The following is a 72089-nucleotide window of genomic DNA, read 5'->3' as shown; positions in this document are numbered from 1 at the left end:
TTCTTACAACAGAATGATAGTAATAAAGGAGGTGAGAGAAAACTTTGGGAGATGATGGATATGTTTGTGGCCTTGATGGTGGTGACAGTCTCAAGGGTGTATGCTTAAGTCCAAATTCATCAAGCTGTCTATGGAAATGTATGACATCATCGTTGATTCTTCTGCACCTTGAAATATGCCATGTCCTCATCACAAGAGAAAAAATTTGTAACTCTATATGGTGACGGATGTTAACTGGACTTATTGTGGTGATCATTTCAACATATATACAAACATTGAATCATTATGTCGTACCGCTGAAACTAATTTAATGTTGTATGTCAACTTTATCTCAATTAAAAAACCACAACAGACAAAACCATTTGAATACTGTATATGAGTTCAGTGAATCCCTGAAACTGCCCCATTCCCATATGGGAATTACAGGAAGCAGAGAGGATGATGTAAGATGGAAGAAAGTTGTACAAAACAGTATTCAAATTAAAATCATTTAAGTTGCTATCAGCTCCTTGTGGCAAAGTTCTGCGAGCACCGATCTACTTTCACATTTTTCCTGAAAAAACATACTTTCACATCCAACCCATAATAGTTTCATCATTTTCTCTAATAAGAAAATTTCAACTTAATAAATAAAACAAAAAGCATCTCTTATGTATGAATAAAGTTAGTGAACTTTACAGAGAAAAGAACATATTTGCACAATCTCAAAACAGGACACAGAAGAACTGAATGATGATCAAGTCTCACTCAAGCTTATCTTTGAAAGCCAGTAAAACCAGGCTGTCTTTTCAAGGATGTGTGTAGAGCTGTCAGCCTTGGAAGATAGAAATAGTGGCCTCCTCTGGAGCAAAGGGCAGCCTGGCTTACTGCCCAGTATAATAAAAATAACACCCCCCGCCCCCAGGGCAAAGGTTAGCAGACATCCTGCCCGTTATCAAAGATTTGAGTTCCTTAGGCTCTGAGATCTTGCATCTCTCTGCATGTCACCTGGCCCACTGTGTATCACCCTGTAGGAAGTGAGATTTATTGAACTGGTGCAAATGCTGATACTCTAGCCACCGCTATTGTTGTGTCATTAAGTCCTTTGTCTCTGACGCATGGGTCTCTTGACTTTTGCCAGCATCTGTAAGACCATTGTAGGCTAACTTATTGGTTTGCAGGTAAGGTAAAACATCAGATCTTTCACGGTTTCTGACAAGCCCTTAAAATAACTAGTAGTCTTAGGAACAGAGAGCTATCCAGAACAATATGTATGGATGGTCTTCATAGAAGACTTCATGCAACCAAAACTTTAATAAGTCTCTCTGACCTCTTTTATTTCTACCCCAAGTAGAAGGAGAGGCACCAAGCTATTACAGACCTAGGGCTTGTGCAAGCCACTGGAGACCTAGTGACAAGAAACTTCCCATGGGGAGAAAAGACAGATGGGCATATTTCCAAAATGGACCCATGTGCTTCCCGGTCATCAAAAAGAGAGTGCATTATCTTAATTTATGATGATTTGAGTCATTAAAATCTTGTGATGGGCCAATGATACACTTCTAAGAGGAGTGAGGCACATGGCAGTTGTAAGCAGATTAACGCACTTGGTGAATATCAAACTCTGAACCAACTTTAGTGTTCTAATCAATTAAAAGGTACAACAAATTTATTTAGGTAGATTAAATGATATTTAATGTTATGCCTGATTATTACTCTTCAATAATGAACAAGAAGCTCATGTAAATAACTATAATTGGCCTTACTTTAAAACATGGTAGTCAGGACTGTTTGAGATAAGCTGGAGAGAAGGAAGGGGAGAAATAGACAAAAGTTAGCTGCTCTGAAGCCACTGTCAAGACCTCTGGATCTACATGTAACCCAGGAGATCGAGGCAAAGGGCTGTGCCCCTAGATCCTCCTGCACTGTGGTTCTCAGCGATGTCACGGGGCTGAAGCAGCTTCCTGATTCGTGTTTACATGTCCATGTGTACAATACCCCTGACCATGGAGATGAACCACTATTCAATCATCCCTTACACTCCTCTAATTAACAATTAGATTTCAGAATCATTGTATCATTACATGATAATTTATTCCTCAAACCTGTAGGATGCCGAGCTAAAAGCAAATCAAATATCAATGGCTTCTTTTCTTTGAAATACCAAGATGTTCTTTCACACTTGGAATCCTGATTAGAGGATAAATCCATCAAATCAATGGAAACAAGTTAAGAAATAGACAGAGGGATATTTCATTCATATATATACATTTTGCATTGTTGCAAAAATAGAGTTACATTTAAAAAATTTAGAACTTCTTGAAATTTCATAGATATTAAAGATTTTCTTCTGCTTATACTCCCTTTGGTTTACCAAATCAAACTCACTCTTTAATGGGCATTTCTAGCATTCAGTGCTAGTAACAACAGTTTTTTTAAATTCTTATTTTTCCCACGTCAAAGAACAAGGGCAGAGGTCATGGAGAGGTCAAGTCTAATCTACCTAGGGATGTGGCAGCCTTAACTATAGATGTTCAAGCCAGACATTGCCAGCAGAACCACATCTCTTCATCCACAGGTGAGTTTTTACTAGTAATCACAGAGACTTGAGGATATCAAAGGAAATTCTTCATTAAGAACCAAAGTTATAGGGCCGGCCCGGTGGCTTAGCAGTTAAGTGCGCGCACTCCACTGCTGGCAGCCCGGATTCGGATCCCGGGTGCGCACCGACGCACCGCTTCTCCGGCCGTGCTGAGGTCGCGTCCCACATACAGCAACTAGAAGGATGTGAAGCTATAACATACAACTATCTACTGGGGATTTGGGGGAAAAAATAAATAAATAAAAAACTTTAAAAATGAACCAAAGTTATAGATTCCTATCTTGGGTTCATTGCTTTGAATTTTCGACCCAAATCATATATATAGATTGGACCATGTTCAATTCTATGATCTTTAGAAGATGCAGCCTACAGCTGAAGAGAAACAGATACAACACCAACATCTTATCCTCTCTGAAGCCCAACTGAGAGCCCCTGGAGTCAGAAGTTTTCAAGACAAGAAAATGTCATCCTTCTTCTGAACAAAGACTGTAAGGCTATACTAACATTCAATTTTATTTATTTTGTTTTTTATTTTTGCTTTGTGAGGAAGATCGGCCCTGAGCTAACATCTGCCAATCCTCCTCTTTTTGCCGAGGAAGACTGGCCGTGGGCTAACATCCATGCCCATCTTCCTCCAATTTATATGGGACGTCGCCACAGCATGGCTTGACAAGCAGTGCGTCGGTGAGTGCCCGGGATCCGAACCCGCGAACCTGGGGCCGCCGCGAACCCTGGGCCGCCGCAGCGGAGCACGCGCACTTAACCGCTTGCGCCACCGGGCCAGCCCAAACATTCAACTTTAAATTGTTAACGTGACTTGTTAGAATGTGATGCAGCTAGCATAATATCTTCTAAGTTTCATGATTTTTCTCCAGAATACTGAGATGGATGACCTTGAACTCCAGTTTCCCCATAAATGTCTTGATTCAGAGATAAAATTAATTTCCCTATAAAACAATTCCCATAAAATTGTTAAAAATATATCATAGTCTCTGACTAAAAGGGAACAAAGCAAATTGAGCAGTTGAATAGCAGTGTAGTAAATTCCATACAAGGATCTTACTGCAGCATTATGTATAATAGTGAAACTGGAAATAACCCCATCTCTATCAAAGAAGAAATAAACAGATCATGGTATTCCTGTTCTTTGGAGTAGCTCTAAAACTTCTAAAAAGCTAAGTTAGAGGGACGTGCACTGATAAGGAGAGACGTCTATGATATATGTTTTGGGAAACAGCAAGCTGCAAAACGATGTAGTTATGTAATTTATTTATGTTAAAAAAATCTTTATGTGTATTTATAAATTCATAGGAAATGTCCAGAAGAATAAGCTGCCACCTCTTAACAATAGTTCCTTCTGAGTAGGGGAGTGAGTGTGCAGGGAAGGGGATGGAAGGGGAAGGTTTCACTTTACTCTACATAGATCTGTGTAATTTGCCTTTTTTTACGAAGTATGTAATTCTTTCATAATTAGAAAAATGAATGATGTGACCGTTTGGTGCAGGGCAACAATATGATGTTCACCAGTCTCTGTACTGTATGTTACTGCACAACACGGACTGTAGGAGAAAGCCCAGAGGAGCAATGAAGACAAAAAGACATGACACCTGTAAAAAGTCAGTGGAGTATTTCTACATAAGAAACCTTGCAGGTGAGTGACGGTCAGTATCTTCCACTACTCCAGCTCTTGCAATAAACCTAGAATCTGCCCAGGGTAGGCCGGACGACCACGCCCTGCTAGTCCACTCCCCACCCAGGGCCTGTTTGTGCAGGGTGACTGCCAACTAGCAGACAATGGACTCAGGATGGGCCGTGTGCCTTTGGTGAGGCTGGCAGAGAGGGACAAAGTGGAACACCAGCTAAGTGCACACACCTGAGAGGCGGAGTTCCAGGTGGAGACTCAAAATGCACCAAGAAACTGTGTGAAGGAAGCTACTCGACCTCTCTGAGCCTCAGTGTCCCCCCTGTAAAATGGGGATCACAGGCATACTTCACAGAGCTGTTTGAGGAAGATACATAGAAGTGCCTGTGACAGCCAGTGTCACATTATTAACAAAGTCGTATCCGACTTCAGAATAATCGATGAAAAGAATAATGTGATGAGACCAAAGACGAGATGCCCAGCTTCATAAGCAGCCCCAGCAGCATGAGAATGAGAGGAGCTCCGAGTAAGCAGGGTTCTTCACAGCTCCACTTTAGAGGACGAACATGGGCTACACCAGGATAAGTGGCTGTTGTACAGTGACTCGTGTAGTGAAGGTGGGTCCCTAAAGACACTGTGAAATCCAGTTACACACAGTGGCTCCTAGGAAACAACTACAAAGCAATCAATGCAGCAGTTAGGAATGAGAAGGGGCTGATCAGAGGAGGGTCAGAGCCACAAAATTGATGGAAGACACTTAACCATGGTGAGCGCCCAGCTCTGTCAACAGCTGCTGTGGTTGCACCAGAAGATCAAATGTATGAGGCAGCCATTGTGGGGACTGCTGGGAGCACAGTGGTCACTGCAGCCACACCCCAACAGCAGTGCATCGGAGCACACAGACCCAGAGACTTTCCTCTCAATTAATTCTTGTTTCAAGATGAGGAATATCCTCACGTTACAATGTCTCCTTCCAACACTTGTGGACGAGTGTCATCAGAACCCCCTGAAGAGGTCACAGGCCAGAGTAGGATGGAACACTGGGGGCTGGGGAGCGGTGCTGCACCTGACCACACGGACTACCACCCGGGCCTGTTGAACACGAGAGAAGAACCCGAGGTTGCGGTCTAACGAGAATTCCCTGTCTTGCCACATTCAGAGACACTGCAGAGATTCTCATCCTTTCTTTACAAAAATGTTGAAGAATTCATGTGTCATTAATTCATAAAGAGGCAAATTCTTGACAAAGTGACAGGGTCTAGTTTCGATGACCAGGTTTTCCAGTTGTTTTGATAATATTACACATTCAGGAATCGGAAATGTAACCTATTGGGGTGTTTGAAATAAACAAGGACTTGTTCTCATTTAAATCAACGCCCAGACTTTTAAGGATGACATAAATCAGAAAAACTGCTAATCATTCCTCCACAGGTTTCAATAAGACTTTTAAGTTAATTTACTAATCTCAGGAAAAGAGAATACGGCAATTCAAGTTTTTTGTTTCTGCATTCAAGCGTACAGTACAGCCAAGAGAATGAGCAGAAAAAAATTAACAAGAAAGTCTTGCTTGCATTTTATCTTTTGCAAATGAGCAGGATATTTTATGTTCTGTTCTTTTCACTGATGTAATCAATTTTTAAAGAATACGGTACATCTGACTATCCCAAGGTGTGTTTATCTGGGAAACTTGCCTGAATCCAAAACAGAGATGTTAAAGCTGACGGGTTTCAAATGCTGCCCAGGTGCTGTCTACCACGAATATCCCTCTCGCAAAGCTGGACCACTGGTCTCTTCCTGAGGGATCAGAATCACCACCCATGTCCCTGAGAGACTGGCCACTCAGGCCTGAGCTGAGATTAGGTGATCAATCTAAAGGGCAAAATGCTTAAGCTATTCTCATCTTAAGGATGCTGTTTTGGAGGCCTCTGCACTGGAATGGGTTGGTGAAAACGGCCTACTAGATACTTGCCTGGGAATTGATTTGTTCTCCTCTGCTCTTAGTGGATTGTGGGGAAACCAGTGAGTAACCTCACACATGCCTCAACTTCCACATCTGCGAAAAAGGCAAGCAACAGCCAATGTTACCACCCTGCAAACTCTTCAGTTGGGCTTGCAAGAGGGGCCACAAGGGCGAATGTCTCCCAAAAGCTGATGAAATGATGGCACTTTGGCTGGAGAAGGCAGAGGGCAGCAGGCAAAGTGGAAAGTTTCTGGGATGTCAAACCAGTTCCCATAAGCACTTTAGAGAAGCACCTGGCCTTGGACTAGGTAGGAGGCTGTGGAACGACCCACAGGCACACAGGTGGGAGGAGGAATCAAGCAACGGAGGGAGGCGGTGGGGAAGAGGCATGAGTTCAGCTTCAATTTTGGACAAAAGCAGTTGCACGCTGCAGGCCCGCAGCTGCCCATGCAGCTGCCACACCCTCCTAACTCCCTGGTCCCTCTCGTCCCGTCACATCCCTCCGGGACTCAGTCCAGTTGGAGCGGGTGCAGGACCAGAGTCCTGAGTCAACGGCGGTTTTGCCCTCAGGCAAGCCTTCACAGCCCTGCTCCTCCCCCCAGGGCTAGACACCGCCCCGTGCCCAGAGCATCTTGGGAGTTGTAGTCCTGCTGTCCTGCAAGCTCCCAGCAGGGAATGGTTAAGAGACAAAAGCACCAAGCATACACAGCTAGGGGACCCCACTCCCACCTGTCCCTCCACCCCTGGCCCACGCCCCTCTGCTTCTACACCCCACCTTCTACTCCGCCTCTTCTCTATACAATGTCATCTCTCCATGCCTTGCCAATCCCCCAGAGTTGTGCAGTGTGGTTGGGCTGCATCCTTTGGGGCCAGTACTCAGGTAGGGGTGGGGCTCACCAGCCTGGCTATTGCTGAGGTTGCTTGCAGCCCTGGTGGAAGCTCCCTGGCCAGTATTTGAAATGTAAATTCAATATCTAAAATAGAAATACCAGGTGCATGGGATCCTGGAATTTGCCTTTTCAAGGCCATCTGTCCTACCATCCCCTCCATCCATCCAGCCTGCCATGTTCCTCCCTCTGGACCTCGTGATCAGGGTCGCTGCAGAGATCCTCCCCTTGGAACCCACCCACCTTAAGGGCCCATACCCATCATAAAAACTCAAAGCCATGCCACTTGCCAAATTGAGGCAAAAATGGAACCACCCAGGGGGGCCACTCAAGGGTGAGGGCATTACTAGATACTTGGGAGTATTAAAATCCATCTGATGATATCATGAGTGAATGTGTTCCACTTTAAAACAAAACACTGCTGTTATTCTGAGATATTGAGTTAGGATCTTTTTGCAAATATACCGGATTTAAAATGTTTATTGATGTATAACATGCGTATAGAAATATACGCAGAAGTCATCCATGTAAACCTCAAAGAGTTATTACAAAGTGAACACACTTGTGTGACCAAGAACTAGCACCAGATTCACTCAGGCCCCGACAATCCCTTTCTCCCTCCTTCCTCCCCAAAGGTAGCTGACACCTTACCAGCGAACACTATATATCGAGTTTGTCTTCTTATACAAGTGTTTTATTACAGAACAATTTAAACAATATACAAAATAAACAAAACAGCATAGTAGGCTCGTCACCCAGCTTCAACAACTACTAATCATCTGCCATTTTTGTTTCTTCCACACTCCATCCCATTCCCACATCACTTTATTATTCTTTTAGTCCTTTGTGTGTGTGGGGGGGTAAGAAGTACGCACACTGAAAGGCACAAATCTCAACCTTACATTTTTGGCAAATAAACATGCCCATATAACCTTCACCCCTTTAAGAACAGGATATTTCCATCACCCCCAGAAAACCCCTTCCTGTTCCTTCCTAGGCAATTTCTTCCTTCCCCCGAGGCAACCACTGTTCTGGTTTTTTCAGCATAGGTTCATCTTGGCTGAAATCATCACACGTGTATTGTTTTCTGTCCAGCTTGCTTCCCTCGGCACGAGGTTGATGAGTCTCTCCCAGCATGTGTGTGTCAGCGTTTGCTCCTCGGCACAGCTGAGGGCGTTCTGCTCTGTGGATGCGTCGCAGTGGGCTCTTCTTCGTCCTGGGGACGTGCAGGTCATCTCCTGTGAACAGTCTTGTACAAACGTTTTTTGGTATGCTGTTTAATTCCTTTATTAGCATTTAAGTGACACACCTTTGCATTTTTTAGTGGTGGGTCCAGATTACAATATGCATCTTTAACATATCACAGCCTACCTAGACTTAATAGTGCACCAGTTTAATCAATGTAAAATATGGAAGACTTGCTACAGAACAGTTCCATTTACCTCTGTCTGTCCTTTGTGCTATTGTTATCATAAATTTTACATCTTCTCATGTTATAAATCCCACAATACAGTGTTATAATTTTTGCTTTCAATAGTCATAGGTCTTTTAAAGTAATTAACATAAAAAAGTTATATATTTTGAGGCAGATGATTTGAGGCTCTGCAAATGTATTCTTTTTTTTTAATTTCACCCACAGTTTTCGCATTCATCAGTCAGCCTTACCCACAATAATTATTACTGTGGTGTTCTAGTGGCGATTCTCTATTTCATGCTATCCAGCCACATTTATTATTTGGAATTCTGTGAGGAAGATTCCCTCCCTCCTTCTCCCGTCCTTCTTCCTTTCTTTCTCTTATTCTTTTTTATTCCTCTTTCTTTCTTCCTTTCTTATTTAATCTATTTTATGTCAGTATAGACTCATGGATATTTATTTTATTCTCTGTATAATAATCCAATGCTACCATTATTTATTATGTTGCTCACAGTTTTCCAGCTTGAGCCATTGAGAAGTCTTTCAGATTGATTCCTTTTGACACATCTCATCATTTGCTGTGTTTTATTTAAAGCACTTTCCTACTTCTGACACTACAAGATGGTCCAGGTTCATATTGTATTTTCCATCTCCACCCTAGAATTAGCCATTTCTCCAAGAAAACCTGGTTCTTTTTATTGGAGAATGATATTTGGAAACCAAGATCTGGGAGCTAAGTGTGCTCATTGATACTAGGGTGTCAGTGCTTCTGGACCCTCTCAGCAGAGCCTGGAAATGTATGTATGAATATAAACACAGGTATACACATCTATCTATTCATCTATCAATCTATCCATCTATCTGGATAGATATATTAGAAGTGACATGGATTCATACTGATACTTCCAACTCCTATCCAGCACCACAGAGTTTATTCTAGCATTCTCCTTTTGTTTATTTTTAACTTCTTTGACCAACAGTGAGAAATTTAACTCCAGTTAGCTACAATATATTTCCTAATGTGTCAACTAGTTTCAGAATTGCTAATCCATACCCTTATGAAAAACAAACTTACCACCTAGAGTAGAGTGTTTGTGTACATTACTTTAGTTTTACAGTATCCCATCAAAACACTGTCTTCCACTGTAACTTAGGTCAGGACCTTTCATCCCCACCCATTATGTGTGGCTATGTCACATGCTTGTAATACAGTGAGATTCATTTGTCACTGCATTTCATCTGAGTTCCCCAGCATCCTGATTGATTTTTAAAATTTGCAGAGTAAAATTCACTCTTTGTAGTGTACAGTTCTGTGGGTTTTGACAACTTTATGGTCATGTATCCACCTCCACAGTAGCATACAGAGCTGTTTTTTTCACTCCCCAAAATTCTCTCATACTGTCCCTCTGTAATCAACCCCTTCCCCCATTCCATCCCTTGGCAACCACTGATCATTTTTCATCTCTGTAATGCTGACTTTTCTAGAAAGTCATACAAATGAAACCACATACTGTACAGCCTTTTGAATCGGGCTTCCTTCACTTAGAGAAATGCAGCCAAGATTCATCCATGTTGTTGTGTGAATCAAGAGTTTATCCTTTTTATTGCCAAGTAGTATTCTAATGTCACAATTCACCACAATTTCTTTCTCCATTCACCTGACGAAGGACATTTAGTTTATTTTCAGCTTGTGGCAATTATGAATAACATGGTTATGAATATTCACCCAAAGATTTTGTTTAAACATTAGTTTTCAATTTGCTTGAGTAAATCCCTAGGAGTGGGATATCTGAGTCATATAATAAGTGTATGTTTAACTTTATAAGAACCTGCTAAACCATTATCCGAATGCAACTATCATGTTGCATTCCCAGTTCTAGTTGCTCCTTGTCCTCACCAGGACTCGATATTTGCAATTTTATTTTTTATTTCAGCCACCTAATGGGTGTGCGGAATATTATTGTGGCTTCTGCCTCCTTTTTGAAAGTGAGATCTGCTAAATATAGAATCTCGTGTTGACTTTTGGGTTTTGTTTCTGCACTTGAAAGATGTCATTTTGTTGTTGATTTGTCTCTTTTGTTTTTGATAATATATCATCCATCAATGACATTATTTCTCCCTGTATGTAATGTCTTCCCCTGTATATATGTATTTCCCTGACTGCTTTCAAGATTTTGTTTTTATCTTTGGATTTTAGCAGCTTGACTATCATGTGCCCAGGTATGGTTTTATTTTGTATTTTATTTTCTGGGTTTGCTGACTTCCTTGGATCTAAAATTTTAGATTTTCCACCAAATTTTGGAAGTTTTATGCTATTACTTATTGATTTGTCTTTCTGCCTCATTTAATTTTTCTGTCTCTCCCCTCTCTGCTGGGGACTCAATCATCTCACAGGTAAGGCTTTCTTCATTTTTCTTCAAAATTTTTACATTCTTTTGTTCAGACTGGATAATTTCTATTGCTCTATCATCATGTTTCTTCTACTGTTCCTTTTTATTTTTAATTTTATTTACTTATTTATTTTTTGCCCCAAAGCCCCAGTAGATAGTTCTATGTCATAGCTGCACATCCTTCTAGTTGCTGTATGTGGAATGCAGCCTCAGTATGGCCAGAGAAGCAGTGCATCCGTGCGAGCCCAAGATCCGAACCCGGGGCCGCCAGCAGTGGAGCCTGCACACTTAACTGCTAAACCCCAAGGCCGGCCCTCTTCTACTGTTTCTAATGTACATGTAAACTCAAAAGTATTTTTTTATTTAATCTTCCTATTTGGTTCTTTTTTGTAATTTCCACTTCTCTGCTGAGTTTCCAGATATGTTCATTCATTATGAGAATATTTTTCATACCACCTTGATCCTCTTTATAATAGCTGCTGTCTTATCCTTGTCAGTTAATTGCAACACCTTGGGGAGAGTTTCTCCTCCCTGCTTTTGGTCATATATGGATTACATTTTCCCATCTCTTCAAATCTCATGATTTTTTAAACTGTGTACAGGAGGGCCGGCCCCATGGCTTAGCAGTTAAGTGTGCATGCTCTGCTACTGGCGGCCTGGGTTCAGATCCCGGGCGCGCACCAAGTCACTGCTTCTCCGGCCATGCTGAGGCCACGTCCCACATACAGCAACTAGAAGGATGTGCAGCTATAACACACAACTATCTACTGGGGCTTTGGGGGAAAAATAAATAAAAAAAAAATTAAACTGTGTACTGGAAACCATGAATGATAGTTATAGAGACTCTGGATTCTATTGTATTCCTTTGAAGAGTGTTGTTATTTTTCTAGCAGGGAGTTAACTTGGCTGGACTGAAACTCCAATCTTCTCTCCTTTACCGTGAGCATAGCTGAAATCCTCATTCAGTTCTTTCATCTACCAATTGCTGTTTTTACACTAAGCCCTCTGGTGTCTACCCTGCATGTGTGTTGTTCAAAGATCTGCCAATTTGGTGTGTGTGTGGGGGGGAGACTTACGTACATATTTTGAGATTTTCCTCTGTGTGTCTCCCTCCCTTCCAGAATTTCTCCCTTAACTTTCCAGCTACTCTGTCAGCCCCAAAATACATCCTCTAACTTTACAAGTAAGACTGTAGTTTTTCCCCTGTCTCGGCCATGTACAGATTTTGGAATGCTTTGAGGCAAAAGACTCAAGCTTGCAAATATCTCCTGGTGCAATTCCCATCATTTAAGGGAAGGCTCCCTCTCAGTTCTGCTTGCTTTCGGAAGACATTTATACATACACACATATATGCATTTATTATATGTGTATTACATATAAATACATGATTCTATATAAATACATATAATATTTTATGCAGATTTTATCATTGTTATCTGTGAGAGTGTTAGTTCAACAAGCCACTCCACCATTACTGGAAGCCAGACCTCGGTTTTGTTTCTTTTTTAGATTTTATATATATGGAATTAAAAAATCTATAGCCTTTTGAATATAATTTCTTTTATGCAGCATTTTGGTTGTGATATTCATCTATTGCATGTAGCTAGTGTTTGTTCATTTGTTGAAAATAATTAATTTTTTTAAATGGTCATAAAATATACATAACCTAAAATTGACCATTTTAACCAATTTTAAGTGTACAGTTCAGTGACATGCAGTACATTCACATTATTGTGTAGCCATAACCTCGAACGATCCACAGAACTATTTTCACCTTGCACTGAAACCCTGTGCTCATTAAGCAACAACTCCCTGTTATCCCTTCCTCTTGCCTTTGGGAAACACCATTCTCCTTTCTATTCCTATGAATTTAAGTTCTCTAAGTACCTTATATGAGTGGAATCATACAGTATTTTTCCTTTTGTGGATGGCTTTATTTCACTTAGCATAAAGTCCTCAAGGTTCTTCCTTGTCATAACATGTGTCAGGATTTCTTCCTTTTTAAGGGTGAATGATATTTCACTGTGTGTATACACCACATGTTTTTTGTCATTTCATCTGTTGATGGACACCTGGTTTGCTTCCAGCTTCTGGCTATTTTGAATAATGCTGTTAAGAACATGGGTGTACATTTATGTCTTTATACCTCTGCATTCAATCATTTTGGGTGTATGCTCATAAATGGTGTTCTGAGATTCATTTTTTCACACGTGGGAGGGTTCCCCACACCTCCAACAAGCAATTCTTGGAATGCCAGCTAGTCGTCAGATAATTCAACTCAATTTGATACTGTCAACCCAGAGATACATCAGATTCCACAGGTTGAGGGCTTAGTCCTATAAGACTGCACACCCACCCTACCTCACCTCAACTTCAGATGCCGGTTACAAGCCCAGGCTGTTACCTGTACTTCTGACTGACTGGCTATAAACCAGAGGTTCCCACAACCTCCTCATTGGGTGTGATTAATTTACTAGAGTGGCTCACAAAACTCAGAGAAACATTTACTAGATCACCAGTTTATTATAAGAGGATATGACTCAAGAACAGCCGATGGAAGTGGTGCATAGGGAAAGGTATGTGAGAAGGGGCACAAAGTTTTCATGCCATATCCAAGTGCACCACTCTCCAAGCACTCCTTGTCATTGCCAACCTGGAAGCTCTCTGAACCTCCTTCTATTGGGATTTTAATGGAGTCTCTGTCACATAAGCATGATTAATTATTAACTCAGTTTCCAGCCCCCCTCCCCTCTCTGCAAGATAAGGGGTAGGGCCAAAATTTCGAACCTTCTAATCAGGGCTTGGTCTTCCTGGTGACCAGCCCCCATCAAGGAGCCATCCAGAAGCCCACCCAGAGTTGCCTCAATAGAACAAAAGCTTCTCCTAGTGTTCTTATCAATTAGGAAATTACAAGGAGGTAGGCCCCGTGGCTTAGCAGTTAAGTGCACACGTTCCACTACTGGCGGCCCAGGTTCAGATCCCGGGCACGCACCGATGCACCATTTCTCCGGCCATGCTTAGGCCATATCTCACATACAGCAACTAGAAGGATATGCAAGAATGACATACAACTATCTACTGTGGCTTTGGGGAGAATAAAGGAGGAAGATTGGCAATAGATGTTAGCTCAGAGCCGGTCTTCCTCAGCAAAAAGAGGAGGATTATCACAGATGTAAGCTCAGGGCTGATTTTCCTAAAAAAAAAAAATGGAAATTACAAGGGTTTTAGGGTCTCTGTGTCAGGAATGGTGTCAAAGACAAATATTAGAATAAGAGTTGCTCCTAGTGTTCTTATCATTTAGGAAATTACAAAGTTTTAGGAGCTCTGTGCCAGGAACTGGAGGCAGAGACTGATAAATATATTTTCTATTATTTCAGAACCCATAAGTGGAATTGCTAGGTCATATGGTGAATTCTATTTTTAATTTTTGAAGGAACTGCCATACTGTTTTCCAGTTTTACGTTCTCACCTTCATTGCACAAGTGGTCTAATTTCTCAACATCCTTGCCAACACTTGTTATTTTCTGATTTTGTGATAGTAACTATGCTAATGGGTGTGAACATGTATCTCATTGTGGTTTTATTTTTCATTTTCCTGATACTTAGTGATGTTGAACAACTTTTCATGTGTTTACTGGCCATTTTATATCTTGTTTGGAGAAATGTCTATTCAAGTCCTTTGTGCATTTTTAAATTGGGTTGTTTTTTTATTGTTGAGTTGTAGGAGTTCTTTATATATGCTAGATATTAATCCCTTATCAGATATGTGATTTGCAAATCTTTTCAACCATTCTGTGCATTACCTTTTTACTCTGTTACTAGTATCTTGTGATACAGAAAACGTTTCATTTTGATGAAGTGCAATTTGTTATTTTTTTTGTTGCTTATGTCTTTGGTGTCATAGTAAAGAAATCATTGTTGGCAATGGCATTTGGACCCAATGACATGCAGCTTTTACCCTGTGTTTTCTTCTAAGGATTTTATATCTTCAACTCCAACATTTATATCTTGGATCCATTTTGAGTTAATTTTTGTATATGGTGTAAGGTAAGTGTCCAACATCATTCTATTGCATGTGGGTATCCAGTTTTCCAGCACCATTTGTTGAAAAACTTATCCTTTCTCCAGTGAATGATCTTTGCACCCTTGTCAAAAATCATTTGACCATATATGCAAAGGTTTATTTCAGGGCTCTCTCTAATATTTCATTAGTATATTGTGTGTATTTATGCCAGTACTGCACTGTTTTGATTACTTTGTAGTAAGTTTTGAAATCAGGAAGTGTGTGTTCTCTAACTTTGTTCTTTTTCTAGATTGTTATGGCTATTCAGGGTCCCTTGAGAGTCCATATGAATTTTAGGATAGATTTTTCTATTTTTGCAAAAAAATCATTGGGATTTTTACCTCCATGAGTAAGTTGATTCTTAAGTATTTTACTCTTTTTGATGCTATTGTAAATAAAAATGTAAAGTTTTTAAATTTCTTTTTCAGATTACTTGTTATTAATGTATAGAAGAACAACTAATTTTTGCAAGTTAATTTTCTGTCCCACTACTCTGCATAATTTATTAGTTCTAAAATTTTTTGTGAAATTTTTAGGGGTTTCAACATATAAGATATTATGTGTAAACAAATATAATATCACTTCTTCCTTTCCAATTTGAATGCTATTTCTTTCTTTTTCTTATCTAATTGCTTTGGCTAGAACTTCTAATACCATGTTGAATAGAAGGGTGAAAGTGGGCCTTCTTGCCTTTCTCCTGATCTTAGATAAAAACATTTCAGTCTTTCACCCTTGAATTCGATGTTCTCTGTGGATTTCTGTATATGGCTTTTATTATGTTGAAGTAGCTTCCTTTTACTCTGAGGGTTTTTTAGTGTTTTTAACATGAAAGCATGTTTAGTTTTGTCAAACGCCTTTTCTGCATCCATTGAGGTGATCACTTTTTTCCTTCATTCTGTTAATGTGGTTAATTACATTGATTCATTTTCATATATTGAAACATCCTTGTATTCCAGGAATAAATCCCACTTTAAAATGATGTATAATCCTTTCAATATGCTGCTGAATTTGCTTTGTTACTATTTTATTGAGAATTTTTGTATCAATATTCATGAAAGATATTGACCTATAGTTTTCTTTTCTCTTAGTGTCTTTGGCTTTGATATCAGTGTAGTATTAACCCCATAGGATGACTTTAGAAGTATTCTCTCCTCTTCAACTTTTTGAAAGAGTTTGAAAAGAATTGGTGTTAGTTAATTAAAAAAAAGTCTTTGAGCCTAGGAATAAATTCAGCATAAAATAAATACAAATAAATATTTTTTAAAATGTGAAAAAGTCTTTTCCTAAAAAAATTAAAAATTAAGCAAGTACATCATTTATCACTTTATTTCTAAAAATTGTTTGTAACCTAATAGTAAGCATGAACAAATTATTAGAATTAAAATGACTCAAGTGTTAATTTTCTTCATTGTAAATTTTCTGACATAAGTATTTGATGCCATCATGTATGACATTTTTTATGAAAAAATGGCCATTTTTTGTAGTATTTGAAAACATTATGAATTTTCCCAGTGGCCTCTCACAATACTCTGATATGCAAAGTTATCTTTTCAGCATGTATATCTTATCATCATCTTTAACAAATTAACAAACTCTGTCAGGTGTTAATTAATCAACTACTTTTCATATGATTCAGGTTCTCCACCATCAACTTCTCTAACCATCAGGAAATTCTACAACTTCTGCAAGATTAACAATTTTACCATATTGTATTCATCTCGTGTGGTTTAAAACATCCAAAAATCATTGATAAACTGACCCTGCCCAAACTAAAGTATGGTGAATTATGAAAGATGGTCTCTGTTAAGTGGGGAGGGATTTCAGGGTGAACTTAATTTTATAATTGGTCAATTTATTACAGTGTATTGTTCTGTTATGTATTTCACTTCCTTTTTTAAAAAAGTGATAGTTGAGGGCCCTTAGATAATAAAAAGTTGAGAAAATAAGAAACACTATAAGCTTCAAATATTTTCAAGCATAAGATGCAGTAAGAACTAAAACTAAGAAATGGCAGAGGAAATAGAGATAAGATGATAAAATTTCAAAACTGAATCTATAATAACATCTCAATGGCTACTGTTGTGGTGCCAAGAAGATGGTGAAATCAAAGCATTCGTAAAAATGATAATAAACAGACAGCAAAGAAAAAAGACTGAATTTTTTTTTGTGTGTGTGTGTGTCAGGAAGATCAGCCCTGAGCTAACATCTGTGCTAATCCTCCTCTTTTTGCTGAGGAAGACTGGCTCTGAGCTAAGATCTATTGCCAATCTTCCTCCTTTTTTTCCTCAAAACCCCAATAGATAGTTGTATGTCATATTTGCACATCCTTCTAGTTGCTGTATGTGGGACGTGGCGACAGCATGGCCGGAGAAGCAGTGCATCCGTGTGCGCCCGGGATCCGAACCCGGGCCGTCAGTAGCGGACCGCACGCACTTAACCACTAAGCCATGGGGCCGGCCTGAAATGGTTTTTTAGACATAGCAGATTTCAGAGCATATTACTTGAAAATAAAACAATCAGTTAGTGAGGTTTAAGCAATGTGGTTTTCTTTTAAACTTGCTCATTCCATGGGAGCATCAATAAAACCCCTCCAGGAGTAGCTGACACTTGCCTTCCGCCTGAGCACCAGCTGTAATTTCTTTAAGCATGAGACTCTCGGGCAACACCATAGCCCTCAACTCTGTTTAGTTGAGAAAAGGCTTTATGAGTCCTGTGTTTTTTCTAGAGTTATGGAGCTCCCAGACTTATTAACTACAGGGAGAGAGTAAGAGTCAGAACACATTCAATAAACTCCAGTGTGCTCAGGTGAGAGGACAGGTGCCTGAACTCACATCTGAAGAATTTAGAGGATGCTTTCTGACTCTGCTTCGTGCCTCTGACTAAGCAGTCCTGGACATCCCCGTTACAGCCACGGAATGACACAGGCAGCCTTGATGGAGCAGAAGTCCTCCTATGTCCATCATTTGTGCAGAGCAAACTGGCTTAAGACCTCTCGTTTCCTGCTGCAGTGGTAATTTACAGAGATACAGAACTGTCATCTAGTGAATAAGAATAAAACAGCAAGGTGTTTGACACGAAAAGTGACATTCTGAGTTTTTTCAAAAAGAACAGTGAAGCACTAAAGTTGGTAAAGTTGACACGATGTGGCACACGAAAGTTATAGTAAACATTAATAATGTGTGGGTGAACTAATCAGTTGCTCTCTATGTCTCTAAAACATGTCTTGACATCTGACTCATAAATAGTACAGTTTAAATATAATAGAATATCTTTGGAAATAACTTCTCATCTCATCTCATCCAATGCTGTTGGCAGGAGCCAGTAATAAATAGCCAGATGGTGAGAACCCATGTTGAAGCACCATTTTTATCACAGTGGGGAGAATATGAGGCAGAACCCAACGGACTGATGTTCAGATCTTCCCTCTTACCCTTGATCAATTTTGTAAACATGGTTTTCTTTATCAAATATGAATTATAACAGTTACTTTAAAGGATTATTGTAAGAATTGCATAAGGGAATACAGTAAAGGAACTGGCGCACAGTAGATTGATAGTTAATTCTCCTTCCCTGTTTCTCTTCTAAGAAACATACAGAAATAATCTAAGAAGAGAACCCGTGTATAAAGTAAACTTATGACAAAAATTCAATGGCTCCTGAAGTAAGGGACATCATTGTTGAATGCTTAACCTCAACTGCCTCCAAATACTGTTAACTCTCAATTAATTTTATGTGTTTTCTGTCTTCCAGACACTTCACTGGCTACAAGGAAAGGAGAAGTGTGAAATTGAAATTGATTTCACCCATGAATGGTCTAGCTGTAACATCAGGTTTTTTAAATCACCTAGTTTTTCAGGTTTCCTGCTTATTCCTGTATATTTTACCATGGTTCACAGCCCGAGAAAATTAGAAAATCATTATAATTTTACACACATGAGTATATATCTTGACTATTACAGCTCGACTCTTAATATATAGAGCAATGTTGTACATGTTTTGTCCTTGTGGATAGTACAGAATACTTTTGTCCAGGTTTTCTTTAGCATTATCATTTATAATGAAAAACTCAGTAATATATGCCCTGGAGATAAGGGTTTAGAAAAATCTAACATACTATCCTCATCATGCCTCAAAAAAAATAAAATAAAATAAATAAAAAGCTATAAAAATAATGAGAGGATATTTTGAAGGCACTATTTTTCTTAATTATTTCCAACTTTATTTCCCTTTACCTCTTTTTAATCGTTCTCTGTCTTATTTGCTATTGGCTAATCATCTTACAGTAATTAAACCACCCTCAGCTGAGTCCCCCATGCCTCTTCAAGTGCCCCAGCCTGATGTAGGTCTCAGCTCTGACAAAAAGAAGCTGGAAAACCAGTTTTGTGGCACTATTCTTAAGAATATCTTTACTATGACAATAATAGCTATATTTTTGAAAGGCACCAGTGGGTTACCAAATGAAGTACTCGACCAATGTTGTATCCTCATTTTCCCTCCAGGGGGAGCACAACTTTCATGTGTAATGCAGGGCTGCTGCTTTATTGTTTTTTCCTTTCAAGACATTTTATTTCTTGTAAAACATAATAGGGTTAATAGTGATATATGAGTAACAATATAAACTTACAGACAGCAAAAAGATACTATTTTAGAGTCATAATTTTATATACTGTAACAAACAGTAATACTTTCATAATGTAATATCTTGATTGATCATAAAATTTTTCCTGGCTCATTTTTATGCTAATTCATTTATTAGATTACCAAATATATACTTTTATGATCTTTATTTTCAATCAATATAATTGAAGGGACATCAGTTGTTCTTGGTACGTGAAAGGTCACAAAAAATTTTTGATAATTTATAAGTTTGAGAAGGATCTTTCTACTTTTTATAAGAGAAGTCATTTAATATTTGGGAAAGTTCTCAAAAATCATCAATTCTTTAATTTTACAGAAAGGAATACTACGTTCCAGAGAGCCTAATTACGTTGTCACACACTAACCAGAAACAGACCTGGGCCTAGAACTCAGGTCTGAGTCACCTGACTTCTACTGGACCACACTCAAGGGCGCACACCCTCTTCTTACTGGTAATTTCTAATACTAAGTTATTTTCAAAAGCGCCGTTGATAGAAAGTGTAAATAAATAAAACAGATGATTTTATATAAAAAAGTAGCAATTGCTACTCACAATTTCTATTCCATATGAGTGTTTCCTTTCTTGAAGTTTTCTTTTTTTTAATAGTAAGCCCATTTTGGTAACAAGAAAAAAGACATGAAATTTGGCTTCTTTAGTAACAAAAAAAAAAGCTTCTGTTGAAATTAAAAAGACACTAACTAAGGTTTCATCTACTACAGCAACTTAAGAATATTATTGGATTTTGGAAAAGCTCTGAGAGATTTTTTTAAAACTCATATCCATGTGACTATTAGTCCAGCCAGGCACATCTGCACATGACATCTCCTAGAGTGTCCAGTTTTCTACTGGATCCAGCTGTTGTCAGGCCCAATGCTCTGGCTGGGTAGAGAATGATGCAGCTTCTGAAAAGCATGTGCTCAGTTCCACTTCAAGGCTGATTTTCTCTGCAAAGTCTAAGTGGAAGAAAACATCCCTTTCCACCTGACTGGATTCCCCTGCAGGCTTAGAGAAACAAGGTGGCCTAGTCAGATGGGCAGACAGGAAGATAAATGAGAGTCTGTCACAATTTTATGATAAATAAGAGAGAAAAGTATTTGACGTCCTAACAAGATTTTCTTACCTGTTGAACAGCATCTGAACATATTTTTCAGAGTTTCCAAAATAGCAGATTGAGATTCTAGGTTGGAAAGGAAGAAGATAGTCAATATATTAAAAAATAAATTTTCTCATTTCCTCAATCGGAAAACAAAACTAAATAAAATATATCTTTAACCATAAGTACCAAAAACATCCAGTTTATCTTCCAGTTATAATTCTGTGTTATGAGAACATGAATACTTTTCAATATATTTAATATGTACAGTGACTAACACTCATGCCTTTAATTACTTTTGAATTAGACTAGCCCTATGCCCTTATTGACAGACATCAATCATAATTACTTTTCTCAATTCCTAGTTTCTATTTTGTGTCAGAGAGTACCTGCTGAGACATTCACTTTTTATATTATTCACTTAGAATAAGTCTGTAAAATGATGGACGACAACTCAGCCATCTTGAAGGATGGGGTCTCAAATGCTATATCTCACTATTGACAAATCACCTTCTGGTTTAAATGAGCGACAATGAGCACTGTCACAAGAGACACTCGGAAAAAAGGGATCTTGCTCCTTTTGTCTGTCCTTTGGGAGTCTGTGAGACTGCAAACTCTTCGTACTGGAAAACCTAAGTGAGGACCAAGTCCAGGAATCTTTTTAAAGCTAAGGGACACTCTCTTCTATGTGAAGCTTGCATCGAAGTTTATAAACATAAGAAAAAAAACAAAGAGCCTTCAGGGCCAGCTGGGTGGGGAAGCGGTTAAGTGCGCGCGCTCTGCTGCAGCGGCCCAGGGTTCACCGGTTCGGATCCTGGGCGCGCACCGACGCACCGCTTGTCAGGCCATGGTGTGGTGACATCCCATATAAAGTGGAGGAAGATGTGCATGGATGTTAGCCCAGGGCCAGTCTTTCTCAGCAAAAAGAGGAGGAGTGATAGATGTTAGCTCAGGACCGATCTTCCTCACAAAAACAAACAAACAAACAAACAAAAACCAAGAGCCTTCAGGAATATCCAGCGCTCCATGGATCGGAGTCTGAAAACCACTCATCTTTTCCGTCCTTCGCATGTTACAGATGAAACATAACACAAACTGTTTGTGACAACCTGAAGACTAGAGCTCCTCTCCTGACTGTCACATCACTCCCACCCCCGACTGCTGTGCAGACCAGACGCCTGACAAGATACAGCAGTCACTCCTGGGGATAATTTAGACATTCCCAATTTAGCAGCATTTTAGTTGATGTGCTTAACAAGACTATAGAAAAACAAAAGGTATTTACTACTTAAATTGTATAACGTATAGTTAAATGACATTGAAAGTTTTCATTTCACTTACAGAACAATTTTGATGGGCCCAGGGGCCTTCTTTCATCTGCTCACCCTCCCTGGCATCTCAAACCTTCTCTGCCTTTCTCCTCTTGCTCACTGTGCTCCAGCCACACTGGCTTCTTGCTGCCCAACAACATCCGAGTCATAATTCCTCCACAGCATCTCTGCAGCCCTGGGATATCTGCATGTCCTCCTGCTCTGTCCCTTCCCTCTGGGCCTTGCTCCAGCCTCCCTGTGCTCTCTAATTAAAGTAGCAACCCACTCACTCTCTAGCTCTCCCCATTGCCTGTCGCTTACCTTCTTCTTGACACAGATCATCACACGATAGACTATGTAATTCACTTGTCTGCCTACTTATCCATTATCTCACTTAGCCAACAAAAACAAGTTCTGTGAAGACAGAGATTTTGTAGAAAAATTTTTCCTTAGTGTATCCCAAGCCTGGCATACAGTAGGTGTTTAAATATTTGTTGAGTAATTGTAAGAGGGAATGAAAGTAGTGATCAGAAGAATGATCACACCATGGAAGTCGGTGCCACCATGAAGAGTGGGTATCCTGGGAAGGGAAAGAGGGAGGAAAGATTTTATATCGGGCAACACGAGTACCACTGTGCCTTTACTGCTTCCTACACCTCAGCTTGTCGACGTAAATAATCCATAATCAATCTATAAATCAAAATTGGGGTGAGTTTATTATGAGCCAACTTTTGAGGACCATGACCTGTGGCCTTCCTTCCCTAAGGAAGGAAGGTCACCGAAGAAGTGGGGTGTACAGAGCGGTTATATACCATCAAAGAGCATGTATTGCAAGTGATTGCAATGTCCCTTTTACAATAGCCACGAGATCAGCCCTGCCAGATTGCCCTGCCAGAACAGCTATTGATGGACACAGCGGGGAGCAGATCTGTTGTCTCAATGGGCATGGCTGGTGTCACGTCTGTTGTCTGGAGCTGGGTGATCACAGGATGACTGCAACAATCAAATCCTAGCCTAGGGAGAAATGCTTATCCTTAAGGAAATGCCAATGAGGGGGAAGTTACATTCTTATCTTAAGGGCATTTACTCTTCTCTTTGGGACATGGCAAAGCAGATACACAGTGCAGGCGACAGACCCTTTTGGAAAAACAAATTCAGACTGAATTAGCTTTACCCCAAATGGCTTCCTCATGTGTTCCATTATATCCTATTGCTTGCCATTTATTTATCAAGCTCAGTATGTCTTTCAAACAGAAATCATCGAGAATAGCATGAAGTAGTCACTTACCAACAGATGTCACTGTGGCAACAGAATATGAACAAGTGACCTTCAAATATAACCATTCTCCCAAATACTGTATTTCAGTGATATAATCAAAAAGGGATTCTTCTCTCTTATACTGACACATCTCCACTCTGAACTTAGCATTAGAGGTAGTCAATTTTGAATAAAGACCTTTAACATCAAAGCCAGCAAATAGTTCTTGTTAAAGCAAATCCAAACTCGGGAAAACTTTTGTTTTCAGTCACCTCCAATCCTCTCAAACTCAAGATAAGGTCTTGGTTTTGTGCAGATGGAGAAAAGCTTCTCTTCCTCTTTTTCTATTCAGATAGTGCAGGGAAGATCCCAAGGTGTCTCCTGGTGGAACACTAACAGTTCTTCACATTAGAAATGCATGTAATGTTTCCTAGCTTCTTTTCTATAGGCCAAGGTCTGATGAGCTGCCCCAAGGAGCAAACATCTGGGCTCCAGCAGTAAATAAGACTCTGTGCAGTTTACCACAACAATGAACTACGAAGATGTATCAGGAAATATTTTGAACACCTACACTTAAGCTCTCAGTTTCCCTCTGTCTAATTCCATGGCTACCTGAACTGAATTCACTCTTCATCCCCATCCCATTTGTGATAGTTTTTATTTCCTTGAATCAGCATGTTATAACATCTAAGAGAAATTTATCAAAATACTCTCTTCAAAATAGCGAGCTGAGGGCCGGCCCCGTGGCTTAGCGGTTAAGTGCGCGTGCTCCGCTGCTGTTGGCCCGGGTTCGGATCCCGGGCGCGCACCAACGCACTGCTTCACTGGTCATGCTGGGGCCGCGTCCCACGTGCAGCAACTGGAAGGATGTGCAGCTGTGACATACAACTATCTACTGGGGCTTTGGGGGGGAAAAATAAAAAATAGATAAAATCTTTAAAAAACATAGCTAGCTGAAGTATAGGAGTTGTAGAGGATCAAGATTTTAAGGTGAATGTGATGTACAGAGTAACTGTACTACAAAATAAAAAGAAAATGAATGAGAACAATAAGAGACTGAGAAAAATGATAAGGAGAAGGAATATAATAGAGAGTAAAAGTAAGAAAAAGAGAAAAAAGAAGAAAGAAGGTGTAGGAAAGAGAGAGAGTCAGGAGAAGCATGAGAAATGGCAGAAAGGGGCACGAGCAGAGGGCAGACACCAGGCTCAGAGCGAATGAAAAGTCAACTGGTTTCTGAGCAGGGCTCAGTTCTAGAGTCACTGGGCTGCATCTGAGAACTCCACTCAGTTCTAACATCCTGAGAAAGACCATGCCTCATCCAAACTCAAACAACACTGGCTACCAGCGCTCTCCTCTCCCAGGACCTGCTGGAGCTTTGAGAACTGCCTCTCTCAGCTCTGGGACTGACAGAGTCCCCATTAAATATTCATCAACGGGGATGGTTGTTTTGAAAGAGTAACCCAGAGGGAGCTCTATCAAGGGTAAATTTAAACCTGCCAACTCCTTCACTCATCCTTTCAAAGAATTAAGAAACCAAAAAAAAAAAAAACCCTACTGTTAAGCAAAGTAGCAGAAAACTTTCCTGGCAAACGTTAAATGTTCCATCTTTTTTGAAGTTACCTCACAAAATTCTGAGCATAGTCTAAAATTCTGGGCTCCCTACAGTTCCAAATATGTTTCAGAAATGATCTCTTTTTCATTCACAAAGTAAGCCTATGCCTTATAAAGCAAAATAAACTTGGATGAGTTTTAACTTGTAGAGAGAGGACAGCAAGAAAAAGAGTAGGATGTGCCTCTCTGCTATGAAGGATAATAAATAAAATCACACCAAAATATACAAAATATGGGCCGGCCCTGTGGCTTAGCGGTTAAGTGCACGCGTTCCGCTGCTGGCGGCCCGGGTTCAGATCCCGGGCGTGCACCGACGCACCGCTTCTCCGGCCATGCTGAGGCTGCGTCCCACATACAGCAACTAGAAGGATGTGCAGCTATGACATACAACTATCTGCTGGGGCTTTGGGGGAAAAAATAAATAAATAAAATCTTTAAAAAAAATATATACAAAATATGCCTCTAAAACTGAAAGAAGCAGACTCTAAAGAGTTTTACATTTTAAGTAAAAATGCACTTATATAAAATTATACATCAGTTTGACTAAAATAAAATTAATTTTATAGAAGAAGAATTCATTAAGTTTCATTTAAATAGCATGACATGATTAGCTGCATAATAAATGGTAGATATTTTAATTCGGGTATACCATGTTCTTCCACCAATGAGGGTGGGCTTAAACTTGTAGTTTTCCTAAAAGGCACCAACCGTATGTTCTGCTTATTTGATTATTTAATAGTATGGATCTGCTCCTCATTGCCAATGAAGGATGTCTACACACACGCTTTAGCTTGCATATGTAAGGGGAAATGCAGGATGAGTTTATAAAAAGAAAAATTGAAAATGAGCACTGTCTTTAGGAGACGTAGTCAATCTGTTCAAGAACATTTTCTCCCTTGGTCAAGTGAGAAGCTGAAAGAGAGAATGCTATCAGCCTCTTCCTTGGCCCCTTATAGAATTCTGCATTACCTCAATTAAACTTATGCTAAAGTGTTTGTAATAAACTTGGAAATGAGTTGATGATACTGTATTTGCATTACATCACACAGACTATCTTTCATTAGGTATGATTCAAAACACTTTTTTGGACATTAGAGGGCATACAAGTTTTGCTTCTCTGACAGAATGTAGCTTTTAATCTCATGGACATGAAATGATAGAGAATTGTTCCCATTTCCCTTTCTACTTTAAACCTGAGTGATAAATTTCCAACTACCTTTAAAAACTGCAGGTCCTTCTGAAACACATTTTAGTGTGCTGGTTTACCTTAGCTTCATTTCTTTGTTCTATCCTAAACTCCTTTCAGTTTGATCTATGTTCCTTTGTATTCCTTTTGTATACCTAGATATTTAAAATTTGCTCTAACCTATATTGGAGAAATGTTGAGTTACAAATCTTTCAGCCAGCATGTAAACTCAATTTTTAGGATTTCTACACAAAAAGTTTCTGCCATGTTTCTACCAGCTCTCCTTCCATATATTTTCCTCCACGATTTCCTGCAACAAAATTGCCTTTCTAAAAACCAGTCCTCTGTTCACTCTCTTAGCCTGTCACATTTTCATAGAAAAATAAAGGACTGGATTTTCCAAACATGCAACATGAATGATCAAGTGCTGATTCACACCTAGATATCCTGCTCCTGTTCTCCATGAATTTTAAAACTAAAGTTAATTATCTATTTCATTTTGTCTCAATCTATTGAGTAACCTTGGCACTGAGCCCCTAAACTGGTCCACAGCTTGCTTCAGCAGACACAAAACTCTCTCTCAAATGCTTGCATTCATGTGCTGAGTAGGTATTGTATTTATTTAGATCTTATTCAACAAAAGATCTTCATTGATTCACTCAAATACTTATGTATATATTATGTGCCCAAAGGTCTTGAAATGTTGGGGGTCTGCAAGGAAGACAGATATGTATAAACAGATAAATTATGCTATGGAAATAATTTGATAGAAAGAGATATGAATAAAATGCCATGGGACTCCAAGAAAAAGAACCTCCATGGGTTGACCTACAACTAAGATATATAGCAATGTACTGGGGTTTTGAGGGAAAAAAAAAAAAAAGCACCATGGGTGGTGGATAGGGTTTATACCATATAACTAAAGGAAAATGAAAAGAGAGAAGATAAAGAGAAAACAAGATAAACGGAAAGGTTTTCTTCTTCTTAATGTTTCTGCCACCAACTTTTGGAGTACACTGCTTGCTGATGTCCTTTCTAGCCAGTCTTATCCTTCAGCCGGCTTCTAAAGACTTCAAAAATTCACTTGTAACAAGCTGGGGTTCTCCGCGCAGACAATGCCAAGTATGTAGGGAGCCAGGAGGTGAGCAAAAGATTCACAGGACTCTGCAGCCATTCTGCAGCTCAATGGTGGGGAAGGACACCGTGGCATCACCTTGGCCTTTCTTTCCAAGTTCACATAAAGGAGGGTCGGTTCCTTCCTCAATATATGAAGGTGGAGATAAACCTCTTTCACAGAATGGATTATGGAAAAATTAATGTTAGAGCCATGAAAAAGGCAGAGGAGATAGCACCATGAATCTGAAGTAACTGGACATGTGAATTAGTAATCAATATAAAGAAGAGCTGAAGACAAGAAAAAGGGCTAAAAACAAGTTCATAATTTTCTAAGATGGAAATGCAAGTCTTTCTTCTTCAAAAGAAAAATGTCATTGAACACTTTCCATTAAAATAAAATTGAAAGGGGCCCCATGTTGCAAATAATGGTTTTAACCATGATGTCCTTACACAATAATGTGTAGCAATCAGCTGTTAAGTGCACTGCAAATTGTTCATTCCTTAACAATCATGTTATCAAAGCTTGCAATTGATATATATATTTTAGTAAATTGTAGACTGTGTGCAAATTTGTCACCATATTATTGACAATGTGACTCTTACAACTGAAATCATGACTAGGAGAGAGAAGGTGGTGTGACCCTAGATTGCTAGAATCACAGCAAGAAAAGTTAAGAAAGTGCCATCAGGTCATTTGGACAAAAGAATGCTATATGCCTGTTGGGTTTATAACAGATTAATTGGAGAAAAACAAGTCACTACAGTAAATTATTGTCTACTTACCTCAGTCACCCTCTCCAAGAACACATATTTTAAAATGAGACAAGTTGTTAAATTTAAAATTACCGGTTCTGGCATTTTAGAAACTATATCAAATAATGAAGTAAAAATTAGCTTACAAACATCCTGGTATCAATTCCAGCTACCATCTTTTACCAAACTAAAACTCTAATTATCACTAATTCACTTGCAATCTAGTCCTCCTCCAATATACAAAATCAACAACTTCAAATGTTTCATAACTTTTTTTAACTTTCCCTAAAATTTGAGAAGATAATATAAATATATCTCTTGGAAAAGTTGAGAAAGATAGAGACACAAGGAAAAGTAAAGATGAAAATATTACCTTAATAAATGATGTAAAACACAAGATATGAACAACTGTTAAAAGAATTCTCTGTGAAATTGATAATTCTACTATCTGTACACCTGCTTATTACCTATCAGTAATTTGATACATAAACAAATAGAATAGTGTATTTAATGGGATCAATTCTTTCAGTTGTGTGCTTTTCCTTTTAAAACTACAACTGCTTTTATGTGCTGGCTTTATTTTCAGGTGGTGTCACATTAGAACACCCTCATCTCTGAAGATTTTTGCAATAAGGAACTCTACCTTGGCCCTTGATCATCTGTACTCTGTGTTATGATAAAATCAGAGCCCTACATGGAACAATGTTCCCTAAATCCTATCTCCCGTGTGTTGTTCATGTCAGGGAGTATATTCCACCAAGTAAACACTAAACAGTATTTCAAAAGCATGGGATATTAAAAGGAGTACATGCAGGGTTGGGTGTGGGACCCCATTCAGTGCCTCAGTGCCAAGAAGAAAGAGTTCCAGAGACTGGGATAAAAATAAGAGGTTATGAGCGGGAGGATCCCTCTGCAGGCCATTAAGCAGGAGCCTGGAATAAAACTGTTGACACCATGGACCATGGTTGGTTTGACAGGGAACTCACGAGGAAGTGAAGGACATGAAATAATGATAATTATAATAACAGCAGCAAACACTTCTACTGAGCCAGGCACTACACTCTGAATGTTAATTCTGTGCTTGAAGATACATTAACACACATAATCCTCAAAATATCCCGACGTAGTAGATGTTGGTCTTTTCACAATTATATAGATGAAGAGACTGGGTGCAGGGGCTAGAAAACTCATCCAGGTTACACAGCTCATAAATGGCAGAGCCCAAGCTCAGTGCTGTTATGTTATGCTCTTTTACTACAACTCCAAGTTAAGTCTCTAATGACTATTTCCACTTGGCAAGTGCCAAGACCTTAGTAGTCCCTCCATGGAGGTAGGAATGGGCATGGCGGGGACACAGCTGAGGGAGGCTAAAAGACCCGAGGTGTGGCACAGCAGTTGTCAAGTGGTTCCCTTCGCAGAAGGGGGCAAGAACACACCCCAAAAAATTGGCAGCAGGCACCAAGGCTCTTTCCACCGGACATGATCCCACAAGGAAAGGGGCCCGGCGCAGGTGGATGAGCCAATAGGCAAGCCTCCTTTGGAAAGAGCACGCGATCTGCGCCAGCCTTCATGTCGCCCTGGGTGTGGCACATGCACCCTTAGTCAGAGGGCCTCATGCCACACTCTGGCGAGGATTTCTCCCTAGAGCCATGGCCAAGGACTAGGAAGGCCAGACCTTCCCGACTCCAGAGAGGAGGCTGGGAGCTGTTGTGGGAAGGGATTGCCCAGTAGGGCCAGTAGGGCCAGTAGGGCCCTGGCTCCCTAGCCCTGCAGTGCCATACGCCTGTCTCGGCACTTCTGACTTCAAGAGCCTTTCCTACACCTGGCCTGGCTGCAGTCGCAAAGTGGAGGTGTGGGGTGAAGCAATAGCTTTGTCTTTCCAGGAAGAAATGAGCCAGGGGACGAAGCAGCTGGCCAGGCAGAGCCTTGAGCTTGAAGCCCGGTACGCCTCTGGCCATCAGAGCCAGAGCAATGCTTTCAAGGCAGGGAAGCGGCCTTCAAGCTGAGTGGGAGTGGGGGAGGGGAGGGAGACAGCAGCTGAAGCCAAGTCCAGAAGGGCGGCGATGAAACCGCTGCAGCTGGGTGGTGCCAGCCGGTCAGAGCCTGGCGGGTGGGCGGGGCCTTCACTGCGGACCCCCGAGGCCAGCCCTAGGCCCCGCCGATCGCGCACACGCCCTTGGCCTGTACGGGGGTGTGGAGGGTTGAACCCAAGCCCGCAGGGCTCCTGGAGCGGTCAGAGAAAGAAGGGCCCATGGGAGAGGTAGGCGAGGTGGGCAGGGCGCAGCACCTTACTCTCCTCAGGTCCCCGAGGCGGGGAGAGAGAGAGAGAGGGAGAGAGAGAGAGACCCCTGACCTCTGAGTCGCTGCCTCCACCGCTGGCTGGTGCCAACTCACACGCCATCCCACTTCCACCCACCACCCCCATGCCTGCCCCGGGGCCAGCCACACCACAGACAGGCCTGTTCCTGGTCACCTCCGTGCTGGCCCTTCTGGACCTGACCCCAGTGCAGGGGAAAGGGTTCAGATAAGCCTTTCCATGTCCCTCTGCATGACAATGGCCTTCTCCCCCTCTCCCATCCCCCAGGCCCACCCAAGACATACACCTTTGTCATTAGCTCAGGAGAGGATGCAAGATGAGAATCTCTGCCCTGTGTGGAGAAACTCAGTTTCCCAGGTTTCTCCCATGGACACATGTTCTTCAGCTGGGTCTGATTTTCTCCAGCCAACCTGTCTTGTTAAGGATTTGGCCAGCCCTAAGATCCTGCAGGGAACGGTCAGAGGGGGATTCTCTCTCCCCCTTTCCTCCCCCTCTCTCTCCTCCTCCAGGTTTGGGGGAGGTGATTCCCCTCTCCCCCTCCCTTGCTGAGATATTTTCTCTCAGAACAGACAGTTTTCTTTTCTTCTTCCTTTCTCTCTCCTCTCTCTCCAGGGCTCCTTGCTACTCCTTCATTTATTTATTTATTTATTTTTAATTTTTGTTTATTGCAGTAACATTGGTTTATAACACTGTATAAATTTTAAGTTTATATCATTATGCTTCTATTTCTGCATAGATTACATCGTGTTCACCACTCAAATACCAATTACAAACCATCACCACTCCTTTCTAATCATTGGTTTGATTTCCTGTTTGACCAAACGGTTATGCATGAGAGTGTTTATTGGCTTATAAATTGTCTGATTTGTTTAAGATATGTTGGCAGTTAATGAGCATTTTTGCGTGCAAGTTGGTTAAGGAACTGGATTTCAATTCTGCCCGTTCCTCTGATGAGCTACTGAGTCAGAATATCTATGGTTGGCCATGTATCTCTCTTCTGGCGGCTTCAGGAATTGATTGCTATGTCGAAATTGCTTGCTGGACAAGGATAGACCTAATTTTATAATAATATGCTTTCTTTGTTTTGAAGTAGGATGTTTGATATTTATATGCAGGCACGTGTGTGTGTATGCTCCAAACATATTTAATGATAAATCAAGATTAACAATATATATGATTCCTATATTGACTTTTTTTGGACAAATACTGAGAAGTTAATTGAATACTCTTACTTTGGTTGTAGTTAGGTTCACTTTACTTCCTATTATTAAATCCTTTTTTAAATATATGATACTATAATTGAACATATACATTTTGACTGCTAACCACCTTTTAGCCCCTAAATATTTTGCCTTCAGATATGTGTACCATTATACACATTCATATATAAAAGTTTCATATTAGTTGTGGCTTCACTTTTGTGAGCACGTGTATGGAATATCACTGACAATCCCCTTTCTTTCAGCATCTATGTTCAATGTTAGTTTCCTATGTCTTTGTGGAATGTAGAGTAACATTCAATATTGAAAAAGTGATTTAAGTAACTTCAGTATAGTATAACTGCTATATGTAGCATTATCTCTGTGGTTTTATTTTTAAATTTTGTACTTTGCTTTTTTTCTTTTTTCCTTGTTTTGCACCATTTAAAGTAATTTTCCTTATTAAACTTTTCTTCACCATGTTGGATATATACATCTTTTTCACATTCTATTTTAGAATTATTTTTTCTGCTGAGGAAAACTGGCCCTGGGCTAACATCCATGACCATCTTCCTCTACTTTATATGCGACACCACCACAGCATGGCTTGATGAGTGGTGCAGAGGTCCGCACCCGGGATCCGAACCCACGCACCCTAGACCACCAAAGCAGAGCGTGCAAACTTAACCACTATGCCACCAGGCTGGCCCCTATTTTACAATATTTTTAATTTGAGAAATAAGAAGAACCCAGAATCTGAAGTCTTGCCTCACTGCCTCCTCAATGTTAGGTGAAAAATTAATTAGTATTCTACTTCTTTTCTTTTTCTCCAAATCCAGTGTCTCTAGGTATAGATTAAGCTCTTGGTTCAGGATGGTTTTAAATTTTATGCACATTCTTTAAAGTAGTTTGTGTTTTGCATTTTTTAAAAATCACATTAACACAAAGTACTGAGACAATTGTTTTAATTTTTCAGTGTTCACTTCTTTGGTACTGTGTTTTTTTTTGAAACTCGTCAACCTCAAACTTGATTATGGATCTGAATTATCTGGAAGGCGTGTTAAAACACAGAAGGTTTGCTGTACCCCACCCCAAACATTCTGATTCAGTAGGTCTCGGGTGGAGACTAGCATCTCCACATTGTGATTCAAAGCTCCTCTGCCTAACATTCCTTATTTTTTTTCATTTCAGAGGGAGTAAAATCCGTATCTGAGTGTGCGGGCTGTTCCTACCCAAGCCTTTGATTCTTCACAGGTGTTATGCCACAATAATCTTCTTGTACTCCTAACTCCACCTCAGCATTTTGAGGCCCTAACTGACACAAAAACGTTCTTCATTTTTCCTCTGAAAGGTGTGCTTTATTTTCAGAAATGTGGCACAATCAGCAATACGTTTAATGTGGATGCTGTTCTCTGTTCTTTAGACATTGTAATTTATTTATACAACACCTGCACCATTCTTCCTTGTTCTCAGTATTTAATGCTCTAACATTGGAAACACATGGGGCTTCTGGACATTCTGGACACTCTCCCTTCTTCAAGTTTAATTGATCACATCACACCTGAACTAAGTTGAACTAAAGTTGGCCATATCATGGCTTGTCACATGACGATCAGGTATATGTGTAGTATGTGTGCACCTCACAGAAACAGAATGTTCCTGGAGTGTGCATCTCAATGATTCTTCTCCTAAAACTTGATTAAATATGTTCTAAATAGAGGTTCTTAGTTTCACTTAAATGTACCTAATCCATACATACATTACCGGAAAATTATCTATATCTTAAACTTATTTTGTTGAATAGCGTGTAAATTATTTCTATACTCCCAAGCTCACACATTTGATTTTAAAATTTATTTTCTTTTCAAGTTAAAGAAAGAATTTTTATTAAAAGAAAGAAATGCAAAGAAGTATCCAAAAGAATGAAATACTAGGAGTATGGAGGACTAGATACCTCAAAGGAGTTTCCCTCCACATAACGCTATCTTCCATAAAATATAATGTTATTGCATTCTTGAGTTCACAAGATGTAAGCCAAGTCTCAAAGGACAGAAGAAGGAAATTGTAAGCACTAGACAAATTTGGATTCACCCAGTGGTCAAAGGCCAGTATGATCCTCTAATGAAAGGATTTGTCTTTGAGTCACCAGTGATTTGAGGGAATGAATCTGGGACTCACAGATTAGTTGTGAGTCACACAAAAAAGGCACTTAGCTTGGTGTCATCCCACATGACTGTGAGCAGAAACCAGTGACATTCTTCTCTGGAGGAAAGAATCTAAACTAAAGCCTTACATTCTGTACACATTAAAATCAGACAAATATGAGCTCATAATCAAAGTTCTCCAAACAAATAAGGAATACATGCCATTGTCGATAAGAGTCATAAGACATAAGAAAATTAAAAATAAAACAATAGATTTAAACACCAAAACCTTCACTATTAGACTTACCAACTTCAAGATATAAAATAACTGTGTATAAAAAATGGAACGACAAAAAATGGAATAACAAAATCAAGCAGGAGACTCTAGAAATGATATGACATATTTGGCAAAGGGCCTTATAGAACTTTAAGAGATGAAAAATACATAACTGTTGAGTTTTAAAACTTCATAGATGGGTTCTACAACAGAAGAGAGAATAGAAAACCAAATTTGAATTCTGAAGGAAATAGAATGCAGCATAGAAAGACAAGGAACTAAAAAACATGAAAGATAATTTAGATATGGAGATGATGAGAGAGAGTAAAGAAAAAGGAGAAATAAAGTACTGTACAACAAAAACAAGTGAGTCATGAGGGTAAAACTGAAAGTTAAAGGGTCTATAAATTTCTCAGGAGATGAGAAACTATATCCACTTCAGGCAATGTGGGCTGGTGGTAAAATAGAAGTAGAGACTATAACTCTCACCCAAATAGAGGAGATACAATAGAATATGGAAAACAAGTATAAATCAATAAATTTTAAAGGGAAATAACATAATAAAACTTGTGGAAAAAATAGAAGGAAAACATATAGATAGTGGGAGCAAAAGAAGGATATAAATAAAACAAATGTAAATGCAATAAATTCTCCAGTTAAATACAGATTGTTAAATTTGATGCGACAATGATAAATTTAGCTATATCTTGTTTACAAGACTTGTGAAAACTAAAAAACATGGAAAACTAGAAATTCAAAACAGAATAGAAGATATAAAGATATGCTAGGACAAAATCAATCAAAAATCAACCCAGGGTAGCTATAATAATATGAGATAAAACAGATGCGGAACAAAGCATCATTAGGAATTAAGTGGTTAATCCCCATTGGTATATAAGTTCAACTTATCATGAAGATATAGTTGTTATACTACACACGATGTCCTGTGAAGATAATATAGCCTCAACTAGGAAAGGAAGGAGGAGAAGGAAGTGGAGGAGAAGGAGAAGAAGGAGAAGACAAGAAGAAAAAGTCGGAGGAGGAGGAGGAGGAAGTACAAGAGAAGGAGGCAGAGGAAGAGGAGAGGTAGACATAATATATCATCATAGTGAAGAATTTCAACTTTCCTCTGAGACAAAGAATAACATATATCTAATAATAGAGTATTTGAAAAACAAATTAGCAAGTTTGATTTAATGGATACACATCGAACCCTATACCCAACAAGTGAAGAACACCTATTCTTCACAGGGACATGGGGAACATTAATAAGCAGTGAGCATGAACTAGGGTACTAATCAATCCTCAAATAATAGAACACTTGAAATAAGTATAAGAGACTGCTCTATTTTATTCTTGATGCTATTACAAATCCCAGGAAATAGAAATGCAGAGAATTTTCTTTGGCTTAGGTGTTATTTGTGTGCAGAAAGTCTGTAGGAAAGATGAAGACAATATGGGCTATCAGGAATAGGTACCGTTAAAGATGTTAATGATTAATTTTAATTTTATATTTTTAAAATAAGAAATGGATGAGAAGCTTTTTAAACTTTACAATGCTCTCTCTCTTAGATTCCTAAGTGTTTCTAGTCCCTTCAGTCCTTCTTGATTCTTTCAATTGTTCCTGCCTGTTGATGATTCCTCCTTCATTGGATCTCTGAAGTTCACCTTAGTTTCCTGGTTTTGATGGTGGCAGACGCACAGGTTTGAGGGGACAGAGGTTTAGGCAAGTTGATTGACAGCCTTCTGTTGCACCATTCTCAACGTGCACATGTCATGTGTCTATGCTTGTCACGTATCTTCCAGTTGCAATTATTCTTCCTCCCCAGGGCTTTCTCCAATCTCATGCTAATATTGTTGCTCTTCTAGGAAGGATTTAATGGTGTGCTCATATAAACAAGCATTTTGGATCCTGAACCAAAGAGCCATTTACAAGTCTACTCTGAATGTGATCTGTTTTTCCATTCATTGTACTTTCTTCTGTGTATTTAACCAGTTTCTTTCATGAGTGTGGAATTCAGTAAGGACGTTCCACAGCTGGAGTCATGTTATTTTCTTTAGTTATAAATTCTAAGGCTTCAAGAGTGTCATCTGTTGCCACAGACATTCGAGTCAATAGCAAATTCATTTTAATAAAGTCATTGTATTGCATTTGAAGGAAATCATTTTGAGTATTTTCCCTAAGGATCCTTATCCCTCTATGCAGGTTTCAGTACAAGAACTACTAGTATGTTCTGTCCTTGGTTTTTGCCATTGAGGAAATCAACAGGGACCCTCATATATTGCCCAACATGTCTCTGGGATTTGATCTCTATAATGCCCTACCCAGTGAAAGGAGGACATTGGAGAGTTCCCTGATTTGGCTCTCAGGGTTGGGCAAGGACATCCCTAATTACGACTGCAGGAGAGAGAGTAAGTCTCTAGCGGTCCTTACAGGAACCACCTGGGCAATTTCTGCCCAGATTGGAACACTGCTAGAACTGTACAAATTTCCACAGGTAAGACTGCATGGGATGGGGAGAGATGAAACCACGTCTCCTTTGGTGCCATTCTCAGGGGCCTAAAAAGGAAGAGAGGAGGAGACTGGGTTTGTGCATCTCTCAAAGGATATGATCTCAAAGGATCCGTGTACAGGACCTCGATGGAGAATGACATTTCCTTTCTTTGGAGTAGAGAGAAGTTTGAGGGGGAAGGAGACAAAGCAGTTTCCTGAAACTCTGGCTGATCTTATTTTATAGAAAGCTTTCAGGGAGTGCAAAATGATTAGAAAATGAAATGAGCAATTGTCCTCTTCTACCACTCCAGGTGTTGCTGAACAGCCTTCAGGACTGAGAGTGTGATTTTTGCCAATCCCCTTCCTAATATTACTTCCAGTTGTCTTTTCCTTTTAGCTTACCTATGGTCCTTTTGATCTTACCCTGAATGATGATAAGCAGTTTCCATCTCTCTATTAGATGGCCCCCAGGGACACATCTCTAGCCATTGGCATGGACTCTTTGCTGCTTCATTTGAGTTGGAGCTGGGTGGGGCTGGTCATCTCAGAAGACAAGAAAGGTGTTGTGTTTCTCTCAGACTTGAGAGGAGAGATGGACAGGAATGGAATCTGTGCAGCCTTTGTGGAAAAGATTCCTGTGACTGAAAGGTCATATTACTCAAGGACATGGCCATATGATTTGCAAGTAGAGGAAACAGAAGGGAATGTGGTTATCATTTCTGGTGATGCCAACTCTCTCATAAGCTTGAGCTTTTCTACTTGGGAGTACTTAGTGATATGGAAAGTCTGGGTCACGACATCAGAGTGGGATTTTATCCACAGTGAGAGAGATTTCATCCTTGACTCATTCCATGGGACTCTCATTTTTTCACACCACCATAGTGAGGTCCCTGGCTTTGAAAATTTTATCCAGATAGTTAACCCTTCCAAATATCCAGAAGACATTTACCTCACTATGTTGTGGTTTCCCTTTATTCCTTGCACGATTTCTGAGTCTTACTGTAAAACACTGGAGAATTGTCCACCTAATGCCTCCTTAGGATGGCTGCCTTGGCAGATGTTTGACACAAGCACGACTGAATGGAGTTACAGTATGTAAAATGTTGTGTATGCTGTGGCCTGGAACCTTCACAAGCTGCCTCTTCAGCATGCAGAAATGCAGCCAATGCGAAGTGGGAAGGTCTGGTGTTTTGTCCCTGGCAGGTAAAGTCTCTTCGACTTAACAGAATGTATACTCGCAAAAGTGACTTTCTTATGGTTCCACAGGTGCTCAAACCAAGCAGTTAGGACTCTTTCTCCAAGAAAAGCACAAGAGTTTCTATACTTGTTTCACTCTCTAGGAGGTATATCTAGTCCTGAGTAGTAAGTCATCTACAAGAAGGTTCTAGTGGCAACGAGGAAGTGAGCTATGAGTCAATATCAATGCTTTGTGTTACAAAGGATCCCAACATCCTGCCTGCCTAACGTTTCAATAGGGAATATCCTGTCTTCTCCCATGAAGCTCCTCAATGACAAGAAGAGAACTTGTCCTTTATGTGCCTATCTGGTGCTGAACATCATAGTGAATACTTTACATAAATGATCTCATTTAATTCTGTAACAACTTTAGGTATTGCTAACATCATTTTGCAGATTGATGGTCTGGGAAAATTCAGAGAGTGCATGAGGGTGGCTAGATTGTACCTTGTACTCGAGATTTGTCTGAATCCTATCACCACTGATCATCTTGATATTCTTGTCTTTAGTCATTTTCTCTCGAAACTAACTGATATTTTAGAAACATTATGATATTTTAGTTCTCCATATGATTTCATTTGCTTTACTTCATTGGATACTTGTAATAAAGGTACACTATGAAGCAAAGATTACAGACAATGAAAGGCTGTCCCCAATTCAGGGTTTTTCTCTTTAACACCCGGGCCCACTTCACCACAGGATGATGTGTCTCTTTTAGCTGCACCCTTTTCTGAGGAACATAGAATTTAACAATCCTGCTGGTGACTCAGTGAATTTGGCTGATGAAGGAAAATCAGATTCAGAGTAAACCATTCTCAACTTTTGGAATTTTCCCGAAGGTCTTGGACTTAAGGTGAAAGTAGGAGAATATTCCCAACATGCTCCACGTGGTCAAGAATTGTCTTTATCTGAGGAGGTGATTGAGTGGGACACGGGAATTACTGAGGTGGGTTGAACCCAATCACAATTACTTACACTACACATGAATAACCAAAATCTTGTTGGGTTTTGTGCCCCCTCAGAGCTTCATAAAGGGCCACATATGGGAATTTAACAATTCACTTCCAACTGAAGTAATTTTTTCATTTACCAACAATCCAAGATGGAAGCAAGACCTTCATAAGCAAAAGATTGCAAGTTGCTGAAGGTTCAGAAGGTGGTTAGTAATTTTCAGGAATAATTTTTTAAAAAAAATTAAGTTATGTACATGATTTTTAGAGATAATGTTATTGCACACTTAGTACACTACAGTATAGTGTAAACATAACTTCTTTATACACTAGGAAATCAAAAAATTGGTGTGACTCACTTTATTGCAATATTTGATTTATTGCAGTGCTCTGGAAACAAACCCACAGTATTTCTGAGGTGTACCAGTGTTTTATATCATACAATAAGCATGGCGTCCAACCAATGAATTGGATTTAGATAGTTCAAGATTAAGTTTGTTAAGGCCCAATACTCTAAACACTCTAGCTACTTGAAAATTAGGTAAAAGTCACAGCTGTTACCAAGTGTTATCTGATTTTCTCCAGACTCCACATTCTGTATGCAGTGAGAGTTGCAGTCCGGGATTCAGGAACAGCCCTCAAGAGAGCAAGGCTGCCTGTTGTTTTGCTTGCATTCCCAGCCCAGAGAATGCGATTTCCAATGAAATAGGTGAGTATATGCCTTGCAGCGACATTCTCCACTTCTATTTTTTTTTTGAAGGGAAATATTTGTCCTGAGCTATCTAATATCTGTTGCCAATCTTGCTCTTTTATTATTGTCCCCAAAACTGTAGTACATAGTTTTATATCCTAGTTATAAATCACTCTGGTTCTTCTATGTGAGCCACCACCACAGCATGGCAATTCACAGAGAGATGGTGTGGATCCATGACCAGGAAACCAACATGGGCCACCGAAGTGGTGAGCACTGAACTTTCACCACTAGGCTATCAGGGCTGGCTCTCCACCTCTCTTTTGTATGCACCGTTCTCCCAAAGAAATGGAAAAACTCTGATGAGGACTGCAGGGTCAAAATGTTGCCTTCCTCCATTTAGTAATTTAACTTTTATAGCCAATAATATTTCCTCCCAAAATGATACCCTCTCTCTCTACCTTGAACTAGCTTACTTGTCTCATTTTAGCATCATTGCAGGCATTATGATCTCAAGGAAACCCTTTATGACCACTCCACAGTAACTAACTTAAATCTCTCTCATGGAATCTAACACATGGTATTGTAAGTCCTTACTTTTCATCATCTTTAAAGCTACATTTAGATCACATTGAAGAAATCCTTATTTTTCCAGTGTCTGGTGCTGTTCTTGGCACAGAACAGGAGCTCAGAAGGTTGTGTTTGATTTAAGAAGTAAATATTTCTATGGTGTACAATGAGCTTATGGAACTGCTTGGTTTCTGATCTCCTCGAGTTCACAGGTGAGTAGGGGAGACAATATGCAGTGATGCAAATTCAAGGTGGTGACATAGGGCTGCAATATAGGTATGCAGAGACCCATGGGATGAAATAAGTGATAGCATATATGTTTGTGGGGAGGGAAGTGTCATGGACTTTTTCATAGAGGCAGTAGCATTAGTATTATATCAGACTAATGTAAGCAGATTAAATTCTTGGTGGAATTCTTAGAAATGGCAGAAACTGGCAAATTAGCCCTGCATTTAATATTCTAGGGAGCTGAGAAAAGGTTCAACATGACTAGAACACAGACAATGTGGGTTTGGGAGTTGGGTCATGAAATAGAAGAGGGACAGAAAACCAACACTGAAGATTTTTCATACAATAATTAACATCTTGGAATTACTCAGATTTATGATATTAAACGGTGCAATGTTGAAATAACCTCAATGGTGGCATTATCTAATTTTATTTTTGTGATTGATATGAAGCTTAATTTCACAACATCTTTTGTATAATTTCAATTTATTTGAAATGTACTGAGATTGATGACATAGTCTGGCATATCGTCAATTTGGATAAAGCTTCCACGTGCACATTTGGCATGTGGTGAGTTTGGGTATATGTTCCATATGCACATCTAAAGAACACTACGTCCACTAGCTTCAATTCCTACATGCTTGGATATTAATAAATACACTTGTAAACAACCGATGATTAATGAGTAAACTATGATGGAAATTAGAATGTATTTCCAATTAAAAATATTATTCATCAAATCTTATGGGGTGGAGTTAAATCTATCCTTAAAGAGAAATGTATAATCCTAGATTATATATATTTATATATTATTGTGTATATTTAAATAAAGAAAGGTTGAATTTCTAAGTTCTAAGCATTCATCACAAACTAGAAAAAGAGCAGAAATGTAAACACAAGGAAAAGAGAAAACACAAAGTGATAAATATTAGAGGAAGTGTTAACAAAATAAAAGACAAACATCAAAGGATAAATAAAACTAATTAGATTCTAATAAATGACAAATATGCTCAATAAAATCCTAGTACTAGTGTTCAAAAAAAGAAAAATTGCAACAAAATAATACCAAGGTTGAAAAGGGAGTAATCTGTGCAGATCACATGGAAAATATTTAACATGAAGAAAACATAAATAACATCATGCTGATACAATGAAAATTTAGAGGAAATTCACGAATTTCTGGCAAATAAAAGTTACCAAACTGCCTCAAGAAAAAATGAAAAATCTGAATATTGCCAGACCTATTACAGAAATTGAGACCATCCTTTAAAACATTTCTACAAAATTTTATTGTAAGCTATTTATTTGGTACAAAGCTGATGAATCTGCCAAAATATTCAAGAAAAAAATAATATACATCTACTCAAACTCTTCCAGAGAATAGGAAAAACTGAAAACTTTTTGACTCACTTTGAGAGACTAGATTAACATTGGTACCAAAATCTAACAAAATCATTGCAGGAAAGGAAATTACAGGCCACATTCTTTGTTGGGTTAAATTCATTTATCCTAAAAAAAAAAAATCAAATCAAATCAAGGCTCCAAATCTAGCTATATTTTATAAGAAGAACATATCATGACCAAGTTAGGTTCATGCAATGTAATTCAGTACACTAATCTCTGAAAAAAGAGAAATAATAATCTCAGTAACTGTAAGAAAAACTAGTAAAATTAAACACCTATTCATATTTTAAAACAAACAACAACAACAGAAAAAACACTTACCAAATCAGGAACAGAACGAAACTCTCTTACTCCCATACACAGTATTCACAGAATGGAACTTTATCTTACACTGATGAAAGCAAGGATAAGAGAAGAATGTTCAACATCACTGCCTCTATAAGCCGTTATGCTGGAGGTCTTGCTTGATAAAATATTGGCAGGAAAAGAAATAAAAGGAATAATTTACTTCAAAGGAAGAAGTAAAATTGATGTTATCTTCAGATGATATTATGGTATAAATGTAAAATCCATATAAATTAAGGTATTAACTGAGTTTATTGGTGGCTGAATACAAGGTTAATATAGAAAGTTTTGCTTCCATCTACCCGTCATAAGCATTCAAAATTTAAATTTAAAAAAATGACATTTACAACATCTTAAAGTATGAAGTACCTAGAAATAACTTTAATGAGACTTTCAAAAGATTTCTGTCCATTAATTTATAGAACAGCATTTAGATAAATGGAGGAAAACTGAAAGAACTGGAGGGATAAATCAAATTCGTGACTGAACAGACTCAAAATTCTACAGATATCAAAACTCTCCAAATTAATCTACAGCTTCCACAAAATTGCAGCTAAAATGCTGACCTGTTCTGTGGAAATTACAATTGATACAATTCTTATGGAAATGATAAAGGAAAAACTTAGCTAAGAAAATCTTGCAAACAATGAATAGAGTGGGAGGACTTACTCTACCTGACATCAAGTATTATAGCATCACAATAGAGGAGGTTCATCAAGAGGATAAACAAGAAAATCAACGGAACCAAATGGTGAGTTCAGATAAAAGCTGCTCATATAGGGACTCACGTATAGACGTCTGATTTACAAGGAAACACTGAAGAGGAGTGGGAAAATGAAAGCCTTTTCAATAAACCATGTTGGGTAAATTGGCTGTCTTCATGGAGAAGGCAATGACTCACCAACCCTAACTCACACCATCCACAGAAAACGTTATCAGGCAGATTGTACTTCTAAACGTGAAAAGTGAGAGAATTTAAGAGGACGTAAAGAGGAAGGAGCAATGCCCCTGTAGAAGGAAAAAGCATGTATTCATACCTGCAGGGATGAGTGGGCATGGAACACTTTCAGAACCACATGAAGATTTGGGAATCTTAAAAATCAGAGCAGAGGTAGTAGAGGTAGGCATGACCAAGGTTATACAGTCTTTTTGGTCTTCCTACGATTTTGTCGGATTTTTTAATGGAGGATAAACATGATCCCACTTACATGTAGACGTATCACTTGTGATGCAGGACAAGGGCAGGGAACCAGAGTAAAAGGATCTTATGATAACGTAGGAGAGAAGTGACTAAAATCTTAACAGAAGTGGTGGAAGTGAAATTAAGATGAAATGTTTTGTAGATCATTTTAGATGGTAGAAATGGTCTCATTTTGAAACTCCCGAGGAGTGAGGTCTATGACTTGGTCATCTCTGTTTCCCTAGTATGTAGCATATTATCTGCCTCATGGAGGTTTTCCAATAACTGCTTGCTCATTAAATGAGTAAATCTAGGCCATAGTTTACAGGGGTATAGCTCAGAGAGACAGGGAGGACGTTTGGTTTTCTGCTGAGAAAAATGTGCTTTCATGAATATGCAAGATAAATACTGAGATGGATAATAGCTTTACTTAACCATAAATAAGATGGGCAGTATTAACTGGGAATGGTTCTCTGCAGAGCATTCTGTTATTTGGTGCCTGGAGCAACAAAGGAAGACAATTGGCTAAGCTTACCCCATGCCTTCTTTGGGGGCATGCGAATGAGAGAGAATGACTGAACCTGGGCTGAGGACACTTTGCATCTCTCCCCAGACATGGATCAGTGTGTGAAGTGTCCAGATCATCAGTATGCCAACAGAGGGTGAGATTGCTGCCTCAAAAAAAGCTGTGACTTTTCTGGCTTAGGAGGACTCCTTAGGGATGGCCCTGGTGCACAGCTCTGTGCTTTTCTCTCCTCACAGCTGTGGTGCTGGGGGTCTTTGTGAAGCACCAAGACACTCCCATAGTCAAGGCCAATAATCAGACTCTCAGCTACATCTTGCTCATCTCCCTCACCCTCTGCTTCCTCTGCTCCTTACTCTTCATTGGTCGTCCCAACACAGCCACCTGCAGTCTTCAACAAATCACATTTGGAGTTGTATTTACTGTGGCAGTTTTCAGTGTCTTGGCCAAAACTATGACTGTGGCTGTGTCCTTCAAGGTCACTGCACCAAGGAGAAGGATGAGGCAGTGGTTGGTGTCAGAGGAACCTAACTTCATCTTTCCCATCTGCTCCTTTATCCAGCTGAGTCTCTGTGGAATCTGGCTGGGAACCTCTCCTCCCTTCATTGACACAGATGCACACTCTCAACACGGCCACATCTTCATCGTGTGCAACAAGGGCTCGGTCACTGCTTTCTACTGTGTCCTGGGATACCTGGGCTCCTTGGCCCTGGGCAGCTTCATTGTGGCTTTCCTGGCACGGAACCTGCCTGACACCTTTAATGAAGCCAAGTTCCTGACGTTCAGCATGCTGGTGTTCTGCAGTGTCTGGGTCACCTTCCTCCCCATCTACCACAGCACCAAGGGCAAGGTCATGGTGGCCATGGATGTCTGCTCTATCTTGGCCTCCAGTGTGGGGCTATTAGGCTGCATCTTTGCTCCCAAGTGCTACGTTATTTTCCTAAGGCCAGAGAGAAACACATCAAATGTGTTAATGAATAAAACACATTCAGCGAGAAAATAATCGAAATGTAAGTTATTTTCATAGGTCACAAGAACTTGCCTACACTTGAAAAATAAACTACGACATTTGTGCAGACCCACTTTAAGTACCAACTAAACTTACCTTACATCTCCACTTAATTTTTTGCTTTATGTTTCTTTTGGCTTTGTGCAATTTTCCTCGGGCATTCAAATGAACAAATACAAAAACATTCATACTAATTCTCCTCTAAACTTATGTGTTAAAGATTGCAAAAACGGCCACACATTAGTCCTCTCCCACTGTCTCTTTGGTTGTACCATCCCACGTTGACTCTGGGTAAACTTGGCCTTGTAACTTGCTTTGGCCAATGGGACATTAACAAATGACATAAGCAAAGGCTTGAAAAACACTTGCTCATTGTTGGTACTTGTCCTTCTCTGGCTGCCCTTGGGAAGCCTGAGGCCATCAATATGTGAATGAGTCTAGATAGACTGCACATCTCCATCACTCCAGGTGACTTCAAGTCAACAATCAGATATGTGAGTAAGGCCGTCCTAGACCAGCCAATCCTAGCTGAGCAACCAATAGGTCCAGATCAAAATAACTGCCCAGTTAACCCACAGAATCTTGAGAAAAAGTAAACTATTCTTATTTGAAGCCACCAAATTTTAGGATGGTTTGTTATACAGCAAAAGCTAACTGATACATTATGCTACCATTTATATATGTCATCTCATTATTTGTGTAATTATCACAGATTTCTATTTCTTTATCCAATATCGTAGACTGGAATATTCTTCTCTAGATTAAGTCTCTGAAAGAAAATCAGAGACAATATCACGTTCCATTTTACTTTTTCTCCTTCCTCTTTTCAACCAGACATCTTTAAGCATATATATTAAGAATATCTTCACTAATTTTAAGATTATGGATATTCTTCTATATTGTCATCCACTACTGTTATACGCAGGGGATTTTTACTTTTAATTTTAGCCCTTATAATCCATTTGGAATGATTTACTTGTGAATAATGTTAGTTGATGGTCCAGTGTTTTATTTTACAAATGGATATCTTTTAGTCTATAAAACAAACACTACATCATTTTAAAAGTTGATTTGAAGCATATGGAATCTGAATAATGTTTGGAAACATTAAACTTATATCTTTGAAACACTGTTTTCAATCACAAGTATAGTATATCTCTCCATTTAATCAGAGCTTTTACACGCTTTGTATCTTTTTATAATCTTCTTCATATAACTAATGTGTAGTTCCAATTATTTTCACTACTCATCTTAAATAAATCATTGCTCTTATGAATGGAATAATTATTTACATGTTTAAACTAATTCTTGCTCATGTAACAGTATTTTTGATGTTTCATATAGAAATCTAGCTTCCTTACACATTACTGCATTTATTTACCAGTTCTAAACTTTATAAGTTATGTCCCACTAAAATAATAGATTTTCTCTTCTTCTCTAATTTTATTTACCTCTTATTCTGTTGATTCTCGTTTTTTCATGACTGGGCTCTCCAATGCCACACTGAATCACAGTAGTGTTTACCAGGAGCATTTTCCTCTTCTTAAGTGTAGCATAAACATCAGATAAATTCCTTGTCAGGGCAGAGCAGGCATCTAAGGGAGAAAAAGTAAAAACGTGAAGGGGAATCATTTCTGCCTGGAAATCAACAGACTTGCGTCTCTTGGCTGTTTGGAGCTGGAGATCTTATGACAATGTGGCCAGCTGAGAATCAGAAGATCTTTCTCTAGTCCCAGGAATTAGTCTTGGTCAAATCTCTCAACCTCTTTAGACCTCATTTTCTTCACCTGTAACATGAAGAGTTGGGCGAGTCTTTTTGAGTTCTCAAATCCAGTGACAACAAGATACCCTTCACCCAGATGCACTTGACAAAGACCAGAGAGAATTTTTAGGTTTCTTCTGCATCAACATTATTATCCATATCACCCCTTAAAGACATGTCAAATGTCTACCTTCGCATGACACTGATAAAACAGGTTCCATAACAAATCGCTGTTCATTGGGATAACAAATCTATAGTTAATTGTTTAGAGGTAAGTATAGAGATGGGCTCTGCTGGAAACAGCAATCAATGGGCCAAAAAGTCTTGCTTTATTTTACAGCAAGGCTGTGGAAACACTCCCTAATAAAACAGAATGCTGAAGTACTTAGAAAGTATGAAATAAATGGGAGCCTTGTATCCATGGTTATGAGCTAATAAGGATATGATTTTTAAAATTTTGTTAATGATGCCATTTGCCTGCTATGGGGCTGTTCTCTGGTGAGTAAAGAGCAGATGTATTCAAGGCCACTTTCATTCCTTTAATAAATATTTACTCAGCGCCTACCACTTGCTGCACGATAGCAGTCATCTACCCTGAGAGCATTTATATTCTAGTAGGGTGACACAGACCATAAACAAAAAGAGAATCTTGAGGTGATCAATAAAGTTACATATACGTCAAACTTTTTTCATTCTGGACTATTTTTCACCCTTTCCCTTCTTTGGCTGTTTACCAGAAGTCTAATCATGGACTTGAAAACCCAGAAAGCATTGGTCCCAAGTTTCTTCTCTCAACACCCTTGTTTCAAAGACATAGTGTTTATCATCTGAGAGTATGTCTCTTTAAGACTAAGTTCCTATGAATCAGCATTATTTCCTCACTTTCCTGAGAGGACAGATGTTATTATGAAGGGGAAATAAAATATCATATGGGATTTATACTTGAAATGATGTTTCCACTCTAATTGTGTTATTTAATGTGGTGTGATTTGGGGAAAGTCAGTTACTCCTTCAGAGACAGTGGTAATAATACCCTGAAAAGCATTCTATAGAGATTAAATGAAACAAAGTATGAGAAACTGCTTTGTAAATTACAAAGCAATCTATTTCAGCTTATTTTTTCTAAAAATATTTTCATTTATCCAATCCTTTTTGACTCTATGCAACCTGCCTTGACTGAGTTTTATCATTTATTCAACAATAATAATGGGTCAAAATGGTTGAATATTAGAAATTTCATATGGTTTAACTTAATTAATAGGCCATCACAATATTTAATTTGGTTATAATTACAGTTAAATTTTTCATGATGCCTTACCATATGCCAGGCACATGCTAGGCATCTGACATGTATTCACTCATTTAATCCTCACAACAATGCCATGGAGACAATACTATTAACCTCTATTGTATGGATGAGGAATATTAGAGGTTATATAATTGACCAAGGTCACACAACCGGTACCCAGGCAGTCCACCTCCAAAATCTGTTTTAGGGATCCATTAGAGGTTGTGGCGCTTACATTGTAAAAGGATCACCCTGGTTCCTGGTTGGCGAATGGATCAGAGGGTACTAAGGAAGAAAGCACATGGCTACTGAAATGATCCAGGCAAGCAATTCTGAATACAGGATTTCCTTCCTTTTTAAGGCTGAATAATATTTCATTGTATAGATGCCCTAGATTTTCTTCATCCTTTCACCCACGGATGCACAATTAGGTAGTTTCCATCTCTTGGCTATTGTGAATAATATTGCAGTGCATTTTGTCAAATAATTTCCTGGCACTTAGTGAGTTTGAAAAAATTCTTCTTATACACATTAGTTACTGTAATGAACTACCTTTCTAAATGTCTAAAGTTTAAATATTTGTCATTCTACAGAAATACCTTGCCTAATCATGATTTGTGTTGTTATCAGTTCATGAATGATCTAAGATTTTTGTACAAAAATTTGTTATAATGGCTTTTTTTGCATGTATTCAGGAACCTTGCATAATATGGGTATTCCCTGATTCTTGATTTTTAGTAGAGTTTTCTAGTAAGCCTTTAGGATAGGAAATATCTTCGTAGATGTGAGGCAGAGAGCAGAAATATAATAAAGTGATTGTTATATTTAATTATATCAAAAGAAAACTGTAGTTTTGCTAAATTGTTTTTACACAGCCTTTGCTTATTTGTAAGAGTGACACATATCATTTATTAATGAAAAGAAAATTCAATAAACAATTTTAACATAAAACAATATCTATTGAGAACTTATATGAAAATTTTAGCAATCTGTTGTCACCAATTTCCTCATCTGCAAAATGGAGATAGATAATACCATCTTCCTTATGGGTTGCTGTGAGAAAAGTCAAGAGTAATGTATGTAAAATGCTTATCACCATGTGGGTTGGAAAGTGATGCCCCATTCATTTTTCCACCGGGATGATGACAGCTTTTTTAATGCTTGAAGTCTGTAGTTTTCAAAATACATTCTACTGTTGTAAAGTGAATCCTTTTTACAAATTCTTTGTAGAGTTAGATGATCCCTTTGGAATACAAATTCAGGCTCCCGTGTGTGTGCATATGTGTGTATGTATACGCACATCTCTCCAATAATACTTCAAACCTGATAATGAAAAGCTACCTTCCCCACTCTTGACTCTGGTTCCAAAAACAACTTCTTTAATTTTCTGGTTGAAAATCTATATTTCTAAATTAGCTACTCATACAGCTTTTTCATTTTTCAGGTTTTGACTATTTATAGTTTCTTTCTTCTCTGAAAAAAATCAGCATGAAGAGTTCTTACATATGTTAAAAACATAATTCCCCTTGCCCAATATAACTATTTAATGAATTAGGATAACTCAAAATTCGATGTCCTCTGTTTTATGACATAAGTGTTTACAATTTTATAGCAGATGAATCTTATCCAGAGATGTGCTACGTCAGATAGTATGAATACATTTTCTTTCTCACTTTTTCCTTTGACCTTTTAAATGGTAAAATTCTCTTGTTTCTTTGTTGTCTTCCTATGGATTCATCACTGGTTCATCTCCTTCCACCAAAAAATTAAATCTCTTCTCATTAACTTATGATGCATGAGACAATTCATGGGCTTCAGGTTTTGCTTGGGGACATCCCTCTTGGGCTTGAACATATACACAGTCCCACATATACGCAGTATGTCTGGAAGGATAGAGGAGGAAAGGATGTTTATCTCTGTGCAAAAGTACCGGGAGACAGTGGTAGAGTGAGAATATTTTATTGACTTTGCACCACTCTTTGAAGTTTTCGTATACGTGCACCTACGACGTGGGCCTACCTCCCCCCAGATTTTTAAAATTAAAATAGCGTTATATCCTTATCTACTGGCTTGGAACATCAAGTTGTAGACAAATGTGAATATATGATCCAATTTTTTAACGAAATTGAGAACAGCAAACGCACAAAAAATTTAGAATTCTAAATATGGGCACATCATTCTATGAGGCTGTGTAAAGGTGGGGAAAGGAATGAAGAACAGCTGTTCAACATCCAGCTACCTGTACAGTCTAGGGGTCCACAGAAAGCCTCGCCTCCAGCCCCGCCCCTGGAGCTGATTTCCTCCCCCTGTGAAGTCTGCCTGAATTATTCCAGCCACACGCCCGCTTCTTCCCGCCCCTGGAACTGGTCTCCGCCCACAACGTTCGGGCCTGGCTCAGCCCACAGCCTGGTCCACGCCCACAGCCTGGTCCCGGCTCATTGCCCCTCCGGGAGCCTTGTTCCCGCCCACAGAAGCGCCTCCCCAGCCTGCTGTCACTCACAGCCTTGTCCCCGCCCACAGCCGGCCCCTAGAACTGGTTCCCGCACACAGCCCCGCCCTAGATTTTGTCCCTGTCCCTGGAGCTGACCCAGACCGCTTTCCAGCTTCTCACTCACTCTAGAAACTAGACACCTACCCGAGGTTGTGGTGCGCGGCCTCGCCTCGCCCGCCGCCTCAACCGGCATTCCCCAAACGTTCGTCCTCCCCGAACGTCCGCCTGAGACCGGAACCGGAAGCGCGTGTGGCGCCGTGGATGGAGCGGGCGTTCTGCAAGGTGTGTTCCGTCTTCTCGGAGCGGACCGCATTCCCGTGGATGTTCGCCCGAAGGGGCGGAGCGTGGTGAGCGGTGGGCGGTCCCGGCTCCAGTCACGGTCCACGGAGGGGCCTGGGCCAGGGGCAGCCCCGCCGGGGCCCGGCTTCCCTCCGTCCTCCCGGAGCCCCATTTCCCCTGGGCTGTTTGCTCAGGGCGCCCGAGGCTGCTGTTCCTCCTGGCTCCAGGCGCCGCCGTCCCCTCTTCAGAGTCCCCGTCATCGTCCTCCGTGTGATTTTGTCCCCAGAGGGCTTATCCGCATCTGCAGACGGTGTTTGTGTTGTTACAAATGGGGCGCTCCTGGCATCTAGAGGGGGGGCAGGGATGCTGCTCAGCGTCCTCCAGGGCCCAGGACAGCCTGACAGAGAATTATCCAGCCCCAAATGTCAGTGATGCCGAGGTTGGGAAACCTGCTCCAGGGTCTGAAAATCTCCCGAGCCCTGAATGAAGTGTGGAAATTGTTGACAAGTCAGCGAGTCACTTACAGGGTCCCTAAATGACAAGCTTGTTTAAAGGGTCCAGAGTCACCAAAAAGTCTCTGTCCAGCCAAGTGAGTTGAGCGACTCAAGTGCACACAGCACGAAGCTGCTTTCTCCCCTCTCTGGGAGCAGCAGGTGGCTGGATAGGAATCGGGAAAATCCAGTCACAACCAACGGTTACAGTTAAATCAGTAAATAAGAAAAAGAAAAGTGAATGGGGTGAACTTTCCATCCAACACCCTATAAAAGGCCTCAAAAGCTTGTTTGTGCTTTTTTTTCCCCCCTCAGACACAAGAAGCATCCGTGGAGATCAAGTTTGAGGTGAAACCAGGCTGAGGGTCCACCTGTCCTCGCTGATCCATGGATTTCTGTGTGACCAGGTGAGTACCCTGTGGACCTGGTACCAACAGGTTCCGGCAGCCTCCGTTGTGCAGAAGACCTGCCAGTGGGCTTTCCTGGGCTCAGGTTCTCACCACAGGGAGTCATTGAGAGTGAGGGTATCTTGAGAAATATTATTGATGTTGGATGGATGGAAATATGGTAAGCTGTGTGTGGTTCTGTGTGGTAAATATTTCAGTAAGTACAGTTATATGCAAGTAAAAACACATGAAACAAACGTAAATAACTGCAAATGTGTATTATAGAAGAAAATATAGATTTACTTGCATTGCATAATACTCAAAAGTCAGGATTTATATATAATATAAATACAGAAATGTTTTGCATGTGTATGTAGTATTAGAAGACATCCCATGAAATATTAGCAGGGATACTCAACAACATTCCTTAGACCCATTCAATTTGAGTTCTAAAGTCCTATAAATCATCCACAAAAATTTGAAATAAAGGAGCATTCAGGGAAAAAGATGATTTGAACTTCTTTGTATTAATAACAAATTTAAAATTGAATTTGCCAGTAGCCAGATTTATTTTGAGCATTTTTTTTCTTTATGACATTTCAAATCATTTGGAGGAGTACTAAACAACACTGTAGATTGAAGGGAAGGGCGCTAGTCTCCAAAAAGACTGTCCTCACCACCTTGCCTTTTAAAGGGAATTAACTTTGTTTTTGAAACTTTTCTGAAATAACGGTCTGATGATTCACGTTGCAGAGAATCTTGTTAAGTAATTTTGTATTTAGTTGTTGGCCTCTACTAATTGTGTGTGTATGTGTGTGTGCCTTTTTCATTCTAGCTTTCCTGTGATGTTCTTGAGGGGAATGTGTGCTTGTCATGCAATAGATAGTCTTTGAGTGTATAATTTATGGTGACCAACCATCCTCGTTTATTCAGGACAGTGGGGTTTTCCAGGACACAGGACGTTTAGTGTTCAAACCAGGGCAGTCCTAGACAAACCGGGATGGTTCCTCATCTCATGAGCCAGGCCCTGGGACACATGCATGGGGACCTGGAGAACCAGAGAGACCTTGTCCCACCTCCATGGAATTTATATTGTATTTGGGAATTTGGATTTTGAAAAGTTAATGATAAGAGTGATGTGGGAGTTTGGCACAAGGGGAATCAACATGAGCGGGCAGAGAAGCCCTCTTGAGAAGGACTGATATTTAGCTTGAGAGCTGGAGTTGGGACTGGATTTAGCTGGTCGGAGGGTTAGACTGGAGTGAGGGTGTGGGAGTGTGTTCAAGAGAGCGTTTCAGGCAGAGGGACCCGCATGAGGACACCCCTGAAGCAGAGAGCCTGGTGTGTCCATGAACTGAGAACAGGGATGGCCGAGCCGAGTCAACTCAGGGGGAGCGGTGTGAGCCACACTTGCGAGGGGAGGACAGGCAGGACCAGATCAGGGGTGACTTGGGACTCTGTTCTAAGACCAGTGGGAAGACTCTGGAGAGATGCGAGTAGAAGGATGATGTGATTAGCGTTTGGTCTAAGCACGTGGGTTAAAATGGACTTCATGGTTAAGAATGAAGACTTAGTAGGCAAGATGGGAGGTGCTGGGAATAAGATTAGGAATAAGATGATTGTTCCCTAGGCCTGGGTGATGGCTGTGGAGTAGGAAAGAAGTAGAAAGAAAAGACCTTGGAATGTAGAACCGAGAGAACATAACGGTACTTTCTTGCCTGCATGTGTTAGATGGCACAGGGCACTGACTGTTCTCGCTGCTGTCCGTGCAGACCTGCAGGCACCCCCTCACACAGGTCTGTGTGTTCACCCCTCTTTGCCACTCACAGGCCCCCCTCCACATCCTAAAAGAAGCCAGGCCTTACTTGTGAGGGGGGTGTCTCACACGGGAGACACCTAGGAGAGACCCTGCAGGCATCAGAGCAGCCACTTCAGCATCTCCATCAGCCTCCTCCCTTCCCCTCTCTCGCTATCCACACCCAGAATGACCCTGCTCAGTATTCCACATCCCCATGATCTTCCTCACCCAGGCTTGAGAAGGATGGGGCAGCCACTGGGGTGGACATGATCTGCACCTTCCACTCTGACCTCCACAGGTCCCGGGCTGGACAGAGAGGGACTCTACTGGAAGCTGAGCCATGAGACCCAGTGTGTCACCCACCTGGGCGCCTTCACCCTGGACGGGGACAGCCTCTACGTCGGTGGTGAGGGGCTGTGCTACAGCCACACTCTCTCTCCCAGTCGGAGTTCTGTGTTCCCTCCGTTGCTCTAAAGTGAGCTATGATCCATCTCTCTATCCTCCTGGTCTGGGTTCAGTCTTCTCATCACTGTGTGATCACTGGGTCCAGCCACCTTCCATCTCGTTGCCTTCCCCCTGAACACCCCTCCACTCGTCCCCGCTGCTTTCCCCTCTGCTTTTCCCACAAAGGTCCCTACATCCTTCCTCTCCCTTAATTCTTTATGTTCACCCCAACTCTTGCTCAGCTCCTCTCGCCTTCTCTCCACAGGTTACACCTATGGAGCCGTGGCCCCGACTACCACCAATGAGTATTCCTGGCCCTGATCTCCTGTGTCCCGTCTGCATTTGGGGTTGGGGAGCACTTGTTCTCCTTCACCTGCTGTCCTTGGTGAGGGAAGCACCTGGAAGGGCCCTAAATCATCCCTTCTCTCCCGCCCAGGTTCTGGTGGAGAGTCCCAGCCCAGTGTGAGAAAGCCTTAGACACAAACATGTTCTCCACCACATTCTGACCCCACGTGGTTTTCACTTTAATTCTCCTAAAGCCCCCCCCTTGGTCCTCCTTTTCCAGGTATCCTATCCATCTGCCCATTTTTCTGCCTGTCTATCTGTCTCTCCTCCAAGTTCAGTCTCTCTTGTTCACCTATCTCTCTCTCTTGGGCTCCTCTCACCAACAGGCTTGCTCATCCCTCTGCTCACACAGTCACCCGTCCCCTCACTCTCATTTATGCTTCACCTGTGAATGGTGGTCCTGAGAAAGCCAGTGCTGGAGCCCGTGTGAGCCTGGGGGCTCCTCCCACTCTGTCCCTCCCTGCTGACAGCCCTCTCCACAACTCCCGAGCCGGCCACCACGTCCCTGCATACTTGATCATCACCTGTGCCACCAGAAGCCACCACAGGTATCTGGGGGCCCCTTTTCCTTCCCAAGAGAAGCTCTCTGGCCCCACTCCCCCACGAGCCAGTTGTGATCCAGGAGCTGGGAAGCCAGGGTGTGAAATTCTGGTTTTAGAGCAATCATGCTGATCACAAAGATTATACCAACGATTCAGTCTGAGGCCAGCCCTCAGAGAGCCCCTAGTCTTGTGAAATTAACACACCATTATAATACAATGTGGGATATTTTGGGGAGAGGCACCTGGCATAATTTTGAGGGGAAGAGCTTGCTAGAGAAAGTTACACCAGAATGAAGACTTTAAGAATGAGTAGGAGGGTACCTGGCAAATAGAGGATGAAGGGTTTTCCTGGCAGAGAGGATTCCATGAGCAAAGGCTCCGGCCAGAAACAACATGCCCTATGGGGAGAATTGAAACGAATTTGGGTTGCAAGAAGCATAATGTTTAACCTGCAGTAGATGGATAAAATGAGACTGAAAGGTCAGCAGGAGCCAGATTGAGTAGAGCCTTGAGTGCCAGGTCAAGAAGGTTGAACTAAACACTGAAGGCCATAGGGAGCCATGGGTGGTACTAGAGCAGTGGTGGCCCTAGTGAGGTATTCATTTCAGAAAGATTCTTCTAGTAGTCCACGTAGAACATCATTTAGACAGAGCATCGAGTGAGTCTGCTGGGGTGTTGGTCCGGGTGAAGGAAGTTAAGACCTGAGCTAGGACAGGGATGGAGAGAGGGAGTGTATGTGAGGACCAGTGTGCAAGGTGAATGGGTGTTACTGGGAGGGAGGAGGAGCTGAGCAGATATGCTGGTTCTGACTTGGGTGACCACACGGGTGGGTGGTGGTGCCACTGGGACAGAAGACGACAGATTATAATGAGTACAGGACTCTGGTGTGGTCTCAGGCCAGCTTTCAGAGATGGCCATCGCTCTCCCTCTCGTCTTGCAGCTTTGGGGCACAACCTGAAGACCCTCACAGTCAATGTCACCATCTCCACCCTTCGGTATTCATCACACATGAGCAACGGCTCAGCCACGTTCAACTCCACTGAGAGGCTCCTGCAGATCCTGGTGAGACCCTGGTCCCAGCAGCTCCTGGTGGGTTAATTCCCACCCAGCCCCTCCCCCAACCCCTGTCCCTCCTGCTCCTCCTCCTCCTCCTTCCTCCCCAGCTGGATCCTTGTTTAAGAAGAGCAGCCTGGGTCCCTTCTACTCGAGTTGCAGACTGGTCTCCCTCAGGTGAGACCCTCCCCTGAGCATTTGCCCCTAATGACCACTTTTGTGACCACCCCTCTCTGTCTCCCCACTGTCCTCCCATTTCTTCCTTCCTGGTCTGGCCCCCACCCCCAGAGCTTTCAGGACCTCTCTCTAGAGTCCCCACATCCCTCTCTCCCCAGGCCTGAGAAGGATGGGCCAGCCACCAGTGTGGACGCTGTCTGCACCCACCACCCTGACCCCGTGGGCCACCATGCCTCTGTGCAGGGAGCTGAGACTCTCCACCTGTCTGCTCTTCCTCTCGGTGGCTCCAGGCTCTGCAGCCTGGAGTTTATCCATCAAGAAAGAGCACCAGCTACATTTCTACATCATCAGCTGGAACCTCAACAACTCGGAGCCCACATCCTCGGAGTACACTGCCCTGCTGAGGGACACCCAGGACCAGGTGGGGTCTCCCTCTCCCGTCTCTCCTTGCCCTGAGGGCACCGTCATTCCTCTGTCTGACTTATATCTGTTGTGTGATTGTTTCAACCCTTCACTTTCCCTGCATGTCTGGGTTCTCTCAGTGTCCAGATGTGATGTCCTAGCTGCCTTCCCCATTTCTCGCATGGGTAAACTGAAGCTCAGAAAGGGGAGTATTGTGCCAAAGGTCACACAGTGAGTTAGGGGCAGAGCCAGGATTAGAAGTCAGGTCTCCCTTGCCCCAAGGTCTATGATCTTTCACTGGCTCCAGTGGCCCCCTGCGTCCCCGGGAGACCTCCACCTCACCCACTCTCCCTCATGTTTGTTCTAGGTCACCAAGCTCTACAGAGGCAGCCAGCTTTGAGACATATTTCATTCCTGCCTGGTCACCGACTTGATGTAGGTTGAGGAGATTGGAAGCATTGGCTGAGCTGGTGGCTGATGACTCTGAGCTCCCGTGACACATCATTGATCTGGAAGTCACTTACATCGTGACCATTCTGCCCCACATCCCTGTCAGCTAATCCTAACATCTCCTTCCATAAGTTTTGGGGGGATGAGGAAAGCATTAACGTTTAGTGTCACCAACCTCCAGCATCCTCCTCCTCCTCCTCTTCTGGAGACTTTCAACAAATATCAGCAGTCTAACTGTGCTCTCCAATAGTCTAGCCACTAAACACATGGGGCAATTTAAATTTTTTATACACCTATTAGGATACGATTGACATATTATGTGTGGGGAGGAGTGTATTTTTTAGGTTTTTCTATATACAATATCTTCTCATCTGCAAAACAAATAGTTTTACCTCTTCCCTTCCAATCTGGGTTTCTTTATTCCTTTTTCTTGCCTAATTGCCCTCATTAGAACCTCTAGTACCTGTGATTAACATACGAGATATGGGAAGAATCATTGTCTTGTCCCTGGCCTTAGGGGGAAATTTTCAGTCTTTCACCATTGAATATGGTGTTAGCCGTGGGTTTTTCATCGATGCTGTTTATAGGTTGAGAAAGTTTTTTTCTATTCCTAATTTGTTGAGTGTTTTCTTTTTTAGACATGAAGGGCGTTGTATTTTGTGAAATTCTTTTCTGTATATGTGATGGAGATTGCATGGTATTGGCCCGTATTCTATTAATATTGTGTAATACATAACCAAGTTTTCAGATATTAAGCTAACCCTTCAACTAGAGGTGAGAGATTAAGATGTTCTCAAGTCTTTCCTGGGCGTGCCACAGCCCTGAGCACTTGTGGCCTTCTAGATGCCCGCAAATACACTGGAGCTTTTCAAAGCCCCCTGTGGACATCTCATTCCCCCAAATTTTCTTCTAAGTTTTTGGCTCACCTCTTACCTGTCTCAGCTGGTATCACTCCCTCAGGCAACTACAATAGAAAACAATTAGCCCTGAATATTTTTATCAAGTGTCCTGGGGACAGACTTTCCACCCTGGGCAAGCTCTGAGTCAAGTAACGTCAAACCCTGAACATGGGGCTTTTTCGGGGAGCTGCCAGGCAGGTCAGCTAGTGAGAGTTCGATGGGGATGGGTCTTTTCAGAGCTCCAAACCCATTATGGCTGCTGGGCTGCTGGTTGTCTCAGCTACCATGGTTCTGAGACTGATGGCTTTCAAAGTTATGGAGGATATTGTGAGAGCAGGATGGGAATAGTGAAAGTTGTAGTGCCACAAAGTTTGCTCCCTTTATCAAGATTCCACCGTGTGTCTTCACTAAACCCTCAGATTCTTACAAGCCTTTGATTAATTTCTAGACTTCTGAAAAGATGATTTCGACCATTTTTACCAGTGTTCTCATTGTTTTTATGCATTTGCAGAAGTCCTTACTCCAAAGTTTCAAAAATATTCTCCCTGTAGTTATTTATTTATAAATTAATTACTTGAAATGAAATTACATGAGAAATTCAGTTCCTCACTCACACACACTAGCCACATTTTAAGTGCTCGATAACAACATGGGGCTAATAATGAGTGTATTTGGTAGTGCAGACAAGTGTTTACATTATTGCAAAAAGTCCTCTTGGACAGGACCCAGAAGCAGGGAATCTAGAATCAGGGTAGAATTCCAGGCACCCTTGTTCATCCTTTGTGCCCTTCCAGGTCTGTCCCCCACAGTAACCACACTGGAGTGGACTCCCTGTGTACCTTGCCGCCTTGGTACAGAGACTGGACAGAGTTGCCATCTATGAGGAATTCCTGCGGCTGACCCAGAATGGTACCCAGCTGCAGAACTTGACTCTGGACAGGAAGAGTGTCCTTGGGGATGGTAAGGCTCCCTGGTCATTGTAAAAGGAAGTGAGGCCTTTCTGGGGACTCTGGATGCCTGGGGCTGAGAGATCATTGAACTTTCTCAGGCTGGCAGGAGGTGGCATAGTCCCCCAGTCTTTACCCACCATTGAGAGAGAGAAAAGGACACCAGTGTAGTATAGGAGGCCCTCACCTTCTCCTAGACAGCTCTGTGACCTCAAACTAATCACCTCCCCTCTCTGGACTTTTGTTTCCTTATCTCTGCACTGAGAGCCACTGGGCCAGATGGTCAGTGAGGGACTCCAGCTGTGTGTGAAGCAGACTTACTGGTTTGGTGGTCATGTGGTTCCTGATCCACAGGATATAGTTTGCCAAGTCCCACTCTAGATGTGCACCAATGCGCTGGAACTTTCTGTAGTGGTGGAATGTTCTATCTGTGCTGTCCAGTGCATAGCTGCATGTGGCTGTTGAGTCCTCAAAGGATGGTATTGTGACTGGTCTTTATTGTTACTGATATTTAATGTTACTGAGGTACTAGAATTTGTATTTTATGTAACTAAAATTAATGTTAATTTAAAAAGAGACTTGTTGCTGCTGCATATCAGACAGCACACCTCTAAGAGGTTGTCTGGATAGAGGTACAAGTAGGGGGACCTGCACCCCTCCCCCCATGCCCACTGGGTGCTGTGTGTCCTACCCTCCTGGAGTTTATGTTGTAGCTGGCAATAACAAGAATAGAGAATTGAAATTTATCAATTATTTGATGTGAACAAACTCATACTTGCAGGTGGAAATCAGAGAAGACTTCCTGCAGGATATTACATTGTAGCTTAATCCTAGAAAATTAATATTAAGCAAATAGATAAAGGAGAAGGGGATGAATGTGTTTCTAGGCACGGAAGAACACTTTTGAGTGGGAATTTACAAATTTAGAGAGATCCCATAAGCTTGCCAACTGTGATGACCCATTCTCCCCCCGGCCGTCATAAGAAAGTCCAGCCCAAATTCAGTCCTCTGTGCCCAGAGGTATGAATTTGCTTTAATTTATTACATTTTTGTTCTGTGATAATGGTCTTGGATTTTGTAGCAAAGTGTGCTCACTTTTTAGAGATGGAAACTAAAATGGGGTGAAACATCATGATGTCTACTTGACTTTAATATTTCATTGAAAACGGGATGAATCAAGGGTGGCAAGTGTTAATAATTTATAAATTGATGAAATATTGTTTTAATTAGATGGAATATACATGGTTAAATTAGATGATGGATGTTTATGAGACTGTTCCGTTTATTTTTCTGCGTCTAAAAAGTTTAATTAAAAAGAGTGAAACACATTCATATGCCTTCTCCATTTCATTCATTTCCAGAATATTCTCCCAATAGAGATGACACCTTGACTGATAAGCCTGGTAAACCTGCAGGAAGCCCCAGCCCACGGTAGGGGGCGAGTATCTTGATGCTGTGCCTCATCTAAGAGAACCATGCGCACAGCGTCTTGGATGATGAGGAGAGTTGGCCAACCCTTGTCAAGGATGGTTGAGGCACAGTGGGGTCAGCAGGAGCCTTGGGGCGATGACAGGAGGTGGCTCACCCCAGCACATGTCTCCCCAGACCACCCTGTCTGGGCCCTCATCCTCAGCTGTTTGGTGGGAATCCTGGTGCTCATCACAGGCCTGATCTGCTGTCTGCTGGTAAGCCATGACGTGTTGCTTGTCTTCTTACTATTGGGTTGTAAGACGTCTTTATATATTAAAAATACACATCCTTTTCTAGGGATATGTTTTGCAGATGTTTTCTCCCAGTCTGTGTGTGGCTTGCCTTCTCCTTCACTACATGAGTCATTGGGGAAATGTAAGTGACAGTCATCATGAGATTCCACCATACTTGAGAATGGCTATAATTAAAAAAACTGACTATAGCAAGTGTTGTTGAAGATGTCAAGTCACTGAAACTCTCATCGAGTGCTGGTGAAAAATAGCTTGGATGCATCTTTAATAATTATATACGTCTACCCAGCCATTCCTCCCCTAGGAATCCATCCAAGGGAAATAAACCCGTATGTCTATACACAGACTTGTACACACATGTTGATAACAACCAATTTATAGTAGACAAAAACGGAAAACAACCCAAATGTCCATCTACTGGTGAGCGGATACACAAAGTGTGGTATATCCCCACAGTGGAATACTATTCAACCATAAAAAAGAATGAATTATTTTTTTTCTTTTTTAATTATTTTATTGAAATTATAAAGGGTTTTAACATTGTGTAATTTCGGGTGTTCATTATTATCTGTGAATTTCTGTATAGACTGCATCCTACTCACCACCAGTAGTCTAACTTTTATCCATCACCATGCATATGTGCCCCTTTAACACTTTCACACAACCCCCAGCCCCAGCCCCCAGCCCCTCTGGTAAGCACTAATCTGTTCTCTTTATCCCTGTGTATGTTTATCTTCTACATATGAGTGAAATCAGGCATATTTGTCTTTGTCTGGCTTATTTCATTTAACTTCATACCCTCAAGGTCCATCCAGGTTGTTGCATACAGGATGATCTTGTCTTTTTTTTCTGGCTTAGTAGTATTCCATTGTATATATACCACATCTTCTTTATCTATTCATCTGTAGCAGGGCACTTGGGTTGCTTCCATGTCTTGGCTATTGTAAATAATGCCGCAGTGAACACAGGGGTGCATAAATCTCTTTGAATTGTTGATTTCAATTTCTTTGGATAAATACCCAGTAGTGGGATAGCTGAAAGGTATGCTATTTCTATTTTTAAGTTTTTGAGAAATCTCCATACTGTTTTCCCTGGTGGCTGCACCAGTTTGCATTCCCACCAGCAGTGTGTGAGGGTGCCCTTTTCTCCTTCTCCTCTCCAACATTTGTTATTTTTTGTCTTGGGAATTATAGCCATTCTGACAGGTGTAAGGTGATCTCTCATTGTAGTTTTGATTTGAATATCCCTAACAATTAGTGATGTTATACATCTTTTCATGTGTCTGTTGACCTTTTGTATATCTTCTTTGGAAAAATGTCTGTTCATACCCTCTGCCCATTTTTAGATTGGATTATCTGTTTTTTTGTTGTTGGGTAGTATGAGTTGTTTATATATTTTGGAGATTAACCCCTTGTCAGATATATGATTTGCAAATATTTTATTCCAGTTTGTGGGTTGTCTTTTCCTTTTTTTTTTTTTTGTGAGGAAGATCAGCCCTGAGCTAACATCCGTGCTAATCCTCCACTTTTTTTCTGAGGAAGACCGGCTCTGAGCTAACATCTATTGCCAATCCTCCTCCTTTTTTTTTCCCCCAAAGTCCCGGTTGATGGTTGTATGTCATAGTTGCAGATCCTTGTAGTTGATGTATGTGGGACGCGGCCTCAGCATGGCCGGACAAGAGGTGCGTCTATTCGCATCCGGGAACCGAACCTGGGCCGCCAGTAGCGGAGCACGCGCACTTAACCACTAAGCCACGGGGCCGGCCCTGTCTTGTCGTTTTGTTCATCATTTCCTTTGCCTTGCAGAAGGCTTTTAGTCTCATGTAGTCCCATTTGTATATTTTTTCTTTTCTTTCCCTTGCCTGAGTAGACATGGTATTGGAAAAGATGCTGCTAAGACCGATGTCAAAGACTGTACTGCGTATATTTGCTTCTAGGAGTTTTATGGTTTCAAGTGTTAGATTCAAGTCTTTTATCCATTTCGAGTTAATTTTTGTGTATGGTGGAAGATAATGATCTACTTTCATTCATTTGCATGTGGCTGTCCAGTTTTCTCAACAGCATTTATTGAAGAGACTTTCCTTTCTCCATTGTATGATCTTGGCTCCTTTGTCAGAGATTAACTGACCACAGATGTGTGGTTTTTTTCCTGGGCTTTCAGTTCTGCTCCATTGATCTATGAGTCTGTTTTTGTGCCAGTACTGTGCCATTTTGATTACTATAGCTATGTAATATATTTTCAAGTTAGGATTGTGATGCCTCCAGCTTTGTTCTTTCTTCTCAGGATTTCTTTGTCTATTTGAGGTCTTTTGTTATTCCATATATATTTTAGGATTCTGTGTTCTGTTTCTATGAAGAATGTCATTGGGATTTTGATTGGGATTGCTTTGAATCTGTAGATTACTTTAGGTAATATGGACATTTTAACTGTGTTTATTCTTCCAATCCATGTGCATGGAATATCTTCCCATTACTTCAGGTCATCATTGATTTCTTTCAATAATGTCTTATAGTTTTCATTGTATAGGTCTTTAACCTCTTTGGTTAAATTTATCCCTAGACACTTTTTTCTTTTTGTTGCAATTGTAAATGGGATTGTATTCTTGAGTTCTCTTTCTGTTAGTTCATTGTTAGGGTATAGAAATGCAACTGCTTTTTGTAAGTTGATTTTGTACGATGCAACTTTGCTGTAGTTGTTGATTATTTCTAATAGTTTTCTGATGGATTCTTTAGGGTTTTCTATATTTACAATCATGTCATCTGCAAACAGCAAGAGTTTCATTTTTTCTTTTCCAATTGGGATTCCTTTTATTTCTTTTTCCGGCCTAATTGCTCTGGCCAAAACCTCCAGTACTATGTTGAATGCGAGTGGCGAGAGTGGGCACCTTTGTCTTCTTCCTGTTCTCAGAGGAATGGCTTTAAGTTTTTCGCCATTAAGTATGATGTTGGCTGTGGGTTTGTGATATATGGTCTTTATGGTGTTGCAGTACGTTCCTTCTATACCTATTTTATTGAGAGTTTTTATCATAAATGGATGTTGGATCTTGTCAAATCCTTTCTCTGCATCTGTGGAGAGGATCATGTGATTTTTATTCCTCATTTTCTTAATATGGTGTATCACATTGATTGATTTGCGGATGTTGAACCATCCCTGCATCTCTGGTATAAATTCCACTTGATCATGGTATATGATCCTTTTAATATATTACTGTGTTCGATTTGCTGATATTTAGTTGAGGATTTTTGCATCTGTGTTCATCAGTGATATTGGCCTGTAATATTCCTTCTTTGTGCTGTCCTTGCCTGCTTTTGCTGTCAGAGTGATGTTGACCTCATAGAATGAATTAGGAAGTGTTCCATCTTCTTCAACTGTTTGGAATAGTTTGAGAAGCATAGGTATTAAATCTTGTTTGAATATTTGGTAGAATTCTCCAGAGAAGCCATCCGGTCCTGGACTTCTGTTTTTTTAGGAGGGTTTTGATGACCGTTTTGATCTCTTTACTTGTGATTGGTCTGTTCATTTTCTCTATTTCTTCTTGATTCAGTTTTGGGAGGTGGTAAGAATCTAAGAATTTATCTATTTCTTTTAGGTTATCGAAATTGGTGGCATGTAAATTGTCCAGTGTATTCTCTTATTGTCCTTTTTATTTTATTATTTTTTTTAATAAAGATTTTATTTATTTATTTTTCCCCCCAAAGCCCCAGTAGATAGTTGTATGTCATAACTGCACATCCATCTAGTTGCTGTATGTGGGACGCTGCCTCAGCAGCAGTGCATCAGTGCGTGCCCGGGATCCGAACCCTGGCCGCCAGCAGCGGAGCGCACGCACTTAACCGCTAAGCCACGGGGCCGGCCCAAACAATTTTTTTTTTTTTAAAGATTTTATTTATTTATTTTTTCCCCCAAAGCCCCAGTAGATAGTCGTATGTCATAGCTGCACATCCTTCTAGTTGCTGTATGCGGGACTCAGCCTCAGGATGGATGGAGAAGTGGTGCCTCGGTGCGTGCCCGGGATCCAAACCCGGGCCGCCAGCATCGGAGCGCGCGCACTTAACCACCAAGCCATGGGGCCGGCCCATCTCTTATTGTCCTTTTGATTTCTGTGGTATCTGTTGTAATTTCTCCCCTTTAATTTCTAATTTTAGGTCTTTGAGGCTTCTCTCTTTTTTTCTTAGTGAGTCTGGCTAAGGGTCTGTCAATTTTGTTTCAGTCTTCTCAAAGAACCAGCTCTTTGTTTCATTGATCCTTTCTACTGTTCTTTTAGTCTCTAATTCATTTATTTCTGCTCTAATTTTTATTATTTCCTTCATTCTGCTGACTTTGGGCTTCATTTGTTCTTCATTTTCTGGTTCTATTAGGTGTAGTTTAAGGTTACTTATTTGGTATTTTTCTTGTTTGTTGAGGTGCGCTTGCATTGCTATGAATTTCCGTCTTAGAACTGCTTTTGCTGCATCCCATAAGAGTTGTTTGGTTGTCTTTTCATTTTCCTTTGTCTTCAGGTATTTTTTGATTTCTCCTTTGATTTGTTCATTGATCCAGTGGTTCTTCAGTCGTGTGTTCTTTAGTCTCCACATATTTGTGACTTCCCCATCTTTTTTCTTGTAGTTGATTTCTAGTGCCATAGCATTGTGGTCAGAAAAGAAGCTTGATATGATTTCAATCTTAAATTTATTCAGGCTTGCCTTGTTTCACAGCATATGGTATATCTTTGAGAAGGTTCCATGTGCACTTAAGAAGAATGTGTATTCTGCTGTTTTGGGAGGGTATGCTCTCTATATATCAATTAAGTTCATCTGATCATATGTTTCATTTAATTCCACTATTTACTTGTTGCCTTTCTCTGCATGATCTATCCGTAGATGTAAGTGGGTTGTTCAGGTCCCCTGCTATTATTGTGTTGCTGTTAATTTCTCCCTTTAGGTCTATTGATAGTTGCTTTATATTCTTTTGTGCTGCTGTGTTAGGTGCATATATCTTTATAAGTGTTATGTCCTCTTGGTGGAAAGTCCCCTTTATCATTATATACTGCCCCTCTTTGTCTCTCATAGTCTTTTTTTATCTTGAAGTCTGCTTTGTCTGATATAAGTATGGAAACACCTACTTTCTTTTATTTGCCATTTGCTTGCAGTATTGTCTCCCATCCATTCATTCTGAGCCTGTTTGTTTTTTGTGCTCAGATGTGTTTCCTGGAGGCAGCGTATTTTTGGGTCTTGTTTTCTAATCCACCCCACCACTCTGTGTCTGTTGATTGGAAAATTCAATCGATTTACATTTAGAGTGATTATTGATACATGAGGGCTTAATCCCACCTAATCTATATTTCCATTTTTTCTCTTCCTTTGTCTTTCTGACTACCATTTCATTTTGGGGGTTTTCTGTGGAGGTTTTATCTTTTTTTATGATCTATGGCTCTGCTCTGACTTTTTGTTTGCTGGTTACTGTGAGGTTTGTATGAAGATCTCACAGATGACATAGTCCATCTTCTGAGAGACTCTTATCTCCATTAGTCTAAGCAGGTTCCGTTCCTTTCCTCTTCTCCTTCTGAGTTATTGTTGTCACAAGTTATTTATTTTTGTGTTGTGCATTTGTGACTAAGCTGAAGTGTTCATAGTTACTTTTGATGCTTTCCTTCCCTTCTTCTTTTAAGTTATAATTAAGTATTTGCTACCCTGTTGTGAAGCAGAGCTGTAGCTTTCTGATTTTGTCTGTCTATTTATCTGTTTGCTCAAAGCTTTGTAGACATTTACCTTCTTTTTGTTTCAGGTATGAGGGCGTTCTTGATCATTGCTTGTATGGGAGATCTAGTGGCGATGAACTCCCTCAGCCTTTGTTTATCTGGGAAAACTTTTATTTCTCCATTGTATCATAAGGATCGTTTCACTGGATAGAGTATTCTTGGCTGAAAGTTTTTGTCTTTCAGTATTTTTAATATATCATTCCATTCTTTCCTTGCCTGTAAAGTTTCTACCAAGAAATATGCTGAAAGCCTGATAGGGGTTCATTTTTAGGTTATTTTCTTCTGTCTCGCTTCCCTTAATATTTTTTCTTTGCCATTGGCTTTTGCCAATTTTACTATTATATGCCTTGGAGAAAGTCTTTTAGCATTGATGTAATTAGGCATTCTGTTGTCTTCATGTATTTGTAAGTCCGGTTCTTCCCCAGATTTGGGAAGTTCTCAGCTATTATTCTTTGAACAAGCTCTCTGCTCCTTTCTCCCTCTTTTCTCCCTCTGGAATACGTATAATTCTTAGGCTGCTTTTATAATTGAGTCATATATTTCTCCAAGAATTCCTTCATTTTTTAAAAATCTGAGTCCTCTCTCTTCGTCCACTGGAAGCATTTCTATATTTCTATCCTCTAAATCACTAATTCTTTCATCCATAACATCAGATCTATTTTTTAAGGATTCTAGATTCTTTTTTATCTCATTAATTATGTTCTTCATATCCAGAATTTCTGCTTTTTTTTTAATAGTTTCATTCTCTTTGCTGAAGTATTCCTTTTCCTCATTAATTTTATTTTGAGTTCATCGAACTGTCTGAACATTCTTGTAACTTGGTGAGTTTCTTTATGACAGTTATTTTGAATTCTCTGTCATTTAGATTGTAAATTTCTGTGACTTCAAGGTTGGTGTCTGGAGACTTGTCATTTCCTTCTGCTCTGAATTTTTACTGTAGTTTCTTATGGTGTTTGATGAACTAATCTTTTGCCTGCATATTTGTGCTAGTATCAGGTCACAGATTCCACCTGCTAGCACTGTGGGGGAAGCATGAGCTGTGTTTCTGATCCCACCCCATATGCTGGAAGTTGCATGGGTACTGTGGGTGTTCCCACCCGCTGAGAAAGCATTCACACTGGGCTCAGAGTTGCCGCCACACGGAGGCACGTACCCAGTTGTGTAACCATAGCACTACTACGGGTATTTGTGCCATCTGGGAAAGCACTTGCATGTGCACAGATATCTGATGCTGCCTTTTCTTATGCTCATGCCAGCCTCTGTGCTTGGTGGGTGGGTCTTCTTCAAGGGTTCTGAGCATTGGCCAATCATTGGGACTCCAGTGGCATGGTGGGCTTTCCAACCATCCAGGAAAGCATTCATGCGTGGGTCCAGGGCTGCTGCCAACCCCTCCCAGAGTTGCACCAAGGCGCCTTCCTACTTTTGGGGATGCAGCAGTACTATTGGCTCTCATGCCAACCTGGGAAGTGCTCGGGTGTGTGCACAGTGCTGCCAGGGAAGGGATGGGGATAGGAATGAATTCATAGTACATGCAGTGACAAGCATAAATCTCAGAATAATTATGCTGAGTGAAAGAAGCCAGTAAAAAATGAGTACATAGTATATGATCTCATTTATAAAAATTCTTGGAAAATACAGGAAAATCTGTAGGGACATATACCGGATCACTGGTTGCCTGGGAATGAGAATGTGTTTGCAAATGGCAGGAAAGGAGGAATTAAAATGAGCATGAGGAAATTTGGGGAGGATGGGCATTCCTTTTCTTGATTGTGGTGTTGGTTGAATAAGTTATAATCAAAATGTATCAAATTGTTCACTTTAAATGTATGCAGTTAATTGTATGTCGTTAATACCTCAATTAAGTTAGAACATGTAGGGGAAAGAGAGGAAGAGAGAGCCAAGAGAGGGAAAAGGGAAGGAAAAGAAGGACTGAGGGTGAAAATTAAGTGGACAAAAGGAAGAGGGAGACACAGGAGGCATCGGGTCTCTGTGACTTTGACATCTCCTTCCCCTGGAGTCTCCCATACTGGGCAACTGACTGGAACATTCTGATGTGCTCTCCTCACCTCACAAGTCACTGTCTGCCAGCGGAGGAAGGAGGGCGACTATGAGGTCCAGTGACGGCGCCTGGGCTATTACCTGCCTCATGGCGACCTATGGAAGCTGCGATGACTAGATCTGACTAGATCTGAGGTCCCCTTTTCCCAGCTTGGGTCCAGAGGAGCTTGGCTGAAACAGAACGAAACCACATTGGATGGACTCAGCCTCCAAGCCTTTCTAGACTTGGCCCCTGACTGGCTCACAGGGCCAGGACTTCTTTAAGTCCTGAAAGTGACTGCAACTTCTGTCCTGTGGTGTCACACCAGTTCATCCCTCAGGGACACCAGAATTGGTGAAACCAGCACAGACATTGCCATCATGTAAAATCGAATCTCCACATCAGTGCAAGGTTTCCCTTCTCTTAGGAAACTTTGGAACATCCCTCCCCTTGACTCTGTGCAGCCATCACACCCCTCTCGGTTCCTCCATATTCCTCCCCCACTGAAGGCCTGGCAGTCTTAAGTTCCCCTTTTCTGCTTCATTCTCTGAAGCTCAGATTCACCAGGACTTCCAGATCAATCTCCCTCGATGGCTCCTCTCCCCACTCATGGGTCCTCCATGACAGGAAACAGGCCAAGATGGGAGGAGTGGGTGAGACATGACTCTGCAGTCACCTTGGGCCTTGGGAGCTGAAATGACGAGGTGTCTGGGAAGCCTGAATCCCAGAGTAACACCAAGGCTCTGGGAAGAGAGTATCTGCTCTGGATGTAAAACTGAATAAAACTCGGGGGGAGAAATCTGAGGGAAAAGAAAGAGTCTTTTTTCATCTTTCTCTGTACAGAGTCCAACTAGCCTCACAGCAGAGGCTCCCCAAAAAGCAGCCCAGAGCATCCCAAGCATGAGGCAGGCTGCGCTGTTCTGCTGTGGGTCTGTGGGAACAGATTACCTTATCTGCACACACTGTGCAGATGACCACAGCTGAAGATACGCAAGGGCTGAGAATTAAAGTCATGGTCATGCCACTCTCTCAGACTTTTTGTGTGTGAGCTTCATATTCTCAATCTTAGGCAGTGATTTTCTGAGAATGAACACTCTGAGGATTATAATGATTAATAATATTAATATATTATTATTATACATTGCATACATTATACACTGTACATTATAATTATAAATTAACGTATAATTATTATTATACGTTAATATATTATTATATATTACATTATTATAATAATATCATAATGATTAATAATAATCATTATTGATTATTTAATTTCTGCTAAGCAACATGACTGGCATGCTCTGCGTGTATTATCTCAGTTACAGTCACCATTTTTAGGGTTTTATTCCCATTTTAATCTAAAGATATGGAGGCTCAGATATATTAAATAACTTGACAAAGAAGGAAAAAAATTACTCCAAAGCTAAATTAAATACCTATTCAAACTATGTGTCAAAGAAAGAAAGACGTTATCTGACCTACAAACAGACTCAAAGTTGACCTCCCACAGGCCTGCAGTGAAAGAACCGGTAAAGAATGTACATCAGGAAGAAGAAATGTGAACCCAGGAAAACATAACAGGAGTCACGAGGAAAGGAAAAAACAGTCTGTCTAATTTAGTATTAGTTTTAAAACAAGACATTAAAAACACATTCGAACCAAAATTCCAGATGATTACCACATGGAAGAATAGAGGAGAGAAGATTTAGCTAAAAAATAACTCATTTTTTAGGGAAGATATAAGTACTAAGATACTCTATTATTGTTTAACACATTGCTCTCAGAAACTGATAAATCTGTGGGACAAAAGTAAGTAATGATAAAGAGGATTTGAAGAGTGCAACGTACTCGATCAGACAAATAGACAAATCCCAACACACTGGCTTATTGTGAGACTTGTGATGCTGAAAACAGTCATTCTCCTGAGAGCATGATACCACAATGGCATATCAATTTTCATGAATCAAATTTCCAACACATATAAATCTAAAAAAAGGGACAATCCAGTATTTCATTATATGCAACTGTGATTCAACATGCAACAAATACCAGAAAAATAGAGACCCAGAAGTAGGTGTCTTTTTTGAGAAGACAGATATAACAGCTCTTTAGTGAAATATGTTGGAATCTATTGGAATATTACACAAAAAGGACAATCCATTTGGACTAGGTAGGTTTTCTCTGTGACTGTGAGGGCAAAACTCTAAAGAATCCCCTGACTGTAATAACTCTCTGTTGATCTTAAAATACAAATGCGTAACACTCAGGAAAGGAAAATGAGAGAACAAAATGAGAAGAAAAGCTCTCCTTTCTCTCCTCACCTGAAACCCAATCTCTCACCTCAGAAGGATCACTGTCTGTATCTTCTCTGTCATGAAAAGGAATCAAAGAAAAGAAAACTATTGGTATATACTAAAGTCTCAAGAGCTCAAAGCAAGAAGACATCAGGAGCCCTGCAGAGGCATTAATGTAGTGTGAGCTCCATGTCATCTGCACCGTCTTGTCTTTTCTTCATCGTGTTTGTCGGGACGTCCTTCTTGGCCCCTCACTCTCCCTGCCTCGCTAGCGAGTCTCTCTGCCTCAGTGCTACCGCCAGTCTCTCTCTTGCCGTCTTCACTTTTTTTTCCTGTTTCCTGATATCCTCCTCAGTCACCAGAAGTTGTTTGCAAAGGAGCTGTGGGATGTACAGACCAGCTCCTGGGATCGTCTCTGCTGAATCTGAAGACCAGGCAGGGGTGGGCATGGGGCTGGAGTTCAGACCACCTGTGAACACACCTGGCAGGGATGCATCTGTGCAACTAGGTGCAAGACTCAGCAGGGCTTTGGCAAGGTCCAAAGGTCTTAACAGTTCTCCTGCACTCTGCAGGCCTGGAGACCTTGCAGTCTCTTCTGCCAGCAGAGTTGTTGGGGCTGCTCCAACGTTTCCTCCCATTGATGGCATCTGACCTCATTGCCAGGATAGGATGTGATTCTAGTAACTGGCCTCTTGAATATGTAACTGGACATCCTCAAAGGGATGGAGATGCTCAAACCAGGCTTTGGGTTGGATTGGTTTCCACAATCATGTCGCTTCCTCTGTGATGATTTGACCCTCATACTTCTTTTCCTCTTACCCTATAAAATAAATTGTGATTGTGGATCAGAGTGATAAATGAAGCCTGCTTTCCCAGGACAATTATGTCAGATGCCTTGTACTTCTACCCTCCCTCTTTCCCTGTGGGGATTAATCTGACCTGTGTCCTGGGACATCATCAAAGAGATTTGTGTAAAGAACAGAAAGCTCGAGGTCAAAACTCAGGACTACGGCAGGTCATTTCTTCTCCCCCATGTTGTTAGACACTTATGAGTATGACTTTATTCTCTTTTTGTCCTTGTCACTCTCAACAAGAAAAGCCCTGGTGCTCCCTGTCAGGACACACGGTCCCCAGTCTTTTTCTAAATCCCAAATCGTACCATTCTTCTGTACTATATGACTATTCATTTGATTAACCCATTGACCAGTTGGTGTTCATAGCTCCATTAGAGCTTAAATCAGTAGTGAAATTATCATCCACCCCACTCCTAGTGACTCTTATTTGACGACTGTGAACATTAAATCTCAGTACAGAGAATGTATGAAAAAACTCAACTTCCAAATGGAGATTGTGCTGAGAGTGGGAAGTACACACTGGATTTATGAAACCCAGGAAAAAAAGGTAAACTTTCTCATTATTAATTTTTGTATAGATTGCACCCACATTGATAATATCTTGGTTCTAGTGGGTTAAAATATACTATTAAAATTAGTTTCACCTGTTTGCTTTCATTTTTTAAAATGTGGCTACTAAGAAAAAAATTAAATTCTATAATATAGAGTGCTTAATGTTACTATTGGACAGTGCCGAGGAAGCCACCAGTGAAAAGAAAGTCCGGAGAAAGTGGTTAGGGAAATTTTTTCCCTAGAAAAGGAGTCTACACTGGCCCACACTGCAAGATGCAGCAAAAACTGTCATACACACACACACACACACACACACACACACACACACACACTGACAGAAAGAAACAAACCTCTTCCTAGAGTCACCACTTCTCACATGGCATGAGGTTGCACTCCTACTTAGTCCTAAATGCACTAATCTCAAGAAAGAAGGCAGAAGTCAAGGTAATTTACCAGTTAGGAAGATCTAAAACCAGAGACTAAAGCTCAAGATATGTGGTGAATTTCCTGTCGTGGCTTCTGTTATTAATTCAATATGTTAGGGAGACTTTTCCAAGGAGAGTTGTTTTAAAACTCACTTTTTCTTTACTATGTAAAAACAGACAGGCTATGTAAAGAATAATTACTCTAGCCAATCAATGAAAAGGAGATAATAGAACACTAATA

This window comes from Diceros bicornis, chromosome 11 (assembly GCF_020826845.1).
Source record: "Diceros bicornis minor isolate mBicDic1 chromosome 11, mDicBic1.mat.cur, whole genome shotgun sequence".
NCBI classification, from domain to species: domain Eukaryota; kingdom Metazoa; phylum Chordata; class Mammalia; order Perissodactyla; family Rhinocerotidae; genus Diceros; species Diceros bicornis.
Note: the sequence above shows the minus strand (reverse complement) of the source record.